The following is a 62,500-nucleotide window of genomic DNA, read 5'->3' as shown; positions in this document are numbered from 1 at the left end:
TGCGGCTTTGGGGCCACAACCATGAGCTCTGACTTTTTGCTGTTGAGTTGGAGAAGGCTCGTTGTCACCCAGGTTTTTATGGCATGGAGGCAGCTGACCAGAGACTGTGGGGGGAGCCTAGTGGATGGTGAGGTGCTGAGATAAAGCTGCGTATCATCAGCGTAGCAGTGGAAGTTGAGACCATGGTGACGAATGATCTGGCCGAGGGGGAGCAGGCAGACGATGAAGAGTGTTGGACCGAGCACAGAGCCCTGAGGGATGCCATGGTTGACTGGGACATGGGGGAAGGAGGGAGCGTTGATTTTGACAAACTTGAGTTCTGTTTGATGGATAGGATTGAAACCATGAGAGAGTTGCACCGGCGATGCCGGGGAGGTGGGATGGGCTTTTGAGGAGGATTGTGTGGGAAACCGTGTCAAAGGCAGTGGAGAGGTCGACATGGATGATACTGTTCTGACCATAATTCTTGAAGTGTTGATGCCGGGAGCTCAGCGGACACGCCAGTAAGTGCTCGACGGACGCCTCGGAGCCTCGCATTTACACGTATTGCTGAGGCCAGTTTCACGCCCATGGGCCAGATGTCCAACAGACCAGTCTGGCAAATAGTGTAGTTCCATGAGCTCGTCCTCCTATTTCATTTGTACTATGGAATAGAAATAAAATAATGTTGGATGACGTACGTCGGATGAAAGTTTCCAAAGGGGTGTGAAGCACAAAGCCCTGCACAGTGTGTCCATTACGTATACTGACACGCATGGGACACCAGGATCTCCAAAGGTACCAGTATACCACCAAGTACATACAAAAATGACATTAGGTCATGCTTTCGTTTTTTTGGTTGTCATCAGGTTAAGATGGACCGGTGCTCCGTCTTGTGGTTGATAATTACACACAGTACCGGCTTAGAAAACAACGAGCTGGACAGAACCTACTGACCCCCCTCACTGACCCTGCATATTGCTCCTCACCTCCACCGCACAGGCCTGCTCAGGGACGGAGACAGACCCGGGGAGGAACGATGGATGGGTGCCGCTGAGCTCTGTGTCCATAACGACGGCAAACACATCTGTCAGTGTAACCTACACACCGGGGAAACTCGAGCTGGACGCAGGTAGAGGGAGCGGACCGCACGCAGGCACGCACACGCCACAAGCCACACGCCACACAAGCCGCGCAGATGGCGGAACAAGCCGAGACATCAAAAACGTCCGATGTGGGCCAGGACGAAATCTGGTAGATCTCATTCTAATGTCTTTAACTATTTGTTTGTTTGTTTGTTTTTTATTCTGTGTGCTTCCTAATGTGCCTTCGGGGAACATTTCATTTTTCTATTTTACTTACGTTTCTTTTTATGGTGTAAGGTAGTTACGACAGGCCCCAGTGCACGGCATTATGATGGGCCCGAGTGCACGCTACACACACACACACACACACACACACACACACACACACACACACACACACACACACACACACACACACACACACATCATTAGGCGTATAACTGGTCTTGAAATTTATATCTAACACATAATAGCCTAACAGTGCGATTATTTAGGACTAAGTTTATATCTAGCTTGCTGTCCTAACGTTACCTGCAGCATGGTTACCAACACACCAGAGGGGCCAGCCAGCCCAACTGCTGCATCGCTGCTGGGAGGGGGGTTGTCCACGGGCTGGCAACTGTTGATATAAAAGCCAAAGGAATCTAATTTGGGGAGCTTTGCTACTTTCTCCTCCTGTTCTTTTCTTTCTGCTGCCTTTATGTTTGAAAGGCATGGCCACTCCCTCGGCTTACAGTTGCGCTCAGCTAGCTTGTCAGCCTTGACGTGAGGGATTTTGTGCCGAAACAGTCTATATCGTATTGTTCCGCAACTCGTCACATGATCAAATGGACACTCAACATTGGATGACATCAACATACATATTACCCAGCAATCATCATTGAGTATCTGTTCATTCACAAAAATACCAAAGAAAATAAGAAATTATTAGTTTAATTGAATAGTTTTTATTTACAGTTTATTTATAGTTTTTATATTTTATGTACAATAAGTGAATAATTTTGTTAGATTGCTACTGGCTATTTTACTAAAATAAATGAAAACCATGATGGATATGGTTTGCATTATCGACGGAAAATATGGCAAATGGCACCATTTTAATTTTATTCGGGTTCTTCTTTGACCACGGGTGTATTTCCAAGGGGGCAGTCTGAATCACTTGCAAGGGCCCGTTCTCTGCCCAACACATTATGAAGGGTCCGCTCTGAGGGCCCCCGCACCCCACGGGCCCCAGTGCAACAGCACTGCCTGCACTGTCTATATTTATGCCCCTGATGTGTGTGTGTGTGTTTGTCTGTTTGTGTGTGTGAGCAGGAAGAACCGCATAGAGAAGGAGACAAAGACAGCTAAAGCCTGGCCCAATAAGTGGGGTTGCCTGACAGAGGTCTACAAAGAGGTATTTACACACACACACGTACACCCCCCTCCCCTCCTCCCCACACACACACACAAAGCATCACTCGCATTGAAACACACACAAACATTCTTGGATAGAAACAGACTTGCAGACTTGTGTGACTTTGTCTTTGGTGCTTTTCAGAGCGCGAGAGAAAATTTGAAGCTGAAAGAGAGTGTTAAGCTGGAACTTCCTGTTCACCTGAAGACACGACCTCCGACGCCACCGGAAAAATACATCCACGTAGGGAATACCCTATCTTTCCTGTCTGTTTGCCTGTCTGCCTGTCTGCCTTGTCCTTCTCATCCCTCTGTATCCTATTCCAGACTGGATCCTCGCCCCCGGTGCCCAGGACGACTCAAGGAATGATTGGCTGGCGCTCCAGTCAGCTGCACCTTCAGCTGGAGAGGTTCGGCGGGGTGCATCACGGGAGACGGTGTTTCCTCAAGCAGATGGGATGGACCTTGAACAACTGCCCCTGACTTGCATGCTCATCTCAATGAAACGCCCCCCCCAGTTTTTTAGTAGATTCAAATCTGCACTTGATGCACCTCAGAATCCTTTCAATTCTTTTGAGTTTTCTTGGGACTAGGCAGGCTATGCGGAAAGGGGTCTAGGGGCCTGCGAGTTCCAATGAATGCACGTATATGAATAAAAAATAAACGTTGGTTCTTGGTTCCAAGCCTCACCTGTGGAGATCTCATCTCGAAACGAACTACAGTAAGGAAGGTAAATAATCAGTGAGACACGGACATATGAGACATATAAACAGTGAGACAGGTAAACAAAGAGTCCACAATAGGCGTATAATTTACTACTAATTCTACTTACTACTGATTACATTCTCAAGCAGCTTGTAAGCTGTTAACTTATTTTAATAGTTTTTGTTTATAAGTACATTTTGTGAATTTCTCACTTTGTATTGTGCTCTCCATTGAGCTGCCACAATGCCTGAATTTTCCCTCTAGGGAAGCAATAATGTATTACCTTAATGAGTAAGACAGGTATATAACCAGTAAAACAGGTACAGTATATATAGTCAGCGAGACAGGTATTTAATCACCTGGAAGATCTCTTCAAATTGACACCAGTGATATTTCCTGAAGAGCTGTAGATCACTCTCCAAATCAACCAATGAAAAATCGATGGCTCAGTGGATCTGAACGCCCTGTTTGTGATAATGACCGGCTGGCTGTGCATTATCCCTTAACATTAACAAAAAGGTTTTTTTTTTCAATCTTTATTGAAAAAATATATTCAAGATTCAAGAGGTTTATTTGTCACATACACATAATTACTTTCATACATATATGCAGTGAAATGTCTTTCCAACGCACCCGGAGATTATGCACAATAGTTTCTAAACCAAACATATTAGCTGACCCAATTCCCACCTAGCAACTAACTGATTCCTAAAACGTAATATTCAAATGTAAAAACAGTGCAGACGTGTGCTCCACATAATGTGTAAATATGTGTGCATATGTAACACATATTAACACACACATAGAAACACAACGTAGCAGCACAAGCACACACACACACACACACACACTGAAACAAACACTAGAAACACAAATATACACAGATGGAAACAAACACAAAAACACGCAGAAAAACTGGCATAGTAAATACACACACAAACTCATACACACACATACACCCTCACGCAAACAGGCATACACACAGGGCAGACATGTGCTCAACACAATGTTATACAAAGAAACAAGGATATGAAAGAATTATAATTAGGATAAATACACTTCATGAATATACAATGTTTAAAAGAATACAATTAAATTAATTAATTAATTCAAAATATGATATAAAAAACATGCAATTCCCCTTTAAAGAGTCCACCGTACAGTTTGACATTTGTTATACTCCTTCTAGTGTCCACGAGTTTGAGAGTGTGAATAATATAATTATATTTATAATAGTCTTTCAATTCCATAACCACTGAAATTGGAGGTGTGATGACGCGCAGGTCACGCGCTGAGCGTCGTCTGATGACGTCACAGGGCCCCGTTCGGAAAAAAGCGGAAGAAGAAACGAAAACAACAGCGGCGGCGACAGTGGCGGTTTGGCTTTTTCCGTCAAGAAATAACTCGATAACCCGGTCCTGCGTCGGCGTGAAGTCCATAACGTAACTATCGCTGTTAATTTGACGGTGAAAAAAAAAAAATAATGTCGTTGTTCACGAAGTTATTCGGAACCCAGGGCAAGGGAGGGAAAGCGCCCACCCCGCAGGAGGCGATCCAGCGGCTCCGGGAGACGGAGGAGATGCTGACCAAGAAGCAGGACTTCCTGGAGAAGAAGATCCAGGTGGAGCTCGCCACGGCCAAGAAGAACGGCACCAAGAACAAACGAGGTGAGGAGGAGTCCCCCCCCCAGTTCACCCGGAGAGTGAGAGCAACTCGTGGCGAGAGAACCAGGAAGTTGGACGATGTTGAGGCGTGTGTGCGCTGCGTCGCCTTGAGGTCGGGCTGGGCGACATGTCGAGAGTCGTGTATCGCGATATTACGACGACCAGCCGGCATCGAGCCTCGTATGACGATGTATCTATATCGCGATATTGGGATATTTTTAATGTCGTGATCTAGTTGAATGTTGTTGTTTTTTTTTTGTTGACGTCTGAACTTCGTAGACTTTTCTATGTGTTCTAATCACCGCCTCTACTGCTCGATCACGGTTACCCACACGACTGATAAATGTTTCTCAGATATTTCCTGTTTGTAAATATCTTATGAAAGCAACAATAGCCATCCCCAAAAGACAACTATTGATATTGTGATTTTCAGCTCAGATATCATGATATCTCGACGTTCAAGAAGCTTTGTCACATACATCAATCTCCCAAGGCCTGTGTAAAACAAATAATGTGAAAATATAAGTATATTAGTATGTGTGTACTGTATGTATGTATGTATGAATGTACAGTGTCCACCCCAGTGTGTAGTGTTGTCAGTATCGCCCAGCCCTATTTATAAGGGCCTCTCATTTAAAGGTGCAGTGTGTAGAATTTAGTGGCATCTAATGGTGAGGTTTCAGATCACAATCAACTGAATTACCCCGCTCCCCATGACGGCACAACATGCCGCCCTCTGTGGAAGTAGCAGTGGCCTCCGTGGGTGAAGCGGTGGCCACGACACTCGCGGAACGTCCTCTCTTGAGCCGGTGTTGTGATTTGTCCATTCTGGGCTACATGGCAACATGGCGGCCCCACGTGAAGTGTGCCCGCTCCCTATGTAGATAAAAACGGCTCGTTCTAAGATAACGCCAACACAATGATTCTTGTTTTCCTCGGATTGTACACCAATTAAAACGTACTTGTGAATATTATTTTCCATTTCTGCCAAGTCCGTTCTGGTTTAAAACATTCGTCATTTACATTTATGCTTTTGTCAGGTTCGACAATAAAACCGCAAAGCACTGTTTTGTGCAACAATCTGTCAGAACCAGCCATCCACAACATTAAAGAAGAAGAATTACAACAAATATATGATAACATAATTCCCACATATTCAAAATTGTGCAGTGGGTGTAATAAGGCTCAAGACAGGGGGTGAAATTACTCCTTAAAGGTTACATTTTCATCTACATTTTAAAAAAAATAATAATTTTGAGACATAACATTAAAAGTACTAATCGACATCATTCTCCGCCCTCCACGCTTTGTGCCGAGGTCAACCAGCCGATGGGGTGCTAAGCTACACCTACTATCTGTAATGCAGATTGAATCATGTTTGTAAAGAAGCATTAATATTCTGACCAGGATTGATGGTTCAAAAGAGAACAGTCGCTGCCTGGTACCCCAATGAGGATCTGCCTTGTGTGGCTGTGGGTGATGATCACCTTGTTTTGTAGAGAGATTTTTTTTTTACATGTCTTAACGGCACTGTTTGCCTGAAAGATAGATAAACAAGTTATTGTGTCCTTCAAGCTGTGACGTGTGTTTACATTTGTTAGATTAATTCAAATCAGAAAGTTATATATACTCCTGAAGTTATACTTAACTTTACCTATAAGAAGCTCACTCAATTACAAATATAGCGGCAGGTAGCAGTCCATGGGTAGTCGGCACTCATTTAAAATCCAATTGGCGAGCGGATTGATTGAAGCCGGAGAGAAAAATAAAAACACCTATAACTATTGTCTATAGAGAAATAAAACTCTCAATTCAGAAAAAATGCCAGCATAATGCTTAATTAAGTCGCACAAATGAACTTACAGTTTTTAAAATATAAAACAGAATTAAATAGATCATAAGAGAGACAAGGCAATTCACGAGAAAACAAAACAAAAAATCAGGCCAGTTTTCCCTTGAAGTTCAACTCGACCCCCTAGAAGAGACAGCCTGACCAGTGGCCCCCCGGTAATTTAAGTTTAAGACCAGTGCTCTTCTGTATAAAATTAAGGTGGAGAAAAACATTCAAAGAAGGATTTGCCTTCTCTATTTTAAATAAACAGGGCACATAGCTTACTTGTATAGGCAATATTAAATGTAAAAATAACAAAAGTGCAACATTGCACTAAATATGTTGGCCAAAAATGGCAAAAGTATTCTTCAATATTCAAATATATAATACATTTGAATGCTCGAATATAGTAATGGGGGGGGGGGGGGCGTTCTCACGGTCCGGTGGCAAATGCTCCATGGCTCGGCACGGTCCGTGAGCCAGTGATTGGGGACCCTCTTCACTCGAGGACATTCCGTTGGGGATGGCCGAGTTTATTTTCCACTTTCATACAGGTTTGCCTGCAGTGAAACGCCGGAAGAGATGGGGTGTGCTCGCTTGCTCTGCCGACCCCGACCTTGCACACCCTTACAGTGAATATTTCTCTCTAATTTGTGCGACAAACTGGATAAACTTTTATTGAACCTAATTGCTTATCACGTGAATTGATTCGCTTACGTTAGCCAAAACATTTATAGTCAATTATTATTATTTTAATATTATTCTAATTACGATTATCATAATTGGGATAAATGGAGCGCTTTCTGTTGGCACCGACTCAACTGGTTTTAAAAGTCCAATAACCTAAAATGTTAACATATGGATCCTCCATGTGTGACAAGCTATGGTTTTAAATGTCCTCGCTTGCATCACATGCTTGGCCGGCCTCATAGCCCACAACCTGATAGTCTGCATACTTTGTCCCATTCTTAGCAAGGCATTTCGCACAGGGCTGCAGTTAACATCCAGCCCCTGACAGCCAGGAGCGAGTCACTGTTAAAACAAGCTGGTCTATGTCTTGCCGGTTTTCCTTATTGTTTTATGTCTTGGGGCTCAGGCGGAAACAGGATTTATTTTTGTGTTTTTATTCATTTGTCAGAGACAATTAACATTAATCATGAATCAACATGAAAGTTGATTAAAATTTGACTTTAGCCAAATGGCAATCAAAGTGGAGGCCTGGTGATCATAGTGGATTTTATCACTGAGTGACCACATTGGCTGGTAGTTTACTGCCATCTTTAACCTTTTCTCCAGCCAGAATGTAGTTATAACTACAACAATAGATTAAACAAAGACATTATGGCAAGGATGTTATTTACTTATTTAGAAATCACATTTAATAAGTAATACATAATAAGTAATTAAAAGAGATGATCACATTGGAGCTATTTTTGCTGCTTTTGAAATCTCATGGAATGGGTATGGATCACAAAAAAAACAAGGCAGCGTCGTTTGAAGTAAAGCGGTTCTGATGTTGGAGGAAAAGCGAATTGAGTGAATAAAAAAAAATAATAAAAAGTGAATGAATACATGTCAGAAAATAGTGTTGAATAGAATAAATAGCTCCAGAGTAGGGCTGAAGGTGACCACCACCACCAAATGCAGCCCAGCCGGGCAGATAATCTGATCATGTTTTTGCGCGATGTTAGGTAACAATGTTATCATTCCAGGAATACGACCGGCCCTTCTGGTCTAATCAGATTAGGCTGAAACAGATCTCTCAATTGTCAGAAGGCAAAGTTCTTTGGCTCCTGGTTTGATTATCACTCCATTGCTGTTTCTCTGTCTGTGTTTCCGTCTCAAACCTTCTTGGATTTTGACAGGTTTTTCTGATGAACTGAAATCAAGTTGGACTACTTCTAGCACAGTGTACAGTATAATCGGTTTCATCCTGGTTTAACTGTTGCCAGGATCAAACTTCATTATATGGTCTCTGTTGTGTGAATATTAACTCGTGGCTGGAGGCTTCGGTCACACCAACTGGCTGTGGGAGAATCCTTCCTATGACTTTGTTAGGTAGGAAATACTGGGGAAGCTTTGCAGTCATATAAAGCTATAAATAGTAAAACATACAAAATCATGACTCACTACAAACCACGCTGCACCTTATTTGTCTGGCCAACAACTATATAAAATAGAATATCTAAGCGCGGCCAATACGATAGCTCGCTCTGTTTTTGACCCTCCAGTGGAGTGGCACTTGAAAAGTTGGAATGCATCCAAAGCCCCTTTGCTATTGGTCGACGCCACATTTCTGCGTGTTTAAGTTCACCAAGGCTGAACTCCATGCAGAACTTTCCGACGACTTTATTCCGTTACCACAAACAAATCTGCTAATCGAGGCGATCGCGGATTGGAAATAATAAAATTTGTGAATTTATAAAGTGCCGCTGATGCTGGCGGGGTAAGGGGGAAGTTTAATACTTTGCATGACTCGTATTTTCCTGGTGCTTTACAACATCTTTTCGACAATTCAGCCTTGATCTGGATTGGTTTCAGTGAGGACCGCTGTCTGACTGCGTGGCCCTTAAGAAGTTGCAGCTCCGCTGCAGCGTGTAGCATCTGTGTCAGATGGCAACGTAGAGTGAAGGTTGGATGCAGCGCCGAGTCTCCTCCACCCACAGAGGCTGAAATCCACCTACACTGCACATCTCTCTCTCTTTCTCCATCTATCTGCTCTTTCTGTCGGTACTTCTCTTGGTTTTTCCTGTTTCATTCTTGTCTCGAGTCTTCATTCAAATGTTTGTATTTTGCTCTTTATTTTGTGCGGAACAGTGTAAAAATTCATTACTCTAAATAACAGACGGGAAATGGTAACGCTTTATTAAATTACCAAAATCTGATTTGGTGTGATTTCTGATTCGATTTTAATATTAAATCAATTAAATGGTGATTCTATGGTTTAATTTATTTATCCAAACTCTACACTCCATTAGGTCTTGTTTCTTATTCTCTCTCTTTTCTATGTTACATTACATTAAGCAGATGCTTTTATCCAAAGCGACTTACAATTGTTCAATCACCGACGGACGCAGCCATCAGGAGCAATTAGGGGTTAAGTGTCTTGCTCAAGGACACTACAGCATGCTAGCAGGAGGAGCCTGGCATCGAACCAGCAACCTTTAGATCACTAGACCACCAGCTCTACCGCCTGAGCTACCATCCCACACAATCTTGTCCTCATCCCCACATGTTACTTTCTCTTGCTCTGTCCCTTTCTCCTTTTGTCTCTCTCCCTCTCCCTCTTGTCATTTCAATCCAATGACCTTTATTGGTATGAAGTTTAGAAACAATATTGTCAAAGCAAGTAATCCATGTAATCGACATGAAGATAGTTCAGTGACCGATGAATCGCATGAATATAATCAATATTCAATATTACCGAGAATTAACCAATGTGACGAAACAATATACAGTGGTACCTCGACTTACGACTGTAATTGGTTCTATAAGAACGGTCGTATGTTAAAGCAGTCGTATGTCGAAGCAATTTTTCCCATATAAATTATGAAATCATGAAGGGTGAAAATAAACAAAGTACACAGCACAAACACAGTAAATATGAAAAAAATATCGATAAGCCACGAACTACGTGCACACACGATGTAGGTCGCCCGCTGACTGACTGATTGCTGACTGACTGCTGACTGACTGTTGACTGACTGCTGACTGACCGCCGACGCGCCAACTGCAAATATCCACGGTCGTATCTTGGAGCAATCGGTCGCAAGTCGATACAAGTTTTCGCGGCTATCATTGCCCGTATCTTGGATTAGTCGTAAGTTGATGCAATCGTAAGTCAAGATACCACTGTACCAACTTTCACGGCGAGTATTGTCAGACAGCTTTCAATACCGGCAATAATACAGATACTGTACTTTAAATCTAGTTCCTAAAGTAGTTTTCAACGCCAATGTTCTTTTTCTTTATATCGGAAATTCTAAATGAATGGTCATAAAAAAACAATGCATTCAAGTGTCACAGTGAGGGATTGCCCATCATAGAGGCATGTGCATGTTGTTGGATAGTGGCTTGAAGGTGGCACTTTCATGCTATGGTGCGATCAGAGCTGGGACTTGGTTCCAAAGGGTTTGAACCATGGCTCTATAGTATCTATACAATATATTCAAGTATTCTTATTGATTTTCACATATATTGTTCACTCACAGTAGCACCCCATACTCCAAAATAAGACAAACATACAAACAAATTATTGCTCAGCATCATGAACCGTCAGTGAGATACCACTTTGATGCAAAGAAATTGGCACTTAATGAATTAAGTTAATTTGAAACAAAAAAAGAAATACAAATGCCGAATGAACATTGAATAAAATAAAAGGAGCCCAGAAATGGTCGCCAGACCTTATGATACTTCTCGGTGGAGCCTCAGGCAGTGTATTTAAGCTGTTCAAGATAGGACATTACCTCCACCCAGCGCCTGTGACATGGTGGCATAACTTTCTTCAAACTAAGCAGTATCAGATGTCTCTCAAGTAAGGTGGAGAATGCTATAAACTCTTGATAAGTTGTGATCAGTGTTCCCTGCGGGACTACACCGAACAATGCAGCCAATGGATCAGGATCAATAACCATATTAAACATAAATGAGAAGGTATTAAATATACCTGTCCGAAATGGGGTCAGTTTGGGACATGACCAAAACATCTGACTGAGGCGTGCTAGGTCTCGACTGCACCTGATGCAGGTTGGGTGTGAGCCAGGGTTGGGTTTGTCCAGATTACGTGCAGATAAATGTAGCCTATGCAGAACCCTAAACTTCAACAACCCATGTCTAATGCATATTGATGATGAGTGTAACAACGTGATTGCAGCCTGCCAATTTATATCTGAGATGGTAATTCCCAACTCTTCCTCCCACTGCCTCGTTAGGTGAGTAAGTGATGGGGAGGCAACCCTCTGAATATTGTCATACAATAAAAACACTGGACCCATATCAACTGGATCGTTTATCCAGGTACTGTGGCGTTGTAGGCGAAAGGTGTGCTTTGACATAACTATGTACCTATAAGTATCTAAAGAAATCTGACTGGGGAATATTAAAATCGTTCTTTAGCTGTTCAAAATAAATAAAGTGCCCTTCCTTAAAAAGGTCTTTCACACCCTTGATCCTTCTCCGGTGCCGTAATTGAAAAGACGAGTCTGTGAAATTGGTAGTAAAATTGACGTTTTCCAAAACAGGGGAAGTAAGAAGAGCTTGTTTAAGTTTAGAATGGGTTCTAAACTAAGACCATATCTTTAGAGAACCATACATAATTTTCTTCCAATAGCGTTTACTTAAGGGTAGTGGGGCACAAATTAAACACCGAAGTGACACGGGAGTACTTGAATGCTGCTCCATAAGAGACCAGACTGGAGACTCATCATCTCATAAGTCAGGGACCCAAAACAACAACTGGTACATACAAATATTTGGGTAAATACAGACCACCATCTCCCTTTTGTCTTTCCGAATATTCTTTCCTTATTCAAGGTACAATTTTATTCCAAATAAAGGCAGATGTCCACCTTTTTAATTCATTAATAAAGGATTTGGGAATAAAGACAGGGATTGTTTGAAACAGGAAGACAAATCTGGGAATGATGGTCATTTTTACAGAACTGACCCTACCAGAGAGTGACAAGGGGAGGGTCGACCATCTCTCCATGTGCTGTTTGGCCGTACTAAACGATATTTTAAAGTTATTGTCAGACAGACCCCTGTACTTGCAAGTGACACAAACACCCAAGCAAGTAAAGCTATCCTTACTAACGGAAAAAGGGGATTTCTAAAGTGACATTTGACGTGCTTTATCATTTATGGGGAACATAATGCTTTTAGTTCAATTCAACTTATATCCTGAGACCCACCCGAACTTGGTGATAAGGGCTAGAGCAATCTGTATAGTAGGATATGGATTGCAAAGAAAAAGGAGAAGATCATCCGCGTAAAGCGATAGTTTATGCATGGCACTCCAACCAGACTAGTGGTCTCTCCTAGCGTTGTTGCCAAGGTCTCAATGGCAATGTCTGATATCTGGGGGCTCAGGGGACATCCTTGTCTTGTTCTGCGGAAAAGAGGAAAATAGTCAGATATTATCTTGTTTGTTCCTACTGAGGCTTGAGGCGCCGTATATAGAACCTTGATCCATGAAGAGAAAATACGGCCAAAGCCAAAACTCTTGAGGGCAGTGAACAGGTAGTTGTCTTCAATCCTGTCAAAAGCTTTTTGTGCGTCCAAGGATATCATAAGCTCCGGCTCGACATCGTTAGCTTTGGTAGATCACATTGAATACGCGGCAAAGGTTGCTTGATAACTGTCTACCTATAAGGAAACCCATTTGATCTGGATGTATCAATTTAGGCTTTGGGATTTTCTGAAGTCTACCTGTCCGCACCTCTGTTAGAATTGTATAGTCGCAGCATAGTAGGCCAATCGGCCGATACAACTCACACAGCAACGGGTCTTTACTCTTTTTAAGTTATAATGAGATAGAGGCCTGTGTCATATTTGGGGGAAGGGCCTTTGTTTTTCCGAGGACCTCTTCAAATAACTTTGACAATAACCGTAATAATTTGGGAGCAAATTTTTAATTTTTTTTTTCATTCTATCGGGTTACCATCAGGGCCTGGTGCCTTTCCGGACTTCATGTTTTTAATTGCACTATCAATCTCTGTTAAAGTTATATTTCTTTCCAAACCAGATTTGTCTGATTAATCTACGGTAGGAGTTTCCAACTTACTTAAGAAGTCCTCTACTAGTTGTTTGTTACTTGCTTCAGAGGCATTCAACTTTTCAAAGAAAGACTTAAATCGAACATTAATGTCCCTTTGGTCCGTAACAATATTACCTTCCCCATCTTTTATTGCACATATAAAACCTGCGGCTGCAGACAGCTTAATTTGATGGCACAAGAGCTTGATGGCACGCTCTCCATGTTTATAGAAATTATGATTTGTAAATGAAGGTCTATAGCGTTATCGTTAGTCAGGGAATCAAATTCTGTCTGGAGCGAAATTCTCTCTCTGTATAGATTCTCAGAGGGTGATGTTGAGTGTAATTGGTCAACCACTTTAATCCTGTCGATCAGTTCTGTAGCCCATTTGGTTTTCTTCCTATTTTCACCTTGTGGCCTTTGTAATGGAACGATCTAACGAGGGATCCAGGACAGTTTAAATCCCCTCCTAATATCAAATCATGTGAATCCAGGTCTGGTAAAAGTGAAAAAAGATTACTTAAGAAATCAGCGTTATCCCAGTTGATGGCATACACATTTGCAAGTACTACCGGCCTATAAAATAACTTCCCTTAAATGATTATACAGCGACCATTCTTGTCCCTTATGATGTTTTACTCTTAAAACTGCACATCTCAGTGTCAGAATAGCCACCCACCTACTTTTGCCATTAAAGTCAGAGGAAAACCTGCGTAAATCCTCCCCTGCAGGGTTTTGGTTGGTCCTTATTTAATAAATGAGTTTCCTGTAAATACACTATTTCAGTCTTTCATTTGTTTTATTGAGAAAGTAGTTTGCTCTGCTTAACCAGATGATTCAACCCCCTTTACGTTCCAACTCACTAATATGGTGTCAGACCTCGATCCACCGACGCCATCAAGGCGACCACTCAAGTGATGCCACTGCCTGAATTTCTGTACCTTGTTGCCAGTGTTTCTGAACTGCATTGGAGATGTTCCACTGCCTGTCTCCATGCGTATCTGTGCAATATGGTTGTTGCGCTCAAAGTATAGAATTACCACACCCAGCTCTAAATATCACCCACACACACGAAAACGTACTACAAAACACAAATCAGAATGTATCCACTGTAGCTTTTCCCTTAATGTGTGACGGATATTTTTTTGTGTGCAGCTATTTTCACAAACAGAGACGGAGGTGTATTCTCAAGTTAGAGCAGCGATTATACTCTTTCTGTCTCTCTCGCTCTCTCTCTCTCTCTCTCTCTCTCTCTCTCTCTCTCTCTCCCTCTCTCTCCCTCCCTCCCTCCCTCCCTCCTTCTCTCTCTCTCTCTCTCGCACTCTCTCTCTCTCTCTCGCACTCTCTCTCTCTCTCTCGCACTCTCTCTCTCTCTCGCACTCTCTCTCTCTCGCACACTCTCTCTCTCTCGCACTCTCTCTCTCTCTCTCTCTCGCACACTCTCTCTCTCTCTCGCACACTCTCTCTCTCTCTCTCTCTCTCTCGCACACTCTCTCTCTCGCACACTCTCTGGTTTTATCTTATGTAAGGAGTGACTCAGCATGGTCGAGTCCTCTCTCTGATGAGGTGCTTTCGCAGATTAGCTCTCCGGAGATTCCCGCGGTTGTGTTAGTCACGGTGGACTCGGAGGTCGGGCCCTTTGTCTCGCTTTGATCCACAACCTTCCCTCCGTCCCTGTTCTGTTACTGCTCTGCTGTGTTGTGTGGTTATCAGTTGAAGTAGTACTACAACCTCACACAGTACTGGTATTCTCCTCCACTAACCTGTCCTGTAATTACAACTTGGCATCACTGGAAAATGTTAAATACGTATACAATACGAATTAGTTGACGAAGTACCTCGATGGTGATCATCTGGCTATACTTTGGTGTTGACTGTTGCTGCTTTCATTAGATATTTAGTACATACAATAGAAACAATGGTTTGTAATGGGGGGTCTACGAAGTTTAGAAAAGTATTATTATTTTACTCTGATGCGGACATAATGCAGCCTTTAACTACATCAGGATATTACCATAAACAAAATCCCAGATGATATCCAATGTCATATACATTTCCCCAAACAACACTGCAGTCAGTCAGTTTAGTCAATTTGAGATGGCTTCATGAAGATAAAGTGAAGGTAAGATTTAAGATTTCAGAGGTTATTTGTCACCTACATGCATATATGCAGTGAAATGTCATGACACCCGGTGATGACACACAATATGCTCTAAAAAATACACAAATATGTGTAACCGAATAAATAGAGATGAAAAGAAAGAAAGCAACCAGATGATTCACCACGTGATACTCAAACCGGTTGCAGACGGCAGAAGTCAAACAGTGAAACCACTGCGATATTATAATAATAATAATAATAATAATAATAATAATAATTATAGCTTCAGGCCGCATCGCTTCGGTCCATAATCGACACCAATTAAAAGTGTTGTGTTCTGATGGAACGTAGCATCAGTTCGTGGTGTGGCTCCTCTTGACATCAGCGTTACCTCTAAAACAAGTAAAATCTTCAGAGTTTCCCTTGAACGCAGCATCGTCTCACTTAATGACGTGTGACGTGAGTTTTCCGAGTCCTGGTGACACGCACAATTACTATACAAGCTGATACACTTGTTGCGTGTTGTGGCTTTATCCTACAAATGAGAAGGTGGCTGTCTACTACCTGTAGTCCACAGAGTCCTGCCTCACGGTGTCTCGGTGGAAGGAAATCACTCTGCGTGGAAGTTCCCAACAACAGAGTTTCATTCAAACGGATTAAACACAGCATTTCATCAACTTTTTTAACTTTCAGGACTATAATAAAACGAACAAGATTCAGACCCGTTGCTCTGGAGCTGCAAGCGAACTCCATGTGTGAGGACACAAAGACGGAATATGATGGACTGTTTTCAACTCCTACAGTTTGTATTACGACTGGCTTGAATGCCGCAGGAGGTACATGGTACTGGGTTAGATGCAAACCTAATGTGTTTGTAGTCACAGAAAGGGCGAAATAATTAAATATCAAACTAAAAGCCCCGCCGGTGTCCAGCAGGTAAGGCAGTATACATGCACACAGACACACAAACACACACACGTTAGTCTGTAACCACTACAGTTTGATGGAGTCGACACCACGTAGCTCGCATGGTACGAATGGACGTCCGTAGCCACGACCTGCACATTTATAGCGAATTGGATGATGATGTCACGAAGCGTCTTACTCCACAAACTCAACCTGACCGGAAGTTTTCAGAAGTTAGCGCGTCGGCGATGCACGAACGTTCAGCTGCCTCCGGTCAATTTGAGTTGGTTTTTGACTCATTTCTGCTCCGTATGTGGATCGATTTGGGTGCAACTTCAACTACGCAATGTCTGCAACGCCCGGTTCTAACGACACCTCAACCGTGTCCGTAGCTGCAGCTGTCGTCCTGTTACGGACACTTTTAGCCCGAAAAGTGCAGAGGAGAAGAAAAATAATAATAATCCGAATATAATAACAGAAGGGGTGGACCCCTAATAATATAATATCACAACACTATTATAATTATTTTAGTATTATGTGTTCAGTTGCGGTTTAATATTAACATTTGACATGGAATTTCACTTTTAAACACTTGTTTAGAAACCAAAGCTATTCTATGCCATACATCACATAGTAAGAATGCAGTGTAACTATTCTTATGTTCCCATTATGTGGAGCTTTGGTTGAAGTTGAGTTTTATCTATGTTTTTAGTTTTCATTAGTGTGTTCGGTAATACCTGTGTGATTGTAAATCTGCAATCAATTGCATATCCTGATTTTTATGGACCCCTCTCCCTCTCTCTCTGTCTCCCCTCTCTCCCACTCTCTCCTTATGTTTCTCTCTCTCTCTCTCTCTCTCTCTCTCTCTCTCTCTCTCTCTCTCTGTCTTTCTCTTCTCCCACTCTCCCCCCACCCCCAGCGGCTCTCCTGGCCCTCAAGAGGAAGAAGCGCCTGGAGAAGCAGCTGGCTCAGATCGACGGCACACTGTCCACCATCGAGTTCCAGCGCGAGGCGCTAGAGAACGCCAACACCAACACAGAGGTCCTGAAGAACATGGGCTTCGCCGCCAAGGCCATGAAGTCGGCGCATGCAGACATGTGAGACGCTGGGCGGGAACACTCTCTTTTCCCCATCCGCTTTAACCTTGGATTGGACAGATAGATATAGATGGATGGATAGATTTAGGGATAGATGGATAGATAGATAGATAGATACTTCATAGATACTATTCATCCCTCAGAGGGAAATGGCGATCTTACAGCAGCTCACATGAGAACAAATAAGTAATAATAATCAAGTAATGGAAGAACAAAAATTCAACAATAGACCAATAAAACCCTGTATCAACTAAAGTGTCAAAGCTTTACTGCTGTTTTGCAGCAACGGGTAAATTACAGAAAGTGAGGATATAATTATAATTAAATGATGTCGTTAAATTGCAACGTCAAAAATATCTTCACAGAAATTGGCTGATGGCGGCCCTTAAGTGACATCTATTAAAAAAGGAGAATGAGGATGTGTAAATCTTCCCTTATGTCTATTGTGTGGCTGTGGGTTGTCTTGTGCTGACTTGTGTGTGTGTGTGTGTGTGTGTGTGTGTGTGTGTGTGTGTGTGTGTGTGTGTGTGTGTGTGTGTGTGTGCCCCCTCTTGTAGGGACATTGACAAGGTGGACGACCTAATGTCAGACATCACAGAGCAGCAGGAGCTGGCGCAGGAGATCTCGGACGCCATCTCCAGACCGGTGGGCTTCGGAGAGGAGTTTGACGAGGTGGGCAGCCGACATGGCAACAGCGGTTTATTTTTCTTGTGTTTCTTTAATTGAATTGTAAACCGGACAAACAATCAGACAGCAGCAGCTCAATTGACGGAGTAAATAAACAGTAGAGTACAGAGCGAGTTCAGCAGAACAGAAGCAGATTCTCATTCTTTGTGAGGTGAGCTGACGTTGAAGCACTTCTCCAGCACTTTCAATGTGATATATAGACCTTTTCCAGGACCTTGACTCATTGCCTTTTTAAAGAACTAAAGATAATTTTCAGATCACAATATGATTTATACCCGAGGCTAACAGCAAGGTTCATTATTTTGTATTTTCTCCAGTTTAGCAATATAGAAAACAGAAAAAGCTGCTGCCTGTAATTACATGGCCTGTACTGAAGTGTGTGTGTGTGTGTGTGTGTGTGTGTGTGTGTGTGTGTGTGTGTGTGTGTGTGTGTGTGTGTGTGTGTGTGTGTGTGTGTGTGTGTGTGTGTGTGTGTGTGTGTGTGTGTGTGCGTGTGTGCGTGTGTGCCTGCGCGCGCGCGTGTGTGTGTGTGCCTGCGTGCGTGCGCGTGTGCGTGCGTGCGCAGGATGAGCTGATGGCAGAGCTAGAGGAGCTGGAGCAGGAGGAGCTGGACAATAACCTTCTAGAAATCGGCGGAACCGAGGACGTCCCGCTGCCCAGCGTACCGTCCACGTCCCTGCCATCCAGACCAGGTAACACACACAAATCCTATGCTATGTTTTTTTTATGTGTTAGTATTATGTGTTAGTATTATGCGAATAATACTTCATAGTACTACTGGAGCTTTTATCTGCACATGATGCTCGTACACATCCTGATTATAATTTACAAGGACATACAAATATAAATGTCAATCATGATTTGAAAAATTAAAACTAAAGTAGTAATGTGTTAATGTGCCAAAAATGTAGTAGAGCAAAAGTTTAGATATTTGCTTTGAAAATGTAGTGGAGTAAAAATCGAAAAGTTCTGAAACTGACAATACTTCAATAAGTACAGATACTTGGAAAAATTAGTGACACATTGTTAGAAGGTACTTGTACTAGGCCACTTCCCACCGCTGACGATGCCTGTGTTTCTTCCCTCTCAGCCAAGAAGAAGCAGGAGGAGGACGACGACGACATGGCCGACCTGGAGGCCTGGGCGGCTAACTAAGGTAGCCGGCACCGCTCGCCTGCTGAGGCCCTCGCTGTCTGTACCTCTGGAACCCAGGTGGAGGGAAGGGGCCTTGGGCCGCACGGCGGGCTGGCCCCATGCCCAGCCACACCCTCACACCCCCAAGTACACACTCGTCTGTGCCGCTCGCCGACTTGAAAATAACACGCAAAATAACGCAGTTGTCCGCCGCAATTCAGACGCCTTGCTTCCCGATCGCATCTTCCGACACTCAGCCCCAAGCGTGCACTCCTAAAGAAAACACAACCGAAAAACAAGATGGCTGCTTTTGGAGCCTAACGTTCTGCGCTGGTCTATTGTTTATCAGGAGTGGACGTTTTGGGCGGCGGCGAGCGTACAAGTGCGTCCTTGCGGGGAACGGGAATGTGGAGGTGCGGGACGAGGCCTTGCTCTTTTTTTGGTTAGAGTGAAAATTAATAATATATACACGGGGTGGATCGGAGTGGAGTGGGCGGGGTTTAGATGAAACACAAAAGACGACAACATGACACAGACATTTATTTTTTTCTCCCCTGCCTCCTGTGATGTCATCTCTAATGCCTCGGAGATGGAGCCGATGGAATACTGAAAGCTTCTGTTTTGACGACCTTTCGTTACTCTCTTACCGTGAACAATTTCTCCCTGAAAGAAAACTATTACCGATATGAACATGTGGAACTTTCTTGATTGAAATGATTGCTGTCACATTAGCTAACCAAATGCATTCATAGGAAACCTTTTCCCGACCTGTTTATTGTGTGAAACAACATTTGGTTCCCTACAACAGATATGCAACTGGTTACCCGGCGTAAGCCCCTCAAATGTCATGAAAGATGCTATGAGGAACCGGGAAAAATTGCCCATTCAAGGCAGCCAAGAAGCCCTTTTTGATGTATCAAAATAAAAGCCCCAAACCCACACAAGTAGCTCTTATTTTCTTGGCTTATTAGAATCATCCATTTTTCTCTCTTCTCCTGGTGTTTCTCATCACATTTGAGTGGCTTATGCTGGAAAACAGCTGGTTATAAAAATTAAAAAAAAAAAAAAGCCAAGAAACCCTTTTTAACGTATCAAAATAAAAGCCCCGAGAAATGGACCCATGGCGAACAATTCATGAGCGTCCTCGTTCACTCAGTCATTGTGAAGTGTCGGTACGACTGGCCTTTCACAATAAAACACATTTTGCACAAAACCAACGTTAGGAGTCATAATATTTCCATTCAGACGAAACAAATGACATCCAATAAAAAAACACATTATGCCAATAATTTATGCTTTTGTTTTGTGAACCTCTTATGCCCTTCATGGTATCCACACACAAAATGGAAGAGCTTTTATTTTGATAGCCAAGTTGATGCTGCATATCAATAAAGTTGATTTTGAGTGACTGCAATCGGTTTGGTGCATCTTTAAACATGAATAATAGAAGGATGGATGATTTTTGTAGTTAAGTCTAAAGGTAGAGTAGCTCTGATGCGGCGAGGCTTGGGGAGAATCCTCCAGCGCATTGAACACTGAGCACATTTAAATGCACTCAGTGTTCATGGAGATAGAGCACACAATCACATCGTCCGTTTCCATCACCGCCTTCTGTATCTAGAGGTGCACTGTAACATTATATATATACCTGTATATCCACAAATACCTCTAATGTACTCATTACTAAGGGGAAGGTTTCAATAACTGAGAATGCTTATGTGCTTTGCTTCTTACATTTTTTTGTTGGAGTTATAGTGACTTGTAGATTTTTTTTTTTTTTTTTTTTTTTTTTTTCCCCCTCAACTGCTAGTTGGTGGCCATTTTGGCTCCAAGGCCGTTGCTAAGTTACAACCAACTTTAGAAGGAGATGCCTCCACATTTACTGCGCATAGCTTTTAGTTCTTGAGAAGGCAGAGTATAGACCACATGGGAAAAACAAAACTGTCTGAGGCTCTTTGTAGAGCATTTAAGGGCCTGGACGGGTGTAGTTTTCACCTCTTTCCATCACCAGAGATTTTTCGGTGTTTGACAAACTCCGCATTGGCCTCGCGCGTATGCCAATGACAGCCTTCCTTACCAAACGCCTTACTTCATGCCACTCATGACGAAGAGATGTACAAAAAAACACTCTGAGGCCTCAACATTCAGCTGTACTTCAGTCATGATTGTGAAAACCACACGGTGGTTCCCTTTGACTCAAAACTTTCCTGACCCTGTCCGGTCAGAGCCAGCCAATGGAAATCAGGGATGTGGTAAGCAATTCAAAACCATGGCAACCAGTCGTAAACAAAGCAGATTCTCACCGACGCTACTAGTAGCTATGCAGTGCAGACTGACATGCACGCAGTGACCAGTTCAAAGTTCGAAGGTCGCAAAGAGACAGAAGAGGGTGAAGATTTCATTTTTTATTATTTTCTTTCCGCAGTGAGCGGGCGTGCCAGCTTTGATAATCATAAATTACTTTGCCAAGTGCTTTTTGAAAAACAAATTGAATCTTGAAATGTTGAACTTTTGGTGCTAAACTTTTCGTTCTGTCACACTCTTGTGGTGGTGACTGCGAGGCTGACGTAGCAGTGAGTGATGAACATTAGATATTAGGAAAACAATGCTGGAGGTGGCCTTTTTTTTTAAGTTGGTAAAACACCTTCATGGGTGGCGAGAAGTGAAAATCACATGTAATGTCCCTTTAAGCGGTCACCGGATTGGATCTTCCTGATCAACACACTCTGCTAAGTTTAATGTTATAATAATAAAATAATCTTGAGCATGGAATACCAACCAGGCAAACAGGAGCTGTATCTAACGGAGCTGCTCAGTCAAACTCAAATGGATTTCAGCTCACTTTGTTTTTGTGTTGTTTTTATTTTGTGCGAACGTACAGGTTGTGATCATTTTGACACAAACACAACTTTTCAATATTAAGGGCATAATGCTCAAACATTTTAAGAGGTTTAAGCGCAATAGGAAGCGGAAAGACATCCCTTCATAACCCCTTTAAAAATAACTCCCCTCTGTATACAGTAGTATACTTTTGAGGGCCGGTCGCCTAAATGTACCCATAATATATTATTACATGAGAAGGCTTTTTTTTTTCTGAGTTTCATTTAAATCTAGAAGCTGAACCCTTCAGTCTGGAAATGATCTGATTGAATATAACTGACCTTGTGGTCTGGGAGTATTGAAGCATTGAAAACTGCACCTGCTCTGTAAAAGCAGACTTCTCTCTTGGTGTTTTATGTTTTCTTCTGTTTCACATCTCTTATTAGACTTTCAGCGGTGGGAAGTCATACATGACAATATCTGACATTCAGGTGTGTGTGTGTGTGTGTGTGTGTGTGTGTGTGTGTGTGTGTGTGTGTGTGTGTGTGTGTGTGCGTGTGCGGTAGTGAGTTAGTTTGCAATGGCATTATGCTGTGTGTGCATTCTTCATGTATGCTTGAGCTAATGTGTGTGGGTGTGTGTTTATACACAGGACTGAGTGTTGTGTTCTATCCCATCTATCTCCTGTTCCTATGGTACTCTGCCTGAATAAAGAAAATACTTTTGCCAAATGATTTCTTGTCTTTCTCTTAAAAAAATACAGAGTATTTACTTCCCCTTTACTCTGTCTTGGTCAGTGCAGACTCGAAGTCCAGAGCTCCAAGTTGCTGTCAGACATTGAGTTTTTTTTCCAATATTTTTCCCCATCAGAATCCTGATTTCTTTCAATAATTTTAATAAGCAGTATAACATAATTACTTGAAAAATTATTTATGCTTTTGACTCGGGTCTTAATGTGACCCCAAAATTTCCAGGAGGCGCTTTTGCGGCCAAAGATTAGGCCTAAATCGCACTTTTAATCTGGACTAACTGAAATGGCCTTTTTTCCAATCGTAGTTTAAAATAGATGTCTCAAAGTTTATGTTTTGTAAAGTACTGTAGATATTGTTGTATGTCTCTGTTCATATCTGTCACACCCCTGGTGATTCTCCCCCTCTTGGAGTCATGATGATGATTAGTTGTTTACAGACCAAAACATGGTAAGATCGGTCTCCAAAGAGGGGGGTTGGTGGCGTTTCTCTGTCACAAAAACTGTGCTATTGTCATCCAACAGGACAGAGTTGTTGCAGCAGTTGTTGTTGATTAAATACTGAATAAAAAGTGGCATTGGAGGTTGAGAACATGAACTCTGTCTTGGATGCAATGGCATACATGTGTGTTGTATGCCAAGCCTGCTGACCGAGTAATATTAAACCAGGTCTACCAAACTACCCCCTATATTTTAAATTCAATCAACATGCCTTCTTCAGGGTTAAATTAATTGATGAATTGGGACATTTTGGAAGGATTAACAGAATATCTTTGAGATCGTTCTAAACTTATTTGCACAGGGCGAGATATGGCCCCACTGGTTCACTGGAGGGTGCAAGGAGGTTCAAGGTCACAGGCTGCTGTTCATTACCTTGAAGGTTAACTAGTAACTTTGTCCATCCCACTGCTCGTCCTTATCACACTATTTCTCTGACTTTAGGGGGTGGATTTCTTATTGATGTGGAACACACATGAGGTCACAGGCATTAAATACACATGTTTTCGATCACTTTCCAGAATATCAGAATATCATTACATAAGAATGGAAATACTGACATGAATACAAAGTGCTGTTATTGTATACTGGACTGAAAGTGTTAGCTACACAATCAAGACAGTACTCTGGTCAAAATAGATACCATCTTATCTATATTCTACTCAGGTAAAGATATTGGAAGTACTAGGTATGAAATGTACTCAAATATTAAAAGTATTTGCCCAACATTTTATGGCAGTTAAGGTGTTGATGGTGCAGTTTATGTTGGTTAAAAGGGTTTCAGGCTCTCAACTTATAAATTACCTTTTTTTTCTTCTACTTCTGTATTTTTATTTTTGTTTATTAAAGGGGGCCTGTTCTGCTTTTCCTTATTTTCTGTCATATATATATATATATATATATATATATAATGTTACACCGTGGGATGTTCATATTAGATGTGTCCAAAGTGTCGAATAATGAGGTAAGCCCCTTTCCAAATGTTTTTTTTTTCTACTTTCTGGACAAGCTGACGTCGGCGCGTCACCGATTTTCCTTATATGGTCGTCTGCTCCATCCCACCCGCTGTGCCTTTCTCCAAACAAAACCAATAAAAATAATGTGCTTTCATTGTAGATGTATTTATTTTATTCATTTTTACTTCAATTTATTTATTTATTTCCGACATTTTCCAAAATAAAAAAATCTGTGACCAGAGTTCCCTAGAGTCGCGGTGCGGTGCCTCCCACAAGCTTGACGCACGGCAACCAAAGTCAGAACAAACTTTTAAATGAGGCCTTGTAGACCTAATACAACCTCAAATTTGTTCAGAAACAGATTTAAGTGGACTGATAAGGGGAGATCTGTGGAAGTTTACGGAGAAATACAACGGAACCTGGAGTAAAGCTCAAACGCCATTGGCTGACGGAACTAGGAACTTGTTCTCAAATCCCATTCATTGGCTCACAGAATTTGTGGCCTCAGGAGGGTGGCTCCGCCCACTGACAGAGCGTCAGGAACACAGTGGATTTAGAGGCATGACTATATGAAGAGTCAAGATTCAAGAGGTTTATTTGTCACATACATTTTCATACGTTTGTACATATGCAGTGAGATGTCTTTGGAGGCGCTCGCACAGGTGACCGTTTGGGGCGGCCCCACAATCGCGATTCTGGGTTCTATGATTATATAATAGTATTAATTGTCTGTGTTGTATTAAATATACATTTAAATCATTCTAAATGAAACTTACCTTAACTGTATACATACATAACCTGGACATTCTCGTTTATCTTTACTTCCTCCGGTTCGGAGCCCCAAGCAAATACTTAAGGGGGAAATGCAGTGCAATTCCAGTAATAAATATAATACAGGAGCTTTTCTGTAAAGCAGGGGGGACCTTTTCACTGTTTGCGGTTAGAGTAATAATTACATATGCAATTGGAGGCCATTGACTACGATAAGAATGAAAACTATTTTTAGTTTCGCTACCAAAGGTTTCATCATTTTGTTCAGAATCAATAACAGACGTAGGAAAACACCAAGCAGCTGTGTGATGCTGACTGGATTTTGACTTTGTCTCTGTGTGAAGATCTTGGTTCATTTTTGAAGGCCCAGGCTGATTTTAGAGGAAGGTGAAGGAAGACTATTCTTATCTGTACACACACACGCTATAGTGTGTATACAATATATTGTTATCCTGTCATTGGAACCTGTTTTTAAAGTCCACATTTTTGCATCAATTTCATACTGTGAATATGGAATTTCATTTAATTGATCGTAGTTCCACTGTTATCTCCATAACCAGAGTAGAGACACTAATTCAGATCCAACAATAAAAATAATCTTCTCAGATTTGGGTCCCAGAGTCAAATAAATCTGTGACCTAACAGTTATCAATGAGAGGATCCTTGAAGTAAAAAAAGGTTGCCATTCACAATCTTATACAATCAAACATACAGGCAAGTAAAATAAAAAGATCTTAGCAACCTAAATGACAACATAAAATATACAAAATGGACTAAAATTGCACAATATAGAGGTTTGTTACATAAGGCTTCGGAGGTGCAGCAGGTTTAGACTTGTTCAGATTGTCCCCAACGGCTGTGGAGTGTGTTGTGTTTAAAATAAACACAATAAACACACAACATTGTTTTGATTAGTTTAGCATAAGTCTGTTGACATTATGCACACACACACATGCACGCACCCACACACACACACACACACACACACACGCACGCACACACACACACACACACACACACACACAGAAGTAAGATGTAATTTTCCCCCAGGGATGAATAAAGTATCTAAGTCTAAGTATTTAATGATAAAATAAGTGTTTTGCTTCCTCCTGCTCATTTCCTGACGCGCATATTTAATTATATTTTGCGAAGAATACGCTGAAGGTGTTGTTTCATTTCGTTTTTTATTTTTAAAGGTTATTTCTTGTCTTTCTCTACGGTTTCTTAAATATTGAAATCAAACAGAAAGCAATGAAATCGAATCAATCAATCTGGCTGGCTGTCTGTCTGTCTATCTATCTATCTATCTATGTTGTGAAGTAGTTGTTGTTGTAATACAGAAGACTGGAATAAAATCGAAATGAATCCTCGTTATTGAACCATCGTACTGTTTATCCCTCCAGCAACAGAGGCCAGACTGAACCTGTTTCAACTATACTCATTGGACACGCTCACTTTACCAGCGCTGCATCCTATTGGCTGAGTCGGACCCGCCCAGCGCCGAGTCAGAGCCAATCGTTTTGTGGGTCCTCCGGGGGGGCGGAACCTCTGGCGTCCAATGGGAAGCGCGGAGCGGCGGGTTTACGCATAATGCGGAAGAGCAGGCGGACCTCTACGATATAATCACGTTGCGGGTGGAGGCGCCTTCCTTCTGTCCCCCAGTTCTCGGCCTCATCCAGCTCTCCAGGAACCAGACATGTCCGAGAAACTCCCCTTCAAAGTGGGTCAGTATTCACTTTACATGTTGATTCGATTTTTTCTTTTTTAAAGAGGCAGTTGTCGGCTCGTTAGCGAGCTCATTTGTTGAAGATAACTGGCTGTAATTAAACATGTGCAAACACAAAGCTAGCACATGGCCAAACTTGCCTTGGTTTCTGTGTTTTTTTTGTTCGTCTGTTTTTATTTACCGTATACGTTTAAACCACTGCGATTTTAAGCGCATTGTATCTCGCTCCACGCCGTTTATTTAGTATTTTTTAACGTGTGTGTATATATATATATATATATATGTGTGTGTGTGTGTGTGTGTGTGTGTGTGTGTGTATGTGTGTGTGTGTGTATATATATATATATATATATATATATATATACACTCTTTTTGAGGGGGTTATTTTTTCCACGTTTTAGAGTTTGAATGAGGTAAATCCATCTGAAGCCCTTTGGCGGCACTTGAAGCTAGCGTGGAATCCAAGCCGTGCGTGTTGGGGGGGGGGGGGGGGACGACGACGACGACTCCTGGGAGATGTAGTTTTTTTCTGGTTCGGCGCGGCGTTTCGACTCTGAGCCGTCGTTTAAAGACTACATCTCCCAGGAGGCCGTGCGCCTCTCGCCTCGCTCTGACTTGACGAGCGCAGACTGAGCGCTACTACACGCGCACGGGGCGCTCCGCCGGTTCAGTTTCCCCTCTGCGGCGTTTTTAGGTTCAGTTTCCCCTCTGCGGCGTTTTTAGGTTCAGCTTCCCCTCTGCGGCGTTTTTAGGTTCAGTTTCCCCTCTGCGGCGTTTTTAGGTTCAGTTTCCCCTCTGCGGCGTTTTTAGGTTCAGCTTCCCCTGTTCTTTGTCCGACGCTAAAGGGTTCTTGGTGCCGGTGCTCGTTCTGCTACATCGGTGTTTTGGGCAGCAGATGGGAACTAGATCCACCGCAAGTCAGCACTTTTATTTTACTGCACGTGTTTATCGCTTTATTCCTCGGTTCGAGCGGTTAAGAGGTTTTCTCAAGATTGAATTCCTTGTACAGCGGGGTGGTGAAATAACTAAATTTCTGAGAATGCCCGGGTTTTATCCATAATCCTCTTTAGTTTTATGGGGGTTATTGTGATCATATTAAAATCTGTTCTGAAGTTCAGTAAAAAAAAAAAAAAAAAAAATATATATATATATATATATATATATATATATATATATATATATATATATATATATATATTTTTTTTTTTTTTTTTTTGGTTGAGATTTTTACCTGTGTCGTCTCTTTGCAGGAATATGGTGCTTTGCGGCAGCAAAGACATTACATATAGCCAGGCGCAAATTTAGTTCATTTATAATGCTTTAGGAAGAGATTAAAGGGGCAGGGGTTCTATTGGGGTCTCCGTGGTGGGGGTGGGTGCGTGCCTCAGGAAATGTAAAATATTACTCAATTAAGATGGCTGAGATTGGTGGTTGCCGTCAGCATTTTAGAGAGCGTGGCAGCTGCTGTTTCCTGTGACAGTCTCTACAGTGATAAGCAGGTGGTGTTGCTCGTACTTGCTCAACCATATGCTGATGGTTAGTCCAGGGCAAAGTCTCGTCTTTCCCCGGTGTCAGAGTTCAGTGGAGTTGCCGCTGAACTCTGCTTTGGTCACTGGTTTACTAAGACCCCCCCCCCCCCCCACCGGTTGGAACACACTGCCTTTAGGTTTTGTCCATGGAAATATTGTGAGGTCAGGGGCCTTCTGTCCGACATCCAACCAACTGTTGCATTTCAGCAAATCTTACTTTTGTAGTCGGTTAATGTGGCGTGTGTTCGTAAGGCCCACAACCGGTGCTGATTAAGCGACTGAGAATGTCTCTGCTCAACAGTGGGGTTGATTAGCTTGTTAAACTAGTCTAGTTCGAGTCCATCTGTTGTCTCTCCAAACAGTAATTTTCTGGACTCGAGGCCAATCCTCCTGATGTCACGGTGGACTGAGTTTTCCCCGTTTGCTGGTTTTTCAGATTAGTTCTGTTTTCGAACAGTTCACCTGCCGACAGTCTTGTTTGTACAGGCTGAAGAGGGACTGGGGGCGTGGTGGGGAGTGTTCTCTGAAATTGATTTTTATTGCCAAACAGAAATGCCTTGAGTGATTCCTCTACCTGCAAACTTGTGCAACCCTTGCTTGCATACTTGGAGTTTGAGTAAATTGAGTTTTTCTCTTTTTGGCCTACTACATTGTCATTCAGCAGTGTACTTTGCAGGTTAATAGTGATGCTTGATTAAACAATACTGTTAGTCTGCTGCTTTGGGTGAACCGCACTCATTGCAAAGTATCATAATTGTGGGAAATGTTTGTCGGTGTAGTGTCAAGTTTTTGTTTTTGGGACACAGATATTTTACCAGTACTTTTCGCATACTGTTTGGCGCGTCTTGGACACGCTGAAAACAGTTGCATGCCAACTTTTCGTTTTCTCGTGCAGAACTGTCTGCTAGTATGCGATTGGGAGTGGGAATAAACTGTCCGTGTAACGGGAAGTGGGTTTAAAATGTCAGATTCTAACTGTTCCGGTCTCTCTCTGTATGTCAGCTGACATCAGCCTGGCTGAGTGGGGCCGCAAGGCCATCGACATCGCTGAGAATGAGATGCCCGGCCTGATGAAGATGAGGCAGATGTACGGCGAGTCCAAGCCTCTGAAGGGCGCCCGCATCGGTGGCTGCCTCCACATGACGCTGCAGACCGCCGTGCTCATCGAGACCCTCACCGCCCTCGGAGCAGAGGTGAGATGTCCAGTGGTTTTTCGTATTTTTCTGATCATTAGGGGTCCAGCACAAAGGAGCCCTACTGTTTTTGTTTTGATTGTTATTCCTCTAGCCGTTCTCCACCAGGCATGGGTGGGGTACCTGCCCCGTGGGCCCCACGATGCCCTTTTTTATCAGGCACGCTTTTTCTTTTTTTTATTTTTTTTATTTTTTTGCCATGAATGGACATCGAGGTAGCGGATTGTCTGGGCAGGATATGCATATTCATGAGGCGCACGCCTGCAGTCTGCGCTCCACTGTGCATCCTCGTGTCGCTCCGTTTCCTTATGGAACGAAACACTGCGTAACAGAACACTTACTTATTCACTCTCTTACAATACGTTCATTATTCTCTCTTACCCCCACTACTTCTTAATTATTATTATTTTTTTTTTTGTTTTGATCATTGGTCCTGGGTTATTTAATATAATTAATTATATACTCCGGGGATTAATAATGTGTTTTCCTCCGCAAAATGAGACAATCCTGTTTTGGCATCTAGAGGCTCTGAACAGGTTTAAGAGGGGGATGATTGGATGGGTGGTCTGCCCTGGGACTTTCATTAGTTGAACACTAATCCCTCAGTTTTTGATTATTACGTTTTAAGTGCTCGCTCCTCCATTTTAACTGACTGAGTTTAGTCTTGCTATTTATCGATCCATCCACCCTCAGTTTTGTCTTTTGTGGTTGTCTCCTTATTTCTCTTTCCTCTCCTTCCCTCGTGGCTCTCACCCCTTTGTTCTTCCCCTATCATCCCTCCATCCGGTCATGTGGCCGAGTGTTATCAGTCTGGCCAGGACGCCTGAAGCAGACAGACTAAGAAAATCTGGTTTGGAGCGATGACGAATGGAGGCTGTTTACGCGCACAACCTTTTTGTGAAATTAGATTTTCTCTCTCTGCTTAAGCCTCCATCCTGTATCTGTCTTGCTTCTCTCTTTGTTACAGGAACGTTCTGTCTCATTTCATTGAAGCTTTTTCTTGGTAGTTTTGATTATTAAAAAAATTGTGAGCATAAATGGGAACAAAGTAACAGGATGGTAGATAAAAATTAACGCATAAATTAATACATTGTGCAGTTGGTGGAAATGTTACTAATAACAGGATAATAAAATGGAATATTATTTGTTAATTGAATAGGTTCTGCATACTGTGATGGAGAAGACTTAAGTTGTTGATTAGCTATCAGTTATCTTTGCAGACATGAGGAGCAATTAGGGCTTAAGTGTCTTGCCCAAGGCCACTTCAGTAAGAGCAGGGATCAAACCAGCAACCTTCGACTTGATTGACAACCCACTCTAGCTACTGCCCCTTTTTAAAGACTGTTGTGCCTGTTTTAATCTGAAGTCCCTCTGCCCCGCCCCCAGGTCCAGTGGTCCAGCTGCAACATCTTCTCCACCCAGGATCACGCCGCCGCTGCCATCGCCAAGACTGGCATCCCAGGTACCAAAACATCCACCATGTTCAGTTTAAAACTAAAGGCACAAAGCCCTCATTGTAAAGTTGAGGTTTGTCCCCCTGTTGGATTAGACTCAGGGCGGGCCAACTACAAGTTCAAGTCTTGACCCAATTCTGTTGCCGTTAGGATTGGACAAAACAAAATGCATCCCAGGCAATTATGAAACAGTAAGTACAATAAAACTTAAGTCTAAACAGTGAAAACAAAAACAGTGAGAAAATAAGGAGGTGGGTGAGAACTGAGCAAATACCTGGGATATACCTACAAATTCTAAAGATAAATTATAAAATGGAACAAATGATAAACTCAATTTGTCGCTGGGTTTAATTCAGGTTTTTTACGGCATTTACAACATCAGAAGTTGTCAGAACAGTGCAAGTCGAAAAAGAGATGTAAAGTACAAAACTGTGTCACAATGGTAATACAGTGGTACCTCGACTTACGACCGTAATTGGTTCTATAAGAACGGTCGTATGTCGAAGCAATTTTTCCCATATGAATTATGAAATCATGCAGGGTGAAAATAAACAAACACAGTAAACATGAAAATAATATTGATATAAACAAAATACACAGCACAAACACAGTAAACATGAAAATAATATCGATAAGCCACAAACTACGTGCACACACACGATGTAGGTCGCCCGCCGACTGACTGTTGACTGACAGTTGACTGACTGCTGACTGGCCGCCGACACGCCAACTGCAAATTCTTGGAGCAGTCGGTCGCAAATTGATACAAATTTTCACAACTATCGCTAAGCGTATCTTGGATTAGTCGTAAATAGATGCGGTCTTAAGTCGAGGTACACTGTACTAGTAAATAGACGGTAAAGTAAATATCTGTAAAGCCATATCATATAAATATATCTATAGTCGTGAGGTAGCTGCAGACATGTGACCAAGTCTCTTATCTAAGTCTCAAGTCATTTGCTCCAATTCCCAAGTCATTTTTCCTTTGGCAAGTTGAGTCCTTAGTCAAGGTAAGTCAAGTCCCAACTTAAGTCTGTAAGTCTAACCTGTTTAAAAATAATTGAATTTGTATGATTAATATTTGGTGCAGCAAATGTAATCAAACAAATAACTAGATAAAAGCTTGTTTGTTTATTCTCAATCAAAAAGTGTGTGTGTGTGTGTGTGTGTGTGTGTGTGTGTGTGTGTGTGTGTGTGTGTGTGTGTGTGTGTGTGTGTGTGTGTGTGTGTGTGTGTGTGTGTGTGTGTGTGTGTGTGTGTGTGTGTGTGTGTGTGTGTGTCAGGCATAGTGTTAATACTCACAGTAATAAAAGGGTAACAAGTAAAGGATAAGTGTAGGTGCATTAGAAGTGTGTTTTTAAGAAGTGTTTTTGTGACTCCGCCCCTTAAGGCGTTGCAGCTCTACTGCAGTGTAGTGTCTGTGTCAGAAGGTGGCGCAGAGTGAAGGGTGGATGTAGCACCAGGTCTCCTCCACCCACGGAGGCTCTGTGAAATCCACCTACACCTTATGTAGGACCAAATATAATCAATATCGTTGTATTTTTAGAGCCCGACCAATGCCAGATTTTTGTGACTATCTCGGTTTTTCAGTGGCAGCCGACCAATTACTGATGTTTTGACCGATATTTTGTCAAAGGGCAAAATTTTTCAATTGGCTTGGAAAAACTTTTATCAAAGTATCTCTATTTGAGCGCATTTCACTTATAACCAAACAAATCAATAAAAATACAAACTTTTGGTGGACTCAAAAACATGTAAAAGATTCATTTTTAATCTTTTTCGAGTTCTAGTGAATGCATCATCACTTCAGAAACAAATTTGTTTTCTGAGTTTTCCATGAATGCAGCATCCCATACTGCTTGGAGAGCAGAGTCAGTGTCTAAACGCGAATGTAAACAAACATGGATGGAATGACTAGTCGGGCTTCTGCGCTTATTTTGGTGAGTAAGTAGTGTAGAACAAACAAGTACAGGATCAGCAATATTATTTTATTATTAGACTTATTTAAAAATCGGGACACATTGACAGTAGAACTGCCAATCCAGATGTGGCCAAATAATGACCGATATCAGTCAGGCTTTTATGTTTCTATCATTGTCGCAAATCAGCGGCAGATCTGCTTTACGGCAAAATGAGGTAATTTGGAGTGACCGTGCGTTTAAGTTTTCTGCCCATGGGAGTGCTTTTGTCCAAAGCAACTTATACAAGAAGCTACGAGAATAGATTGAGTGATTACCATTGTTCCATTTCCTTTCCAACTCCTGTAGACAACCAAATTATATTCTAATGTCTTGGTTCTTTTCTCCCTCTCTCGTTCCCTCCCTCCAGTGTATGCCTGGAAGGGTGAGACGGATGAGGAGTACATCTGGTGCATCGAACAGACCATCTACTTTAAGGACGGACAGCCGCTCAACATGATCCTGGACGACGGAGGAGACCTGACCAACCTTGTGCACCAGAAGTACCCCAAACTGCTGACAGGTCGGTACACACAACTGTTTGCCTGACTTCCTGTCGGTGTTGGTGAATAAATTAAGAAATTATCTGTTGATACCATTTTGTTGACAAAGTTGATGCCTTAACACTCATTCATCATTGGGAATATTAGGTGTGGTTTTATATTAAAAAAATAATAATAATTGCACACATGCAGGACTCTAATTTGATGTTGTTTGCTTGCTGTGTAATTAACCCTTGAATTTAACACTTGGAGAACCTGTTTGTGCTGCCGGATCATTTGTTGGCATTCATTTAGTGGCTGGTAGAGTTGCAGTGGCAAATCTTCACCACTAGGGATGGAGCAGGGAAGAGACTTTCCATTTATTCTGTAAAACTTAATGCAAGGAACTTTTGCACATGGTTTTAAATGAAAACAACATATGAGATGTTGAAATGAAATATTCAATACACAACTGTTAAATTTAAGTGCACTATGAGGCATGCATGATACCTTCTTCATTTAAACATAGTACTGAAGGGGGGAAAAAAATATTAGATCCATTCCCGGTAACTGAATTTCATTCCAATAAGGGGGGGGGGGTGATATTAATACTCAAAGTAATAAATGGGAAAAGGGTAACAAGTCAAAGTGTAGGTGCATTAGAAGTATGTTTTTGTGTGTCCCCGCCCCTTAAGGCGTTGCAGCTCTACTGCATTGTAGTGTCTGTGTCAGAAGGCGGCGCAGAGTGAAGGGTGGATGTAGCACGGGGTCTCCTCCATCCACGGAGGCTCTGTGTGAAATCCATCTACACTTCACGTAGGACCAAATATAATCAATATCATCATCTTAGATGTTGTTTTTCAGTAAATTAATGCATTCTGTACTTCATTGGCTGTTCTGTCTTCTCTCATTAATACTTATAATATCCACATTACCCATGATTGTTTGTATGTAAAGTGTGCAAGAAAGCACAATACGCATCCCTCAAAATAACAAGTGAATTTGTCAAATATTGGGTTATTTGGTTTCACAATATCCAACCCTAACCTATGAGTAACTAGGCGAATACTGTCTCAATATTAATATAATCATATTGGCCCGAATATAAGACAGGGTTTTTCCTGGAAATACGTCTGAGAAGTGGTGTCTTCTTATATTCAGGGTCCAGACTTTAAAATGTCAATATATTAGCAGTTTCCGCACACATATCCTACAACTGTCAAACAACACCGACACACTGTCCTTGTCCGATCCACCACTCGTTTACGATTGCTGTCGTCGTTCACCGGGAACCTGAAATTTTCCCACGTGGCTGATTTAAAAGAAGCAGGCGTGTCTTCTCTCTCCTCAATGTAACTCATTTACACTCACTAGTCAGCTTGAGCTAAGCTTAGCATGTTGCCAAAGGCTTCCAGGTGGAACTCGAGCTTGTGAAATTTGGTTCTCGCATTATGTTCATCAATCCATGATAGTTTTAAGACTTAATACCTACTTTTTTATTATTATTTTTTTCCCCCCCATACAAAATCGAACATCCGCTTGTTATTCAGTTCCAAAACAGTTTTTACTGCTCAGGTATCCGTGGTGTGTCGGAAGAGACGACGACGGGCGTCCACAACCTGTACAAGATGCTGAAGAAGGGAGAGCTGAAGATCCCTGCCATCAATGTCAACGACTCTGTCACCAAGGTAACTGCTCTTCTCCATCACGCCAAGGGATGTCGTCTGTCCATCCGTCTATTTTTCTGTCTCCCATTATCCATGTTTATTTATCTGAACGTACTATTTGAATTTTGGAACGTGGTGCAATATTTTAATATATGTTAAGGGGTAAAGTCTGCAAGAATTTTGTTTATTTTATAAAACATTTAGTATTTAAAAAATGTACCTGTCGCTTTATAATAACAGCCATTCAATGTAGTTGCGTTCTGCAGGTGCTCCGCTTCATGCTGTTTCGATTGTTGGTGGCGGAGTCCGCCACACGAAATAAGTGAGCGGTGAATGTGATAAAGCAGCGTAGCTAGTTGTGGTCAGTAAACTGTCGATATGGATGAACATTTAAAATGTCCACCACCACCTCAAGTGATCAAGAAAAACGTTTTTTTACATATTATTTATTTTATGATAGTATTTAAATCCTATTTAATAAATTAATTATAGAAGTAGATGGTCCCGTGAAATAATGTATTCGGTAGTTTATTCTCCCTTGTAAGTCGCTTTGGATAAAAGCGTCTGCTAAATGTAATGTATTGTTTACATGAACTTATCCGGATATGTCTGGGAAAGTTTGATTTGTATCTGGTTATATTGGAACAATTTCTAGTTGTTTAATTTTCAATGTTTACAATTTGCTGGTGAGATCCTTAAAGACACAAACACTTATCTACTCTACCTCTCCATGTCTAAAGTCATTTTAATGTTTCCAAATGATCTGTGCGTGCCCCTTAAGGCGTTGCAGCTCTACTGCGGTGTAGTGTCTGTGTCAGAAGGCGGCGCAGAGTGAAGGGCGGATGTAGCAGCGAGTCTCCTCCACGCTCAGAGGCTCTGTGTGAAATCCACCTACACTATATTAAAGAGAATCACTGGTAGATGCAAACTGTGTATCTTCCAGGGATGCAATGGTACACGATATGTAAGCAAACCGTTTAGTACGCCCCCTAAGGTTAAATACGCACACGTGAACAGAGGTATTATGATATCACGGTAGAAATCCACCGGATGTGTTGGCGCAGTGTACGGGTGCGCCGTGCCGGAAGTGCAGCCTTCCTATTGAATCCACTGGACATTTCTCTTTTGCATGAGGTGTATTTAGTTTTGTTTTTTTTGTTTGTTTGTTTTTCCCCCCAACTGCGGGTTTTGTTTTTGTAAAGAGTGCAATCAATCAAGGTGTCCAGTCGGAAAATAACCCACTGGAATGGCAGAGGACTACGGTAGAAAACATGTACATCTTGAAACGAGGAACTAAAGAATAGTAAACACTTTGCAATAAATGAACAAGAAAATAAACAGAATATACAAATAACAATACATTATACAAATAATATACAATACACCAATAAAATAATTAACTAAAAATAACAATATACAACAAATCTAAAAGTGAACAATAAACAAACCTATGTATCAATAATGCACACAGAAAGAAATGGTGAAACTACTAATATGTCCAATTTATATATAAAAAAAACAAAACCTAAAAGGCTGGTCTCTTCCCTTGTCCTGCAGAGTAAATTCGACAACCTGTACGGCTGCAGGGAGAGTCTGATCGACGGCATCAAGCGCGCCACAGACGTGATGATCGCCGGGAAGGTGGCGGTGGTGGCTGGTTATGGCGACGTGGGCAAGGGCTGTGTGCAGGCGCTGAGGGGCTTTGGGGCACGCGTCATCGTCACAGAGGTGGACCCCATCAACGCCCTGCAGGCCGCCATGGAGGGTGTGTATGTGTGTCCGTGTGTGTGTGTGTGTCCGCCCCTTAAGGCGTTGCAGCTCTACATTATTGTAGTGTCTGTGTCAGAAGGCGGCGCAGAGTGAAGGGTGGATGTAGCATCGGGTCTCCTCCACCCACGGAGCCTCTCTGTGAAGTCCACCTACAGTGTACCCATGATCAATAGTGTGGTCTAGGGTCTGTTTTTTTTATTGTTTATTTATTTTTTATTTTTCCCCCTCATCTGCGACTTATATTTCCAATCTCTCGATTATGTTCTGTCACTGCATCGATGCAGAATCCACATCCGCAATACCGAGACATTTCCACAACTCTACTCCCCCAAAAGGGGATGGTACCTCAGGTGGTAGAGCTGGTGGTCTAGTGATCTAAAGGTTGCTGGTTCGATCCCAGGCTCCTCCTGCTAGCATGCTGTAGTGTCCTTGAGCAAGACACTTAACCCCTAATTGCTCCTGATGGCTGCGTCCGTCGGTGTTTGAACAACTGGAAGTCGCTTTGGATAAAAGCGTCTGCTAAATGAAATGAAAAAATGGAAATACCAAGGAGATAAATTTAACATGTTATATTTGATTTCACAATATCCAATATTAGTCCTATGAGTAATTATGAGTTCTTTATCAATATTAATACCATACTGACATTTGCAGTCCCTGTTAGTTTTAAGACCCTCATTGTTTTTAGGTTTAAATTTTATTTTTGCTTTTTTGCGCTGTCAGATAGACCCCCTTGTTAAATTCCAAAAATGAAACTAATTTTTGCACTTCAAAAAGTCAAATATTGGTCCTTAATGTCACACAAAACAGCGTTAATATCAACCAATAGTGTTGTGATGTGTAGGTAAATGTTGATTTCTCAAGCTGAATTACAGTTAATGAATGGTTGCAGTTCATTGATGAGCTGCTCTAATCAATGGTCATAATATCCACGACTAATGATCATTTTTTTAAATGTTGTCACGTTTGATTTCACAATAATCAATATCGGTCATATGAGTAACCAGATACTCTTGAAGTCCACTTACACTACACACTATAGATAGTGAACTATCTATAGTGTGTAGTAGTTGTCTTCCACCTCGAACTGTGACACTGAATCGCTGTTTCCTTCCAGGCTATGAGGTGACCACCATGGAGGAGGCGTCCAAGGAGGGAAACATCTTCGTCACCACCACTGGCTGCGAGGACATCATCCTGGGACAGTACGTCTGCTTCAGTTAAATATCTGTGTCAAACATCTGTCTTTCAATGTAATGAGCTGTATACACACACCCGTCATTGTCATTTTAAAAAATAATAATAATAATAATTAAAAAAAATCCCACACTTAAAAAAAAAAAAAAAAAAAAAAAAGTCAAAATCAGCTTTTCTATACGGTGCTCTCCAACCCCCTCTAGTGACAGGATTCTGTAAACCTGCAGTAATCGAGCAGGGCGCCGTGCGAGCTGCTTTGTTCTTTAGTGGTGTTCCTCTTGTAACCTTTTACTCCACCCCTCACCCAGGCACTTTGAGAACATGAAGGACGACGCCATCGTCTGCAACATCGGGCACTTTGACTGCGAGATCGACATGAGCTGGCTCAACGCCAACGCAGCCAAGAAAATCAACATCAAGCCCCAGGTGCGAGCAGCACATGCATACCGACACACCGTGCATGTGTCCAAAAATCTGCTGTTCCACAATCAATGTGAAACAATGGAAAAATTTATATAATTATAATTGTTACTGCGCCAAATATGGTTCATTGATCCTTCCTCTCAGGTCGATCGTTACCGCATGAAGAGCGGTCGCCACATCATCGTCCTGGCAGAGGGAAGGCTGGTGAACCTGGGCTGTGCCATGGGACATCCGTCCTTTGTCATGAGCAACTCCTTCACCAACCAGGTGTGTGTGTGTGTGTGTACCAGGCTAGGGTGACGTTGGGGTGACTTTTCTTTCTTGTCAAAGAGAAGAGGCGCTTTTGCTGTGTTTTTCAGAAAACACAATGCTCTTGTTCTAAAATCATATTTAAGAGCTCCAGATAGTGACGCAACACCAGGATGAGGGGCCGCTCGGTTTTAAAAGTGTTCCTGCTGACCGATTCAGCCTATTAATCTGTCTTCTGTTGTTCTGCAGGTTCTGGCTCAGGTTGAACTGTGGACCAACACTGCAAAGTACCCACTGGGAGTCTACTTCCTGCCCAAGAAGGTCAGAGGTCACACACAGCATGTGTCCGTCTGTGTAGGGTGTAGATTTTGGAACAAACCATTAGGGGGCAGCAGTCCTTTAAGATGCATAAATAGGGGCTGGTCGTTGCAAGTTCAAGAGATTATTTGTCACATACATATACATACGTTCATACATATATGCAGTGAAATGTCATGACACCCGGTGATTACGCACAATAAGCTCTATAAATACTAAAAAATACCAAAATGTGCGTAATCGACACAAGGTGCTCGCGCAGGCAGCCGCAAGGGGAGGCGCCATATTAAAACAATGAAGCCGAGTTTGGCAGCAATAAACCTGCGGAGTGGCAGGTGACTCATGTACACAAGCTGACATGGTGATGTCATTCACTCTGATGATATGGTTTTTGGGCCAAAATATAATGGTGAAATAGTGGTGGAAAATTCATTAAAATTTAGATCATTACCCTGAAATCCCCTGGAGAATGAATAAAGTGATATAATAAGCTTGGTGTGAGCTATTTGGGCATTGATGTTTACTTAATCCCCCCGCCCCCCCCCCTTTTTTTTTTTTTTTTTTTTTTTAAACAAATTTTGACTAAGATAACAGACCTCTCCCGCCCGTTGGGCTTGGACCCTTAATAAATTCTAATGCACATTTTCCTATCTCGCTTTCTTCCATTTCCTCTTCCTGTCGCTCTCTGCTTCCTCGCCCAGCTGGATGAGGAGGTGGCGGCGGCCCACCTGGAGAAGCTGGGGGTGAAGCTTACCAAGCTGACGGAGAAGCAGTCAAAGTACCTGGGTCTGCCTCGTGAGGGCCCCTTCAAGCCAGACCACTACCGCTACTAAGACCCGAAACTCCCTGGAGTGGGGGGGTCGCAGGAGGGCCCCCTCTTGGGGGGGCGGTGGGAGTCTGGGGAATTTACGCTCGGGAGGAGAGGACTGTAGGAGGAGGGGCACCGCACACCAGGCAACCCGCTGATTCGTTGCCGTGGCAGCAAAGTGCTTTTAATAAAGAAATGCAAATTAACGAAGGGGTTTGGAGAGTTGGGATCGGTGGCGGCGCCGCTTGTGTCCCGAAGCCTTGAATCATTCAATTTTTTTTTTTTTTTTTTTTCCCCCCTCTCTCCTCTTCCTCCCCTCCTCAAAACTGCTCAAACGACGCAACCGGGACGGTGGAGCCAAGATGGCTGCTGGATTCATCGGCTTAGTGTTGGGAGTTTTGTTGACGTGTGCTGGTCATGAGCAACTGTTAAATATGAGCTTTATTGTCACCGTTTCAGGCTTTACTTTGGAGCTGATTTATACATTTGTATGATGTGTGGGGCAGGTTAAAAGGAATTTCACCCACAATTTGGATAGCAACCTCAGGTACTGGTCAATGACTACATTGTAATACCAACCTCCACCACTAGATGAGTCAGTGTGATTCATATCATGGGATTTTTGTTTTTTTCCCCTCCTGGTCATTGTTTAACCCCACGCCAGACTGAGTTCCTTCTCCCAAAATCTTTTCCACGCACAATCCTGGTCAACATCACTCCCACTGAGCTGCCTTCATGCCCAAAACAAAATATCATTCCCTTTCTAATTAAAGAATATTTAATTAGCCTGGAGGGTATTGTAGTAGAATTTCCTTTTCACCGTGGAGACGAGATGACACAAAGTGCTTGTTCGTTACGCGGCGTCTTAATGAAACGAGGGCTAACTTAAAAATGTCTCCGTTCTCCTTTGGGGAATCCAGGGGCTGTGAACGATACTGCGTTGGCGCTTAATCTAAATACTACTTGCATTTTGTTGTAATTCAAACTGTTGGGATATAATGGTGAACTTCTTCTGGTTCAGAGTAGTTTTGCATATTTCACTTTACCTGTCACTTTAAGAGGATGGACTTTGTCCCTGTTTTTTTTTTTTTTTTCCAGTCAGTAATTAATAGAAATTTTTATGATCTCAATGGGCCCTCATTGCCATTTAATGTAATTCTCTGGCCAATCAGCTTGTTGTTTAGCAGATCTGGGCGTGGTCACCAACTGAAGACCGTTCATGGAAAAAAGAATCTTGATGTTGCGATCGTTCTTGACAGACGATGTCCGAGCTGTCAAACGGAATGATGCATTAAAACATTTTTGAACTAGTTGGACTGAACTGTACTGGCTTTGTGTGTGTGTGTGTGTGTGTGTCTTTGTCTGGCTGCGATCCATCTTGACAGAATCAGCCCAAATTTGGAACTTGAGTTTGATCCTGAATAGTTAAGTTATAAAGTTCAGAGTGTTTAAATCTAAGACATATCATGGATCTTAGTTTTAAAAAAAGAAGGCGTTTGAAAGTAATTTAATGGTCTTGAATTTAGGGGGTCTCAAAATTCAACAAACCCTTTATTCATAGTTTGTATTTTTGTCAATGATTCAAGCGCTTAAGCATCGGCGTCAACATTCTCTGATGCTGTAAAACCCCAAACCCTGCGCTGAACCGATTCTTGCCTGTTTGAAATGAGTCTTAAAAGTCTGAAAGCTTTAAATTGGCGTGATACCTGCAGGAAACACTGGGTCCAACTGTAATGCAGAGGGCGCCCCCTCGCGGAAACGGCCCTGAACTGCAAGTTGTGCCACTAGAGAGGGCGTCAACTGTATTACAGCTGCATACAGACAACAAAAGTAGGACAAGACATGTATGTGTGTATATAATAAATACACGTAAACATGTCACACACGTGTGTATATATATATATATTTTTTTATATAGGTGTGTGTGTATATAGAAAAGAAAGAAAGAAATGTGTGTATATGTGCGTGTGTGAATATATATATATATATATATGTGTATATATGTGTGTGTGTATATATATGTATATATGCGTATTTAAACAAAAACTACTTCAATAAGAATGTGACTTGTTGATGCAGCTTTGCACTTTTCTAGTTAATATGTAGGTTTATTCAAAACGCGCTTCTTTGTGTTCCATTCTTGAAGGTACGTTTTGTTATCTTCTGATCGTGTAATGCGCCTCTGTGCATGTTTCTATACTTAAAAAAAAAAATTAACTATCTTAAAACAAAACCCCATCTTATTTCCACATTACTTGGACATTTAGAGTTCCTTCTCCGCAAAGGGGGGGGAATGGGCGTATTTCAAAGTATAATGTGATTGTGAGGTGTGAGAGAATGAGCTGTAAACGGATCCCTCAACACCACTGTCCCGTCCTGTTGTTTCCAGTGATTTAGTTGCTTCTCAGTGTTTTGTCTGTTGTCCCACGTGGCTTTAATTTACTGTGCCAAGCTTTGTCCTAATGCTGCGTTCCGCGAAACTCGGGAATCTGTGATTCCAACTCGGTGACTGCCATTCCCGACCGAATTGTATTCTATTGCCTCTGTTCTGCAACAACAACAACAAACAAAAAACAAAACGTGGACGTGCTGTTATCATAGGTAGGTAAAGATTTCAGGATTTGCCCCGGGGCAAGTCTTGAAGTTCGTGCCCCGAAACACCGACCCGGAATTCCGAGTTTAAAGGATGTTCCCTCGCAATTACGAGCCGGAGTCCGGATTATCCCGATTTCTGACCTTACTAGAACGCAGCACAGAGCACGGGGCTGGCTGTTATGTAACAGTGACGTCAGCCACCGTGTCCCCGCTGCTGCGTTGGGTCGGTTTCGTGTAAAAACAAACAAAAAAAGCGAAATTCTGTAACTAACCAGCAGCGGAGACGGACTTTAATCGTGTAAATGTTTTTATGTCACGATCATTTTAAGACATTTTCAGCTTTGGTTCCACTCAACGGCGAGTGACGTCAGGGTGGGGAAGCGCGTGATTTCTGGTGCGCTAGTATGATGCGTTCCGTTCCCTGGGAACTCGTAAATTTGTAATCGCGCATCGGTAGCTTTTCGGCAAAACTTGGGACGCCCGCAGCAAAGTTTCGCTTGTTCGGTAAATATTGTCGACCCTGGAAGTGTCGGCGCACGGGCTCGACCGCAGCGTGAATTCAGAGTGAGCGCAGAGCCTCAAACGAGGCCGTGCGACGGTGTGTGACGTCATCTTGCTGTGACGTCAGGTCCACCACGTTAATAAACCGAGGCGCCGCGGCTCGGGCCTCATTGGGAGGTCAGGGACGCCGTGGACCCTCCGGAGGAGCACCGAGCCTGCTACGTAAGATGAGACAGAGCCTCACTAATCACCAGCAGCGCAATGAGCGGGGAAGTGGGAGGAAAAGAAGTTCTTTTCATTGTTTTAATCCTGCTGCCCCCGCGACCCGGACAGGGATGGATGGACATGCTCAGTCAAACAGAAAAAGAAAACGAGCAATATAGTATAAAGTAATGCATGTATGAAATATGAATCTCAGGGAATACGAACGGCACACTTGCTCGTCTTAATAATATATACTGCTCACTCGTACAGTTCCCCACGGATAACATCTAATTAATGAGCCCGTCGCATAAAAAGTAAAAATAAATATTATAATAATCTAATAAATCAACGTCTTTACACTGTCTTTTTGTGGTATCAATGTATTATTTGTTCGTTTTCACGCTGTGAGCGGGTTAGTGAAGTCCGTTCAGAAGAGACTCGGTCAAGCCAGACGCGCCTGGACACACAACCACTTGGATTCCGGAACACGCCTCCCCTCCATTCCCCCGTACCTTCCGTACGGCTCCAAGCCGCTTGCCCGCGTGTCGCTGCCGCGCCGTGGGCCGCCGGGCGTCCGGTCCACCCCCGCTTCCCCGCGGGGAGAGGCGGCGGGAACACGGACTCTCCGAGTTCTGACTCGCCGGAACGTAGCATACGTCAGCGCCAATGCGCGTTCACGACGAGGGCTCTTGAGTGTAAACAAGGTCCGCGGCGAAAAAAAGAAGCCGAGCGCCGCCTCCAGCCGGACGCACCGCGGCCAGGAGGAGCCCCGGTACGACTGCGACCAGTCTTGGGTTCTCCCAAGACCGCTCTTGGGTGCCGCGCTCTGCATTATTTTACCGCAAGAATCTCGAGCCAACGCTACCGGGCTTGGCTAACTCAGCTAGCCTCGCTGGCTAACTGGGCTAGCTCCGCTGGCTCTCGGGGCCCCAGTGGGAGGCTCGCCGCGCCTCAAACGCCCTGCATGCCACGGGTGATTCTCCTTCTACCGCGACCAGAAGCTCCCGAAACGTGAGTATCCAGGAGGGTCGACCCCCTCCCCCGAGCCCAGAGCTTCCAAACAAGTTCGGCTGTGGCTAGTTAGCCAATTAGCTTAGCGGGGCTAACGCACGAGCGCTAGCGTTTAGACCGAAGGTGCTCAGGGCGCCGGAGGGTTGTTGTTGTTTCATTATCTGAGATGTATTCAACAGCGCGCACACAACTCGCCACAGAGCCGTTATCTCGTTGGTGTTCATTTAGAATAGATCTTTAATGGGCTCTTTCGGATCCTCATTGCTGTGTCACCCTAGCCTGGCACCGCCGGACTAACCTGGGCTCGCAGATTGGTGTGGTTCCCAGGCTAGTGTCACCCCAGGGTTCGCGGTTCCGCTGTCTGCAGACAACTCCACGACGACTTGTGATTGTCGCTTTTACTAAATAAATCTGTTAAGAAAGGTCAAAGACAGGTTCCTGTGACAGGATCAGGCCTCAAACCTGTGTGAGCAATGCTTCTGTTTAGTAGGTACTTCTAGGTTAGGGTTAGGTTTCATGACCAAAAAGTCAAATTGTGTATATTACTTTTTGTTATTCTCATTACTTTAATATTTCCTGTTGTTTTGATATGAGTCACAATTTACACCCGGACATCTCTATCTATTTATCTATCTATCTATCTATCTATCTATCTATCTATCTATCTATCTGTCTATCTATCTAACTGTCTATTGTTCACTCGATTTTAGGACTGTAAAGTCATTCAAACGGCAAAGTGTAAACATTAAGACCCAAGGTTTCATCTGTTTTTGTTTGCAAAATTCACACAATTTTGAATTACTTGAACTGAAAAAGAAAACTTAAGGTGATAGAGTGTCTGTCTTACTCGTGTGTGTGTGTGTGTGTGTGTGCGCGCGCTCCAGCTGGGTGGCTGGTCGGAGCAGCCTCCTCCAACTATGGAGGCAGGAGGAACGGACCGCGAGGAGGAGACCCTGCAGACGGCCTTCAAGAAGCTCCGGGTTGACGCGGAGAGGTGTGTGTCTTGGACTCAAACTCCCAACATTTGTTAAGGCTTCCATCAGTTTTGCCATTTGTTCTAGTTTTTGTTTGAGTCATTATTAGGACTGCAGATATTCCTCTATAATCCTATTAAAATTTGTGTGCTTTAGTATTTTTAAGCCCAGTTCCGGTTAAGCCCGGTTCCGCAACTCCGGTCAGAGTGATCCTTTCTCCAAACAAAGCAAATCAAAACTCTTGTGTATTTAATTTACTCTGTTTCCTGCTGCTGCTCCACTGCGGAAGAGATTGCTCCTGAAAAAAATCCTGCCTGTGTTCTCACGGTCCGTTGGTAAATTCTCTGCGAGCCGGCGGTTTGGGAACCTCTGCACGAGAGGACATTCCGTCTGTGATGCTCTAATATATTTCCCACTTTCATCACCACATCTGTGGAATTACTGGACATTGTGGTGGAAGGCACATCCCTGTCCCTTGTACACGCAGTGAAACGCCGGAGGAGATGGAGACGCTCGGTGCACTCACGCGTCTCCGCCGACTTCGCACCATTATGGGAATATTTCTTTAATGTGCGTTGATTGTAGGGCTGCCCCCTGAAAGTGGATGAGTCTAATCATCCGTCAGTCGACTGAGATTCTTCAAGTCGAGCAGTTGTTTGTTTTGTTTATTTAGTGAATGTGCATTATAATAACAGGATGAAGCAGATTACAAAATGCACAGATACAACATTTCAATGGGGAATTATAAACAAGAGGAATCTTTAATATATAGGTCCGGACACAGCTCTATTCCTCCAAATAAAACAGCTAAAAACAGTGTGGGAACAGGGCATGACTCGTAGACTTGAGAAGATTCTTCTCTGCCCGTGACTCATGGAGAGGGGGCGATTGGGAGAGAGTCACAGGGAAAGCATCCCCATCGTGCATGGTTTCATTCCATGAGCAGACGTAAAATAAAAACACACTTTTCTTCTGATGCGCACATCGTCTGTACTGTCGGGAGAGGGAGACGGGCGAACAAAATGCCGCAGCACACTAGTGTGCCATGAGAGCTCTCCGGGTGGGGTTGTGCTCGCCCTGCTAGCTCTTGTGTTGCAACATCAAAATTACAATGCTGTACTAATTCATTAGTTCCAGCCAAGATACCAGCTCTGTTCATCAGAATAAGCTCCAGTCTTGCACTGAAAGTGAGAGCTGCCGGTAGGCCATGGTTGTGATGTGTTTGAGATATTTTTATTGTGATTAACGGGCTAGTGCCCTGGGATTATTTCATTTCTAAAAGTGTGCCATGGCAGAAAAAAATTTCGGGAAACAACTGTTATTCCTTTTTGTTTGGTCTCCACAGTTTGCCCGGTGCTGTGAGCGTCTCCGAGGCCCTGGTGGTGCCGCGGGTCGGTCCAGAGAGCAGCGCCACTGCCGCCAAGCCCAAACTGGGCTCCAGCAAGGACAACTGGCACGGGTAAGAGGTCATGTGAGCTGTCAAATCACTCCAACCTGCAGGGGAAGTGAAAGCAGTAATGTGCACTTTATAACAATTGCTTAGAGCAGTCTATGAAGTTCAGGAAACTGCATTACTTTACTGATTACATTACTTTTTTTTCACCCTGTGTATTTAAGGGAACACAATCTTTTTCAGTTGATAATAATGTAACTGCGAATAACTTGGACAAACACAAGTCATTAAGAAGCCATTTTTATTTTGTGCACACAAAATAGTGGCTGTTGCACTTTTGGCTCATTCTCATGAAATCACCATCAAACAAAATGAATTTATACATATTCACAGAGAATGTGAAATACTTCACATATTAAAGTACACATAATGCCTCATATTTTTGTAGACAATATTAATTTTAAACATGACCATGTGTCAATATGTTTTGACATTTTATTCTAAAGTGCCTTACCGCAACAAAAGAAATGACACTAAAATAATATTGTTAAAAACAACTTAGTGGACCATATAGTAAGCATTGTGTACTTTAACCTCTAAACTCTGTGAGTTTCATTTGGGACATGTTTTATGGTGGTTTCATAAGAACGACCCTTTAAACCAAACTGCAGAGCATTAGCGCAGGCGTAGAAATGTTTCACATTGATTCTGGAAATTAAATCTTTTAATGAAATTAAGACAGTTTTGAGTCTTTACTGATTCCTATTGAAAACTGACTTTGTAACTTACAAAATTGAACATAGAGAAGCACAATACTTTATAAGTATAAGTACCAAATTGTATTTCTACTCAACAGTCATATTGTAGGTTTAATGTACTTGAGTCCTGTAATGAGAGTAGTTGTAACTAGTTACTTCAACTCTGTATTGAACTGTTTGTATCCTTGCATCCGTTTTAGGCAAAGCTTCAGTGTGTAGGTTACGTAATATAGGATCACACTTCGCGTGAGGCGCTGATGTCACGTCTGAACTTAAGAATAAACTCGGATCTCTGAATACAATAATTCAAACACTGTTTATTGAGATCTCAAGAGAGTTTCAACAGCGTACGACAAGTCAGTCTGCAGAAAGTCTAAACATTATGGTAAAAGAGTTGGTTATAAAGAACCTTCTCCTTTGGGGAAGTACCAGTGTGTGTGCATCATGTATGTCTTGTTTATTTAAAAGACACTCACGCTAACCCTCGGGGCAGACAGTAACAAAGAAATGACATCATGCTGTGCTGTGTAAGGTTCTGCTCAGGGGAGGCGGCTCGGGCCCCTGGAGTAAAACTGGCTTCACACATGCACTCCAGACAACGTCCACATAATGTCCGGACTTGATTATTTGCACATTGTCCAGAGTTGCCCTTTCACACATGTGGCAAAAAAACAAGAGTGTCCGTGTCAGACGCATTGACACCACCTGTAAATACTCAGTGTGGTTTTGACGAGGGGCCGAGCCTGGGTAGAGCGTGCAGGAGGCAGGACGTGACGCGGTGGCGCTGCAGCGTTTTTACAGCACACCCAAGACGACAGACGAGGCTACAGACTTATCAGCAGTTTTGGGGTTTTTCTGTTTGTTTTTTTGCCTTGATACATGTGTTTTGATGTATCCGCAATATAAATGAGTGGAAAGTAATAATAAAAAATGCGACGATCCGCGCAAAGGTAAAAAACTGGCGCATGATAGACGTCGCCAACACGCAACACACCCACCCACTCGCTCGCTTTGAATTCCCTGGACGATCACCTGTTCTGTTCACACACACACCGCTCAATCGTACATTACACAGACTTTGTACAACGGTGCTGGCTGGGTGAAGTCTGTTTAATGTCCCGGTCAAATGATAGGGACATTTGCGTTCACACATACAGCTCCTCCAGGCAATGTCTCGGATAATTTCAGGGTTGGAATGCATGTGTGAAAGCAGCTTATGACATGTGATAAGCACATGGAAGTAGAGTCAATATCCATATATCAGGAAACCTCTCCCAGCGTCCCCAGCTCTGCTCCCCTGTGGTATATCCATATCGTCTTATGAGACTTGATATCGTCCGGGATTTTTGCAGTTCTCTGAACTTCATAGACTCTTCTCATTTAGGGTCTCCACATTACTAATGATTATCTTTAAAATAATTTTGGTGTGTAAATATTTTATTTTCGGAGCCTTTAAACACAGACGGCCGTCTGGCTGTTTGGCCCTGGTTCCCAGCGGCAGCGTAGAAACTCTGAAAGGCAACATGGAGGATATAAATAGCGCTGGTTGTCATTGTACAGATCTGCACAATGACAATGAAAACAACATCTTGTCCACAGGAGAGTGGCTTAGACTTATTTCCCGAATAGATTATTTCAACTGCTATTGTAAAAGCCAGCCATTGTAAAGAGGGGGGGGAGATAGTACTTTATGAAATCCCCCGTGGTCAAAATTCAGAGTAGTACAGAGTAAAAGTACATACACAAAATTCACAAGTTCCAAATAAAAATAAACAATTAATGGTTAAAGAATATAGTGTCGTTAGACCTATTAAAAACTATATTTCTCAGTCACTGCTAATTTAGTTTATGTATTGCACATAAAAAGAAACCAATATGGACAGTAGAAGAATTACATCAAAACAAAAAAGAACAGATGTAGAGTAAAAAAAAAAAAGCCTCTACCAAGGAATTAAATATAATAACCAAATAATAAACTAAAATCAGTCACTGCTAGTTTAGTTTATTACATATAAATACTCCACCTCAAAACTATTTTGAGCGGTTGCTGTGTTCACTTTCCTTTACTGATGCCAACTGGTAGCGCTAGTAGGCATCAAAGCAAAATAAAAACACTATGTAGAATTATTTCATTTACTCCATTTCCTACTGCTACAGATCGCTTCCTGGAGAGAATGCCCGGCTCTGAGCGCTCGTCGGTCACCACCACATGTGCAACCTTTAGGGTAGCTACTAGCTCTCTCTTTTTGCACCATAGATGTGTTTGCATGGCACCTCGACGGAAGTTTAATTTAAAATTCATGTTAAAATATTATCGAATATACTTATTAAACAGAGGGAATTAAATATAGAACAGCCTGCCTGTAAATATAAGCCTAAACACGGTATAATTTAATTAACCACACCTATATTCTCCATTGGAGGGGAAAATTTGAGAGGAAGAAGAGCATGTCCATGTAGAAAATAAGATCTCCAGTACAAGATGGAAATGATAAAAGCATATCTGATGATGTCATCGCTCTGTTGGGACGGTGTCGTTCCATGACCACCTGACCCAGAAGGCTTTATTAAAAATGAAACGCGGGGCAGCATGCCAGTGGAGGGATGAGTTGTTCCAACAGATCAGCAGTGACTCACAGTGGCCAACATCACGACTCACAAACCACACACATACACCTTCAAATAACTTGTCAAGTTGATAAAGTATGTACAACAGTTTATTTGCTGATTTAAAAAAATAAAAAAAATTAAAAAAAAATCAATAAAAAAAAAATCAATAAAACTTAAGCGAACAAGTGCTTCCTAAACTGTCGTGAGCAGTTGATGTTATTTAGTAGCTGGGGTTCGGAGATGCCCAGGGGTCCTTCTTGAGGATTTGGTCCCTGGCAAAATAATGAATAGTTAAACTTCACTGTTGTTTAATTTACAAGGTGTTAATTCAGTTAGAGAATGTACAATAATGACCGTTTTGATCATACTTATCACACATAGGTCACTGTTTTCTCCTGAACTAAAGTACAGATACTAAATATTATCAAATGGGGTCTGTGGCCCAACGCGCATCAGATTTGAGCGACAGTGATGGAGCAAGGTGTACTTCGCTATTTGACACCAGGGGGCGCCAGAGGTGTTGGCTGGCAGTATGATAGTCATGAACTGGGATGGGTCATTGTACAACTCTACATAAATATATTTATACTTATATGCATTATATATAATAGAATACGTTTTACCATCTGATGTGCATAATTTTTTTATATAGAATAAATTGAATCTAATACGGAAATTAAATATTTAGTTTCGTTTGTGATGTTTCATTTTTTGGTATTATTTTTTGGTATTATTTTTTGGTTGCATAACTGCCAATGTATTTATTTCAATTAGAAAGTTGCTTGAGAAATTGAAACTATAGAATTGAATACATTTGTACTGAAAAGTATATCGATTTTCTTTTTTAAAACCAGTCCTGCTGTCAAATAGATACAGGTCAGTTTCTGAATTTCATATTATGTCGACTTAAAATGTGTGGTGTTTTTTTTTTTTTTTTTTGTTTTTTTTGTTGTTTCCCAGTTGCACAAGGAAGACCACCAGGGGAGCGTCCAGGTCCCAGCGGCGTCGGCGGTCCAAGTCTCCCATACTCCACCCCCCGAAGTTCACCTACTGCAATGGTGCCGCTGCCCCCTCTCTGTCACCCCCCAGTGGCCGCCTGAAGCACCAGCGCCTGGCGGTGCCAGAGTCGGCCGAGCCGGGCAACGGGTCCCAAAGCGAGCTCCCCCTGCCCGGCGTCTCCACCCTGGCCTCCACCCCGGTGTTCGGAGCCTCCGCCGGGTACCGTCTGGCTGTGGGGGCCCTGCCCACCGCTTCTGTGTCCTCCGGATGGGACGAGGGCCCCCCTGGGGCTTCCGGAGCAGAGTGCCCGCAGAGTGAGGGGAGTGGCCCCGGGGAAGCCGTCCACGACAGCCCCAGGGCCACAGACTCCTCCTCCAGTTTCCAGGCGTTGTCCGAGCTGCAGAGCAGCCCCCACCCGCCCTGCTGCTGCACCAGGCGGGATGGGGCCGGCCCTGATGCCGCCGAGGCCCCCGCAGAGGAAGGGCCGCGGGCCCCGTGCCCGCACTGCTCCTCCCGCCCCCCTCACCTTGGCTGGCAGCAGCTGGAGGTGTATTCCTTCACCGGGCTCCGTGACGTAATCTCAGAGTGCGAGCGGAGCCTCCCTAGTGCCGAAGACGGCAGAACTCTAGGCACCGCTTCCGCCCGAGGCTCCACCTCTTCCCCGGCGACGTCGGGCTCCCCCCGCTCCTGCTCCGAGCAGGCGCGGGTCTACGTCGACGACATCACAATAGAGGACCTTTCAGGCTACATGGAGTATTACCTGTACATCCCCAAGAAGATGTCGCACATGGCGGAGATGATGTACACCTGACGCACGCAGCGGAGAGAATATCTAGAAGAAAAAAAAAAAAAAAAGAAAAAAGGATTTAGTTTTACTGTTTGAGGTCAGAGAGAGTTTAACACATCGATCAGACACAGATATTGTAACTTTAATTATTCAGATTTAACCCACTCTACTCCCACTTCTGTTGTTTCTCTCTGAGTTAAAGCTTTTCCTTCATTCTCTCCCTCCCTTTTTGTTGTTGTTTTTCCCTTCACAAATGAAGTTGCCAAAGCTCTTGGTGCAGGACCTTCCAGAAGGTCCCGGTCCCGCAGTCCTGTCGTTCTGAGCGTGTTTGTCTTCTCATGACCTCTAAAGTCACTCGTGTCAGAGGTTTGATTTCTCTCAATAAAGAATTTTTTTTTTTTTTCTGTTGATGAAATTGTGTCGATCTATTTTTCTTGCCTCTCGTTTATAGTAAAGTCACAGAAGTAGATACTGGGGTAAGTCTGATATGAATGTACTATCTTACTTTAAAGGCACTAGTTCAATATTATTGATCATTTTTAGGATGTGCATCCAGATTCTGAAAGTGCTTAATGAAATACATAAAGTAAGAAGTAATTGTTTGTGTTTAATGAAACTTCACAAATGTATTGATTCAGAAAAGGGAAGATGTCATGATAGCATCGGTGTCATCACTGAAAGGGTCGTACTTTCACTTTCGCTTCAATTTGACTCCTTGAAGCTTTCCCCAACGCTAGTTCAAAACTAATATGAAGAATGAGCATAATTTGCTTTGTTTCTAAAGAGATTGATCAGCTTGTATTTCAAAGGCACTTTTTTAATGTGGTTTCTCACTAGTTCTGTGGAGTAAAAAAAAGCCCACACCCAGGAAAGTGATGTTCATCTAACTGTTGATACCACACCAAAGAAACCAAACCACAGCTCAGAAAGTCCCAAGTTGCTTTTCTCATCAGTGTGATGCGGGGAGGAGATTTGGCTGCATCACAAACTATCTGACTTCTTGCACAAAAATAAGCATTTGTGATTTTTTTGGTTTTTGATTGTGGGAGTTGCAGTGAAAGAAACCGTTGCATCAGCCTGCGACTCAAGAAAACATGACAAATTATTCTGTGTACCTCGGAATCACATTTCCCATCTTTGAATTGTTAAACCGTAGTCTGGTTCCACAATTTGGCCAAAAAGAATGTCCAACAGAGAACGGTATTTTCTTTAGTTTTGCACTTTCCAATCAAAAAGGAGAGAAAGATGACCTAGAATACAAACAATCTGTTTTTACATGGTACACATTTACAAAGTGATTCACCATCAATAAGACAACTGAAGAGCTGAAAGACATTTGATAGAGCTAAAAACAGCAAAATTAACTGCAAATCATAATATTGTCTATAACCTTCTAGTAGTGAATAACGTAACTAAGGCCAGTCTGTTCCTGAGGCAGAACGTTCCAAGGCTGCCTCCAAGCAGAGGTGGATAACTCCGGGTTCAGAAAATAAAAATCCAGATTCCATGTTTTTGCGCCACCCGTGCACAGCTCATTTGACTCCTCAGTTGGACCGTTGGGTTGATGCTGACTGGCAAATCCATATGGTTGACTCAGAATTTTACACCCCTGACCTCCAGTCTGTAACTGAGATACGGGAGCAGGTTCTCAGTCGAGACCCTGAATTTGCCCAAGTTCGCAGATTTTTGCTATCTGGATTTTTTTAAATTTTGATTTTATAACAATCATTTTTAAGAATATGTAGTTATGATCATTTAATATTATGAGTCAAACATATTCTTCTAATTATGTCATAGATCATACCTCAAAAAGTCACACACCTCCTTTCCCTATGGAACTGGTTTCTTACAAAAGTTGCAGGATGAAATGGGTTTGCAACAGCATGTACGCACCAGAGTTGCCAGGTACAAGTATATAATACGCGACTTTGGGCTTTGAAAGTTGTTCAAAACCTAGTTATACGTGTTATAATAAAAAATAATCGACAACAAAAGGAACTTGTGAACTTCATTCACCATTAACAGTACCCGCCACCATATTACCATGACTTGTAATTATGCCCCCTCAAAATTTCGTCTTACGTGATGCCCAGGCACAGTTCTAGACTGCTTTGATTGGGGGGGTCACTAAGAGAAATTGTAGTGTTTTTTTTCCATTCTACTAGGAAACTAAAGAAAATAGAATAGAAAACAGATAGATTGGTTTGCTATGCATAAACAGTGGAGCGCTCATATTTGGTTATCAGAAAAAACTGTATATACTCGATATGTGTGATGGATAAAAATATGCAAAACCATCTTTTCTGTGGTATAAACAGAAAGAGATACCAAATAACAATTCCCACAACAACAACCTTAATATAACAGGTACATGAGAAACCATTCATCTGCAGTAGCCTTTTGGCAGTAACATTCACAAAGTCCCCCTTCGCAGCCGCAGAATATGCTGCAGTTGTTAATTGAGGGTGGTCACCCGCTGGCGTAGATTGTTATTGGGGATATTGAGTATGGCCACATGATCTTTGTATTATGTCAGTTGATCAAGGACAGCCTTAGCTTTGAGGCGAGCTTCTAATGCCTGGAGTCGCTGTTGGTCCCTGACGTGTATTTCATGTAGACGGATGGCTGTAGCTTGTGGAACCACTACTGGTTTACGTAATGAAATTCGTATGTGGCTTTTGTCGACAGAAGACAGACCTGACCCAATTGTCTTCCGGTCAGCACTTCATGCGGGGACAGTCCGGTCACACCATGTGAGCGTCCCTGCATTCCCATCATTACTAATGGCAGGAATGAAACTCAGTCGAGCCTATCCTCGGTTTGAGAAGCTGTGGATGATCCGCTGCAACATATGCTCACGGCTCCTAAACTCTGAAAGAGTTTGGGTGGAGGAGTAAGGAGGAGTAAGGAGGAGTAAGACACAGTTCTACTGTGATGTGATGACTGAGTCCTTATTATCTGTAACCGTGTAGGTGAACTATTTCTGAACTATTGCAAAAGCATTAAAATATTCCATTCCATTAAGAAAAACATGTTAATTATCACCAAAAAAATATTTTCACCATGACAGGGAGTCAGCTTGATAAATCGATCATGAGGTGTTTGAAAGGAGCACTTGAAAGAGAAAGCAGAAAACTGGCGGTAGAAACGCCTCTTTCTGCATTGTTCTAAGCACAACCATTACGTTTACATTAATTCTCTAACTATTCCTCCTTTTTGACACATGGTTCTTACCTTTTGTCAAACAAGCAAAGCAATGAAAAACTAGCGGGGGAGATACGGCTCTTCCTGCGGATCACACAGTACCAAATGTCTCTGCCACTACAAACTTTGGTTTGCCACAACAATATTTCAGTGCGGAATGCCTTTATTAGACAAGAGCAATATCGGTTACAGTCGCTTTGTTAGCTGTGTTGGCTCCAACATTTCCTATAGAGATGGGGTCAAATACATTAGTGTAAATAACACAAATAGAAAGATCAAAATGGAAAGGTTCTGACATCAAAACATTAATCAGATGTTCTGTATATCTTATAAGTCAGATATTAGGCACCGTACCACATACTGTAGGCCCATTCAACTTTCTTTTGAGCTGGCTAGAGTTATAAGGAAAAAAGAAACTATGCGACGATCCTGTTCTAAGTATTTTAGAAAGTCTTGTGTATTCATGACACAAGTAGATCAATAAGGTATCAACATTCGAATTAATGTTCTGCCAGTAATAAACTCAAAGTCAGCCAAATTTCCATGTGTCAGAAAAACATAGCTCCACATAACTTCAGTTATAAGTTAAGCAACTAGAGAGGGAAAGGAAAAATCATGTGATTCACACACTAAAACATTTCAAAATGTAGCATTCAATACTATATTCCTAATTTATTTATACAATTTTACTTATACCCTTAAAGGTACAACTACTAACTGCATACAATAAACCTGAGATCTCAGCAGTCATTAAGCAATCACTTTTGTCTATAATCTGTGCCTAATCCTGTTTCTACTTATTGATTTAATTTACGAACCATTTCCTAGAATTTTTAAAATTATATAATTTAAATTCACCAATACTCAAACTACAATTTTGTTTTTCTTAGAGAATATTTAATAATCCGTTTACTATCAGGATAGACAGATTGATAAGACAACGGCTGGGAACATGCACAAAGGCAACCTCTGGGGATCACAAAGATATAATTTCCAGCAGGATTTAAGGCAATCCCAGTTGGAGCAGAAAAGCATTCTGATTGCAGTCATTCGGTTTGATGTTTTGTCTGAGGCAGTGACATAATCTAATGCAGGTCAAGGGGAGTATAGTTGGTTAGGGTTGCTTGTGTGTTTGCGGCACTCGGAGGCCAAACACTTCATGTTTGTCGGTGGAGAGGAGCAACAGAAGTCAAGGCTTGCATTCCATTTCACACAACAGAACTCTGCTCGTTATTCAGTTATTCAGCCTGATGGTGGCCAAACTGAATCTCTGTAAACAAGGTCTTCATAGACGTTCTCGGCAATGCAGGTGTAGAGTGTCTCCCAGCAGAATATCAGGCGATATGTACTTTGAGCCTCGGTGAAGCCCCGGGGTGCTTAATGTGCTTGCTGCAGACATTGTCAAACAAGCACTGTCATAAAGAAAACACTCCAGGGTTCTCTGATAGCAATGTCTCTAGGTGATATCACAGTAATTAGTAACTCAACTTCTGAACATTGCTTCAACTAGGTAAATTTAGGAGAATGTTACATTTATTCTATACAGGGCACACAGGGCAATCCCTTCTTAGGTGGCCTGTTTGCCCACATCCCCAGCACGCTTTATTTGGTTGGTAGCTATTGTGTAGTTTTGGGTTGGATTGGGAGCATCAGTGTTGTGCTCCAGGGGGAGGTTGTCTTCCGTTCCCTTTCTTGTATTTTCTTCTTTGGTCTGTCTGTCCCTCCCTTAGTGTTAGGGTAAAGTCTCCTTTTAACTTCCTGGTCACTTTAAATTTTTTGTTTTGGCTCAGTGGGTACTGTCCTATTCTAAACGGGTTTTTATCACGTGGATAAGGCGGTGGGTCAGTTGAATAAGGGGGAGCTCTGGGGTGGGGCTTCTGACCTTCTTCTATTTCTTTCCCTTTTCCTTTGTCTCCTTTCCCTGGCTCCTTATTATCCTCCATCCCTGTCTTTCGTATTGCTCCAACCGTTTGTTGGTGATTGCTTCCCTCTTGTCCAAACCAACTTAGCACTTCACTTTCTTTAGTTATTTTTTCTGCCCTCTTGTTGCTTTGGCTTTGTGATGTTTTATGTTTGTGATGTCCCATGCTTCGCTTGGGACCCCTTCCCCTTGCCGTCCACTGACCCCCCTTTGCTCCTCCCTCAGCCGGCCTCCATATATCCTTGTCGTGCGCTGCTTGATAGAGACCTAAGTATTTCTGGTTCCTCGTCTAGCTCCCTTGTTGTAATCAGTAGAATTATTTTCCTGCGGTGACTCCAGCTTTGGATTTATTCCTTCCCATGGAGTTATATTCTAACCCTACATACCTGTCTCCTTCGGGGTGTCCGAGTGTGCCCACTTGCCCGTCTCCCACCTAATTTGCCTTGGGCTGACGGTGATACTCAGTCTTGGATTTGGAGTCTGTCTGTCATGGCCCTCCATAGCAAACCCCTCCGGTACCCTGAATATCAGGTTTGATGGTGGCTACCACACTCAGATTGTTGCACAGTTATTCTAATATTTGTGCCAGCATTTTTTGGGGTCCAACAGTCATGCAACCCTTGCTCCGATTTTTTTTTTTTTAGTTAAATGAAGACATTTGGTGACTTGCCAAAGTTTTAGCTTAATCAGCTGTGCGTCTTGCCAAGGCTCTGTGCCCTCATTGTCTCTGTATGTTTGTTCAAGACAGAAGTCAAATTGTCGTCAACAAAGAGGTCCAGGCCTGGGGCCAGTAAATGGTCTGGATCTCTGGACGACGTTTCTATCTTATTCTGGCTTCGAAAACTTAGAGAAAAAACAATGGAACCGGAGAGAGTCTGATGCAAAAAAGTTCATTTGTATATCAGAGAGCCAAATTCACCAATAAACCTTAAGCAGGCTTCGCAAAATCAAGTGCAATCACAGTCTTTGTAGTTGAACACCCTCCTCTTTCTTGGAAAGGGTGTTTTTGGAACACCCGTGTCATATTTCCCCATATTTGGATATACTCCCTCTACCTTCAGACATGACCTTGAACTTTTCTCCACATTATTCCTGTTTTGTAGAAGAGTTTTTTTTTATACTAATATCTTCAGTATCGGTCGTTTAGTATAACATGTAATAAGTTCTTTTCATGTGTTATAACATGTAATAGGTTATTTTCATATGGGTTACTAATTAACCACAACAACCTACAATAGGACACAACTCGAAAGCCACTTCAGTTAACGACGGCTCTTCTCTAATCGAGTGCAAGTTGATGTGGTTGCTGGGAATTTTATTTCGAGGTAAGTATACTTTTACCTTTTCTCATCCCTCTCTTTACTTTTAGGAAATGTTTTAAATACAGTATGAGAGGCTAGACTCACCATTTAGATGCTATCATGCACAGTTTCCTAACTTTTTACAGTGAACAAAGAGGATTATTAAAGCTTAGGTGATGTGTTCTTTCCATAATAGTGTAATTACCATCATACAACTTTGACTTTGAATGCAGGAATAATATTTCTTTACTATAAGCATTACAGCAGGGCAATCGATCAATACCATATGGGTTGAGTTAGAATAAGAATAAAAATAAATAAGAAAAATAAGAACAGGAATAGTAAAAATAAAAATACAAGTAATTACTAAAAGTAAAGTAAAATATTCAAATGCGAAACATACCAGTCCTTTCCGATTTAACATATTTTGGCGAGAACAGAGCAGGCCTGGTTGGCTCCATTTGGCAGAATTCCCAGAAATAGATTCTCCATCCACCGGCATAGGTCTCAGCCCCGTCACTCCTGGGAGGTTTTTGTGTCTAACCTCCTGGAGAAAGCTTTGGCTTGATTTGGTCATACTATAACTTGCAAAGAGAAAAACTTGGTCTCTCGATCACTCGCAAAATGAGAAGCTTGTCTTGATATTATCGCGTCAGTCTTCGGATCAGAATGCCCAATGACTGCAGTCAGGCTGCTGCTTTTTTGCGGCTCTATTCATGTCTCCTCCTCCTGGACCTCAGAACACAATACACTTTTACGATGATTTCTATTTCTCTTATAATTATCATTTTAATAATAAAGTTAACATCTTATCATGCATTTTTATATGCGTAAATCACTACCATGAAGTTATTCTAATCATTGCATTCCACCATGAATCACTTGTTGTCTAATCATTGTATTTGAAATCATGGAGAATTATAGAAAGATTATTCGAACATCACATTGGTATGGGGATGGTGTGGTTTGAGCAGCCACACCTGACCTGGATCTAGATAATTGGGGACCCAGGATCAGAGTGGCTGCTTACCTGTTGCTTGTTGGTTGGTCTAATGCGCAAAAGGTTAAAACCCCCATCCCCACACACTCAGGAGAAGAGCCCGTGTCATGACACATCTCTATCTGCTCCTGGCCTAATTCAACTAGCCCTACAATAAACTGGTGTCTGCAACCCCGTCTGCTGTGTCTCTGTGTCGGAGGTTCCTGAATATGCGACTTGGATGGTGCGTGGCAGGTAAAACTGCCACAATCACAATTGCAATACATCCGGCTTTAGTGTGTTTTATGCTAGCATTCTAGCATTGGCAACTCCCTGTAGAAGAGGCTTGGTTGACCTCCTTCCCCGTGCCCTGACCTCTCTATTTCCTCACGTAGATCAGTGAAGATTTCGGCACCCTCATCCTTGGTGAGGAGAGCTGCTGCGAGTTGGATCTCGAGCGGTGGTACCTTCTTTTTTCCCTCTGCTGTCTATGTGTGGGGCGTCTTAGGTGGAGGATGATCTTGTTCTCTTCTTCAGCTTCCAGCCGGCTTCTTGTCTTCTTCCTCCTTTGTCAGAGCGCTGCACTTCTTTGCACTCCTCTCAGCTTTGCACATGCTTGGTGTTGGCTCTAGGACGAGACCCCCAGGAGGGGTCGCCTCCTTCTCTTTACGTCGGTTTCACCTTGGTCCTTTCCAATGGTGTCTCTGCCAAAACTTGGATGCAAACCCAAATGGTGGTGTCATTTCCTTTATTCTAAGTGGGCGCATATCACGCGGAGACCATGAGGCTTATGGTGGGCCAGGGTGGTGGAAGCCAATCATTTAAACAAAGCGGAACAGAGATTGATCTGAAATTTTGATTGGGTGGGTACGATGCATGTTTCGGTAGGCTGAGCCCACCCTCTACTACTGGCCTTGATGATGCCCCTGACCAAGACAGTGACAGTTGGGAAACTAAATTCAAACAAATCAAAAAAGGTCTGTGGCTACTGTATGAAACGCTCTCAGTGAAAACATTGAATCCTGTGATAGATTTCACTAGAGTTTGGTCAGAAAAGCACAAGCATATACAGTATTACTGGCAATCCAGTTGACGACACACCCACACCATTCACAGTTCCTGTGGATTACCAGCGGCTGCTGACCGCCAGCAGCAGAACCACAACTCAACCTTTTTGTGTAATTTGACTTCTCAGACAGGCACTGATTGTGAGGAATCACAATGAGTTGCTGTTGTCACAGTAGAGTGACCCACATTTAACGGGGGCCACAAGCGCATGGGTCCCAGAAAACACTTTCTCCATACAGCCACCGCAGACGCAGAGCCAAGAAACCGCCTCTCCCCAACGTGTCATTTCAGATGATTTCTGATGAAGGAGCCAAGAATCATGCATTTTCAACATTTATGCATTTCTATCCTTTTCCCATAGTCCTGCTCGAAGGCAGCATGAGGGCATGTGACCAGAGACGTTGTATTGAGTTAAAGTATTTTGTGCCATTCGTGCAATGACGGACCCCCCATCCCTCCCAGCCCTGTTTGGCAAGGCATTTATCACAATTTGGGAACCGCTGGACTGGTTGACTGATAAAGTCAGAGATAATTAAACCTCACTGCTTTAATTCAATGATATGTATATGGAAACATGTGAGCACTTGATGTTGCCTAAGTGATGTCTCTGGTGCTTCTAGGGTTCCTTTTAGCCAGGCACTGTAGTGGGTTTGAAGAATGGTGTCCAGGTCTAGAAAATTAAAAGTCATGTTGTGCGTTTGCTCCAACCGTGCACCAATCCAGCTGAGCTCAGATCTGAGTTCTGCTTATCGATCCAGATGGTTGATTGGAAAACAGGGGGAGCACTTTTTCTTTTGTCAACCTGCGTTCTTTTGTGTCCCAACGACCATCTTTAATTTCCTCTCGGTGTGCTTCCCCGTAATAAAGCGAACATACCGTATGTATACCCAACGACGCTCACATTTACTTTGCCAGATAAGGGAGTCTAATTAATGTTCGCACTTGTCAGCGACGCTCTCAGAGCTGTGTTTAGTTTTTCCATAATCAATAGAAAGGATAATGAGCGACAGGAATTGACTGTAACCCGGTATGCACAATCGTTTTTTCAGCCAAAATGTACTGATCAATCAGTGATTTATATACTGTAGCTATCATCCCTTTATGGTAAATTCTGTCATGTTTTAGTGAATGTTCTATTGAATATAGAGCTGGGCGGTATAACTTCTTTTAACGTTTCAAATGAGATATAGCATGAGACAATACGGTTCATATAGATATAGTTTCATGTTGTGTTTAAAAAAATGAATCACACAGGTACTACTCACTTAGCGACCGAGTTCCGTTTCTATGACCAGGTCATTAAGCGAATCGGTCCATAAGCGAGGACCTTCGATAAGCGAGGACCTGTGTTATTTCAGGGTAAGGGGGCGTGGACATTGCGAATGCTAATGTAATGTATAGTAATAGACTTAAGGAACGAGACTGAGAATGATGATATATAGTATATATAGTGTATATAGTGTATAAAAGTGTGGCAGTATTTTCCTTAGACCTCTCTCCATCTTTCTTGCATGTGCAAGCTAATGCAAGTTTTTCCTCAGCACACTTTAAAAGAGTTATATGTAAAAGACAGTGTTTTTCTTATGTGCGCTGTGATTGGCTCAGAGTCAGAGAAGGCGGGACATCCGGTAACGCGCGCACTGCGTTCTCACTCACCGTTGTTTAAGCCCAGACACCAGACACACAGCATTTTTGCTCTGTTTACATTGTTATTATTAATTTGCACAGCTGTATATTTTGTTTAGCAGGAGAGGAAAATCAGTAATTGTACTCTATTTTAACCAGTCTGTTATTGCTGTTGAAAACAACTGAACTAGGCCTATCTCTGAGAGATAGGCCTAGTTTTATTTAACATAGGCTATTTATTTTAAAGAATTCATTTACATGTTTATATATTGCACAGCTGTATATTGTCAAACAGGGAGGGAAATCCTGTCTTTGCATTCAATTTTAATCAGAGTTTGTTTTAATAAAAGTGCTTGTGACATCTCACAGGTGACTTTGTCTTATAGCTGCACATATATACCGAGATATATATTGTGTTGGTGATACACAATATATATCTCATATATATATTCAGCCTAAAATGACAGAGTTATGATTTTTGGTCCATATCACCCAGCCCTAATTGAATATGGAGAAAAAAAAATCTGAAATACAAATGAGACATAAAAAAAAGCTGAAAATTTCCCTAGATCTAGGAAAATCTGGAGACAATTTACAATTTAATAGTGGGACATGATGTTGGGCTTCGCCGTTCGCCTGTGGCATCATCGTGGATTCCCTC

General features: G+C 42.4%; 3 protein-coding genes across 5 annotated transcripts; all 3 read left to right on the top strand.

Annotated features, from left to right (window-relative positions):
* Positions 1–4,492: 4,492 nt before the first annotated feature.
* On the top strand, positions 4,493–20,750 carry LOC307230509 (charged multivesicular body protein 4b-like). Its single transcript, XM_080000940.1, has 5 exons — positions 4,493–4,831; positions 17,343–17,520; positions 18,078–18,192; positions 18,773–18,899; positions 19,298–20,750. The coding sequence occupies exons 1-5, from the start codon at positions 4,648–4,650 to the stop codon at positions 19,360–19,362; spliced, it is 669 nt and encodes a 222-aa protein (XP_079857066.1). The 5' UTR covers positions 4,493–4,647; the 3' UTR covers positions 19,363–20,750.
* A 6,007-nt stretch (positions 20,751–26,757) lies between these two features.
* Positions 26,758–41,218, top strand: ahcy (adenosylhomocysteinase). The gene is made up of 11 exons (XM_080000892.1): positions 26,758–26,858; positions 29,392–29,582; positions 30,969–31,044; positions 33,365–33,517; positions 35,052–35,164; positions 36,701–36,908; positions 38,031–38,118; positions 38,419–38,536; positions 38,678–38,800; positions 39,032–39,103; positions 39,802–41,218. Exons 1-11 carry the CDS (start codon positions 26,831–26,833, stop codon positions 39,931–39,933), a joined length of 1,302 nt encoding a protein of 433 aa, XP_079857018.1. The 5' UTR covers positions 26,758–26,830; the 3' UTR covers positions 39,934–41,218.
* A 1,985-nt stretch (positions 41,219–43,203) lies between these two features.
* On the top strand, positions 43,204–52,149 carry oser1 (oxidative stress responsive serine-rich 1). 3 transcript variants are annotated; one of them, XM_080000894.1, is made up of 4 exons: positions 43,204–43,226; positions 45,104–45,213; positions 46,539–46,652; positions 50,915–52,149. In XM_080000894.1, exons 2-4 carry the CDS (start codon positions 45,137–45,139, stop codon positions 51,762–51,764), a joined length of 1,041 nt encoding a protein of 346 aa, XP_079857020.1. In that variant the 5' UTR covers positions 43,204–43,226; positions 45,104–45,136; the 3' UTR covers positions 51,765–52,149. The 3 variants fall into 3 exon arrangements, with proteins under 3 accessions (XP_079857020.1, XP_079857019.1, XP_079857021.1); XM_080000893.1 differs by lacking the exon at positions 43,204–43,226 and adding an exon at positions 43,908–44,219; XM_080000895.1 differs by lacking the exon at positions 43,204–43,226 and adding an exon at positions 43,948–43,980.
* Positions 52,150–62,500: the final 10,351 nt, after the last annotated feature.

Source organism: Zeus faber (assembly GCF_960531495.2).
Source record: "Zeus faber genome assembly, chromosome: 5".
NCBI lineage: Eukaryota > Metazoa > Chordata > Actinopteri > Zeiformes > Zeidae > Zeus > Zeus faber.
Note: the sequence above shows the minus strand (reverse complement) of the source record. Positions and strands in the feature narration are given on the sequence as shown.

What these genes read in the sequence shown, in the direction of transcription:
- LOC307230509 (XM_080000940.1), top strand. Translation starts at nt 4,648, where the DNA reads ATGTCGTTGTTCACGAAGTTATTCGGAACCCAGGGCAAGGGAGGGAAA. An exon ending in AAGTCGGCGCATGCAGACAT is followed by an intron (nt 17,521 to 18,077) that starts GTGAGACGCTGG and finishes CCCCTCTTGTAG; the next exon opens with GGACATTGACAAGGTGGACG. An exon ending in TCGGAGAGGAGTTTGACGAG is followed by an intron (nt 18,193 to 18,772) that starts GTGGGCAGCCGA and finishes GTGCGTGCGCAG; the next exon opens with GATGAGCTGATGGCAGAGCT.
- ahcy (XM_080000892.1), top strand. Translation starts at nt 26,831, where the DNA reads ATGTCCGAGAAACTCCCCTTCAAAGTGG. An exon ending in TCACCGCCCTCGGAGCAGAG is followed by an intron (nt 29,583 to 30,968) that starts GTGAGATGTCCA and finishes CCCCGCCCCCAG; the next exon opens with GTCCAGTGGTCCAGCTGCAA. An exon ending in CCTGCAGGCCGCCATGGAGG is followed by an intron (nt 36,909 to 38,030) that starts GTGTGTATGTGT and finishes GTTTCCTTCCAG; the next exon opens with GCTATGAGGTGACCACCATG.
- oser1 (XM_080000894.1), top strand. Translation starts at nt 45,137, where the DNA reads ATGGAGGCAGGAGGAACGGACCGCGAGGAGGAGACCCTGCAGACGGCC. An exon ending in CTCCGGGTTGACGCGGAGAG is followed by an intron (nt 45,214 to 46,538) that starts GTGTGTGTCTTG and finishes TGGTCTCCACAG; the next exon opens with TTTGCCCGGTGCTGTGAGCG. An exon ending in AGCAAGGACAACTGGCACGG is followed by an intron (nt 46,653 to 50,914) that starts GTAAGAGGTCAT and finishes GTTGTTTCCCAG; the next exon opens with TTGCACAAGGAAGACCACCA.